Source organism: Sphaeramia orbicularis, chromosome 3 (genome assembly GCF_902148855.1).
Source record: "Sphaeramia orbicularis chromosome 3, fSphaOr1.1, whole genome shotgun sequence".
Classification (NCBI taxonomy): domain Eukaryota; kingdom Metazoa; phylum Chordata; class Actinopteri; order Kurtiformes; family Apogonidae; genus Sphaeramia; species Sphaeramia orbicularis.
In genome coordinates, this window is record NC_043959.1 from 18,083,292 (window position 1) to 18,146,569 (window position 63,278).

Genomic DNA, 63,278 nt, shown 5'->3' on the forward strand with positions numbered 1-63,278 from the left:
CAGTTTGTAACTCCAGTAGTTCAGACCAGCGTACTTGACCTCGTTTGTTCGTTGCTTGCCTGTTTTTTGACCTGTTTTGGATTCCTCGGTTTCTCGTCTTCTGCCTGATCCCTGTCGGTTTTGTCTGCCTCATCTGATCTGGTTTTGACCTTCTCGCCCTGACTACCGGTACGTGAGTTTGCCTAGTCCTTATGTCCTGTTGCTCGATTGTTAGCCTGCCTGTGTATGACCTGTTTCCGTCCCTGACCTCCCTTTGCTTTTCCCCAGTCGGGGAAAAGACTCCTAACACCGCTCGGGGAGACGGGCTGCTGCCCTCGATCCGGAGGACTAATCTGAGGAGAAAATCCCCAACCAATATCCTCAAGATTCTGTCACTCATTATATTTTTTCACCTGTGTGTGAACAATAAACCTTTTGGAACTAACTTTTGTTGTCGGAGTTCTGCATTTGGATTCTGTGTTTGTGCTAACGTTATTACAATAGGGTAGATTAGAGTAGATTAGATCTAATCTACAAATGTACACAAATTACATTTTATTGTGCAGTATTTTACTTTTAATTAAATATTTAAATTGTATTCTCCCAATATTTAAATTTAATACAACAGTTTATAAAACTTTACAAACTGTTGGTAGTTTAATCTACAGTGATGCATTATATTCTATAAGATCATCACGTTTGTAACACCACAGACCTATGAGAACCACAACAGAGCTCTTTTCACCTGTGATAAAGTATTTTCCAGTGAATCCATGAGGGTTCTTACAAAGCTTTTTATATGTTTAAAATCTAGTTTAGCTAAAGAAGAAAGAGAATCATCTTTCAGTTTATCACAACCATCCACAGTTTTGGATGTAGAGATGTAACATGACCAAAGTACAGTTTATCTGTTTATACATCTGCATATGAAGGGGAGAAAAACTTGAAAAGTATTTCATTCTCCTCAGAATTATACAATTCAAATGGAATGTATACACAAAAAAGGCCAAAACTGAAATGATCAGGTTAAAGTACAATTCTACAGACTCTTCTTGAATGAATATAAAAGAACCTGACAACCTTTGCACATAGAGTGCAAACTGAGCCCCATCCTCATATTCCATCACCCTGTGGATCCAGGATCTCCATCTGATTTTAGTCCTGGTCTACAAACAGACCGTCATCCTGGTCTGAAGTGTTCCACTGGGTCCAGTCAGATGTTCCAGCCGTTAAACATTCAACATCTGTCCAGTCTTCAAGGCCTCGTCTCAGCTTTTTGATCCCTGTGTCGTTGTCCTTAATGACAAGAGGACATAAGGTACATTATACTGTTAGAAAAAATGGACTGTAAATGGAACCAATTAAAGCAGAGGGAAGAACCTGTTCATTTGACTCACACACGGTCATTAAACAGAAGGTCTATGGAAGACTGAGCACCAGATATTCCACTGAAAACATGTTATCAAAGACATTTCATTCACTGGTTTAGTGTCTCATGTTTTTAACCAAGTAAAGACATGCTGTTTATTTGAGTCATTATATTTTATGACACTTCATGCATCTACTTCCCTATATGTCATAAGTAAATATTGTACTTTTTACTTCACTACGTTTATAGAAAACATGTAAAATACTAACTCAAACAGTGTTTCAGTAGTTTTCAGGTATCTAGACAGTACAGTATTGGTAAAAACATCAAAATTCATCAAACATCTGCACATTAATATTACTTTATTGTTGTATTTGTTTTTTTTTTTTCATCTATTTGAGAAGGTTTTTGTTGTGTCTAGAATCAGCAGTTGGTTTTTTTCATTACTGTATTATTTGCTGTGCTTTCTTAGTTATATCACAATTGAGGCTTTCATCTCAATACATTCTGACATTAAAGGGTTCATATTCATATCATTAAAGGGTTCATATATATATATATATATATATATATATATATATATATACACACACACAGTACAGGCCAAAAGTTTGGACACACCTTCTCATTCTTTGCATTTTCTTTATTTTCATGACTATTTACATTGTAGATTCTCACTGAAGGCATCAAAACTATGAATGAACCCATGTGGAATTATTGTACTTAACAAAAAAGTGTGAAATAACTGAAAACATCTCTTATATTCTAGTTTCTTCAAAGTAGCCACCCTTAGCTCTGATGACTGCTTTTGCACACTCTTGGCATTCTCTTGATGAGCTTCAAGAGGTAGTCACCTGAAATGGTTTCCTAACAGTCTTGAAGAAGTTCCCAGAGATGCTTAGCACTTGTTGGCCCTTTTGCCTTCACTCTGCGGTCCAGCTCACCCCAAACCATCCCGATTGGGTTCAGGTCCGGTGACTGTGGAGGCCAGGTCATCTGGCGCAGCACTCCATCACTCTCCTTCTTGGTCAAATATCCCTCACACAGCCTGGAGGTGTGTTTGGGGTCATTGTCCTGTTGAAACATAAATGATGGTCCAACTAAACGCAAACTGGATGGAATGGCATGTCACTTCAGGATGCTGTGGTAGCCATGCTGATTCAGGTTGCCTTCAATCTTGAATAAATCCCCAACAGCGTCACCAGCAAAGCACCCCCACACCATCACACCTCCCCCTCCATGCTTCACGGTGGGAACCAGGCATGTAGCATCAATCCCGTTCACCTTTTCTGCGTCGCACAAAGACACGGCGGTTGGATCCAAAGATCTCAAATTTGGACTCATCAGACCAAAGCACAGATTTCCACTGGTCTAATGTCCATTCCTTGGGTTTTCTTGGCCCAAATAAATCTCTTCTGTTTGTTGCCTCTCCTGAGCAGTGGTTTCCTAGCAGCTATTTGACCATGAAGGCCTGATTCACGCAGTCTCCTCTTAACAGTTGTTGTAGAGATGTGTCTGCTGCTAGAGCTCTGTGTGGTATTCATCTGGTCTCTAATCTGAGCTGCTGTTAATTTGCGATTTCTGAGGCTGGTGACTCAGATGAACTTATCTTCAGCATCAGAGGTGACTCTTGGTCTTCCTTTCCTGGGGCGGTCCTCATGTGAGCCAGTTTCGTTGTAGCGCTTGATGGTTTTTGCGACTGCACTTGGGGACACATTCAAAGTTTTTGAAATTTTCTAGACTGACTGACCTTCATTTCTTAAAGTAATGATGGCCACTTCGTTTGTCTTTACTTAGCTGATTGGTTCTCGCCATAATATGTATTCTAACAGTTGTCCAGTAGGGCTGTCAGCTGTGCATCAACCTGACTTCTGCACTAACACAACTGATGGTCCCAACCCCATCAATAAGGCAAGAAATTCCACTAAGTAACCCTGACAAGGCACAGCTATGAAGTGAAAACCATTTCAGGTGACTACCTCTGGAAGCTCATCAAGAGAATGCCAAGGGTGTGCAAGGCAGTCATCAGAGCTAAGGGTGGCTACTTTGAAGAAACTAGAATATAAGAGATGTTTTCAGTTATTTCACACTTTTTTGTTAAGTACATAATTCCACATGTGTTCATTCATAGTTTTGATGCCTTCAGTGAGAATCTACAATGTAAATAGTCATGAAAATAAAGAAAATGCAAAGAATGAGAAGGTGTGTCAAACTTTTGGCCTGTACTGTATATATATATATATATATATATATATATATATATATATATATATATATACATACACACACACACATATATGTATATATATATATATATATACACACACACACACACACACACATATATATATATATATATATTATATATATATATATATATATATATATATATATACACACACACACATATATATATATATATACACACACACACACATACGTGTGTGTGTGTGTGACCACTGTATTCAAGACTTAAGTAAAAGTATATATACATTATCAGAAAAATATTAGAAAATAAAATATTACATGTAAATGATTTGAACATTTCCTCAAGCAGATTTAGCTAATTTCACATAGGGAAAAATATCTTCAGGAGTTTTATTTCACGTATAATTCACAGTAAATGACATGATGAGAATAGAATAGAATAGAATAGAATAGAATAGAATACAATACAATACAATACAATACAATACAATAGCATTTACTGTCTTTGTGCTACTCCAGGCAGTGCAGCAATATTAACAAAACACCAGTACTTTAGAAAATTAGAATAGAGCTAATATAAGATTACAAAAACTAAATATAAGATAAGAAAATAGAATAGAAATTTTACAGTTTTACAAGTAACATAAGAATAGAGCCAAGTACAATAAAAATAAAATTGGACAAAATATGAATAGATGCAAACTTACACTATTAACAATATGTGACAGTACGCATATATATTAACAATGTTAACAGTATATATAATGTAAACAGTATGTATATATAATGTACACAGTATGTATATATAATGTAAACTGTATGTATATGTAATGTACACAGTATGTATATATAATGTAAACTGTATGCATATATAATGTACACAGTATGTATATATAATATAAACAGTATGTATATATAATGTACACAGTATGTATATATAATGTAAACTGTATGTATATATAATGTACACAGTATGTATATATAATGTAAACTGTATGTATATATAATGTACACAGTATGTATATATAATATAAACTGTATGTATATATAATGTACACAGTATGTATATATAATGTAAACTGTATGTATATATAATGGACACAGTATGTATATATAATGTAAACTGTATGTATATATAATGTAAACAGTATGTATATATAATATAAACAGTATGTATATATAATGTAAACAGTATGTATATATAATATAAACAGTATGTATATATAATATAAACAGTATGTATATATAATGTGAACAGTATGTATACCTATGAACTGAGTGCATGGCCATGGTAGGGTGTGTTTGGCGCTGGCCCTTTAAGATGTGATTCCATCTGTGATTGGAGTCCTGAGTGGACGTGTTTCAGTGGGTGTGATGATCCAAAGGGGGTCCAGAGCAGCAGGTGTAGCTCCTCCTCAGTCCACTGTGGATCCGGTCCAGATCTCAGACCAGCATGAGCACAGTGTCCGAGCCTCTGGTGAGCAACAGCAGCAGGTCTTTATCTGCAGCCAAGAGACACAAGAGCATCAGGAAGAACTCCAGGAGGATTTACTCAGCCTACCGGGACCACCAGCAGGGGTGAGTCTGCTGCAGCCCACTCCCACTTCACTTTGAGGCTGAGACGACATCCTGGATATTACACAATTAGTCATTTACTGAATCTAATCAGTGGGGAAGTTATCATTATAATTTAGTGGCGTCCAGGGGGAGTTGGACCTGTGGCTCCACTTTGTTTCATTAACATCTTTGAAGAGTCTGTGAACGGATAAAGCTGATGCATAAATATTAAACTCAACTTTTATTTATGATGGGAAAATATACTGAAGTGAAAGCCTTTTCAGCATAATCAAGTAAAAGAAACAAAAAAACAGTCGAATAAAAACTGAATTGGAGTCATGAAATTCCAAAACAAATGAAGCAGCTAAAACACAGATGAGCTGTTAATTATTAACTGAAAATGTCTTTTACATAAAGATGGTTTCTGCGTTTTGTTGGAACTTGCAGATTAAAGTAGGTTGGATAAGGAATGGTTGTATTTTCATTGAACTCTGCACAAATCCACATTTTTTAAGGTCATTTATTAGATCATAGGTTCATTTTATTTTATTTGATAAACCCCAGGATGTAGTCTTTAATAACATAATTTGAAGATTATACAGCAGATTTTATTTAATAAGAAATTATTATGGCAGATATGGCACTTTTTTGTCTCCATTGGAGTTAAACAAATATTATAGGTGAATACGTATTTGGGCAATAATTTTGTATTGAACCGGTGACTATTACTATTCCATAAAAGAATAATTAAATGAAATGTAAAAAAAAAAAAAAAAAAAAAAAAAAAAACTCTTATTTTTAATGTTTAACTCTTAAAGACCCAAACATCATCCGTCAACCAAAACCATCTACTGATCTAAACTGTCTAATACCTGTTGATCCACTAATCCTATCAGTCCATGTAAATAATTGGTGTAAAATATGATTCTTCATCTTTTCAGGGTCATCAGATATGACCCATTTGGATGTTCAGAGGCTCCATAGTTGCCGTGGAAACACAGTCATCTTCTACAACATTGATTCACCAGTAAACCCATGGAGTTGGATCAATGACAGTGGATGGACACACTGGGTTTATGTTCAGTTAATGAGAGATTTACTGAAAAAGTCACCTTTTCTTCAGTTTTCTCTGTTGCTTATATAATAACCTTCAACTTTAACCTGTGCTTTAATGAACATCTACATGATCAGTGAATTTAATAAAAGAAAATTCATAATTTTCATAGAAAAAAACACAAAATACAGGGGATAATATTACAATAAATGGTGATAAATCATTTAAAGATAAATGTAGAGAAAAAAAATCATTTGGGAACTGACACGAAAGTCACACTGGGTATTTATGGGTTAAATTTTCTGGGTTCTTGTTTTCTGGTGACATTTTAGTCTCATAATTGTTGTAAAATATGTCAGATTTTGTGTTTTTATCATTCTCTCAGATTATGTGAATTTTGTGTTCCTTTAAAGTCAGAGTTTTTAGCAAATGTAGAGCTAAATTAGCCATAAATTATTGAAGGATCAACACAAAACATTTACACATTGTACAAATTGTCGCACAAAGATTATGGATAAAATGTTTTTCCACATGGTACACATGGGCACAACATGGACAATAAGGCAGGATGGACAGTTAAAGACTGACACAGTTCACATCTGAATATGATGTAGAAAATTATTTTGTGTTACTTCCTGGAAATGGTCTCATTGTGATTAATTCTTTAATTAAGGGCCATAAAAGTTGAGGTCCAATATATTTTTATTATTATTATTCTGAGAAAAAAAGTCATAATTCTGAGGATAAAAAGTCATAATTTTCAGAAAAAAGTCACTTTTTACTCAGAATAATAATTAAAAATATATTTTACCTTTTTTTTTTCCCCCCAGTGACCCTAATCCTCTTCCATATTTTCTTGGTTTGTAATTCTTCTGGAAATTGATTATGATGCACTGGGCACAAGAAAAACATGAGTGCAAATGGAAAAAAAAACTGTAAATAGAAAATATTCTCAATGTTTACTGTCTCTGTGTAATTTCAGATTATTGTTATATTTGTTGTAAGTGCACTGAACTCATACAAAATAGGAATCACAGAAAGGAGACAGAAAATTAACTGAAACTGACGACATTTACCTTTTTCTTTTTTTTTTGTTACATAAGAGTTATTAAAATCCAAAATTAAATGAGGCCTAAAGTTTAACATCAGTGACTTCTAGAGACAAATTAAAACTGGCAGGATGCTGTTACCACTTTATCCTTACACATCTTATTTATATATATAATATATATATATATATATATATATATATATATATATATATATATATATGTATATGTATGTATATGTGTGTGTGTGTGTTAATGCTGAGGATATTGTTCTGTGATTTCCCAGAATGCAACTGTGAGTCTGTGTGTTTCATCCTGCAGCTCCTCAGATGATGAAGACAAAGAGGACGAACGGGTCGACAGCAACGACCCTGAGGAGATGTTCCAGAACATTCAGCACCAGAAAGAAATCATCGCCAACATCCGGACCAGACCGTGGCCGATGAGACGCAAACTCAAAGTTTTAAAGTACGTCTGTTTGCATCCATGGGGGGTTTGATCCGCTCTGAAACACAAACTCCATACATACAGCATGAGGGGAAAACTACTGTTCTTAATGAAAGTGCTGTGATTATAAGTATGTGTTAGTGCCAACACTTCAGTGACCCGTCAGATCCTCAGGTTTCAGAAACTGAAAGTGATGAACCCAAACAGCTGAGAAGAGGTTAATACAGGTCAAACAGTATTATCTGAATAACAAAAAAACACACACATTACAGACTGACAAGTGATCAGGACGTCACAAAAGAAACCCTATAATAATAATAATAATAATAATAATAATAATAATAATAATATGAAGAAGGAGGAGGAGGAAGAAGAGTAGAAGAAGAGGAAGAAGAAGGAGGAGTAGAAGAAGGAGGAGGAGGGAGAGGAGAAGAAGAAGGAGGAGGAGGAAGAGGAGGAGGAAGAGGAGGAGAAGAAGGAGGAGGAGGCAGAGTAGAGGAAGAAGGAGGAGAGGAAGAAGAAGAGGAAGGAGGAGGGGGAGGAGGAGGAGTAGAAGAAGAAGGAGGAGGAGGAGTAGAAGAAGGAGGAGGAGGAGAAGAAGAAGATGGAGGAGGAGGAGAAGAAGAATAAGAAGGAGGAGGAGAGGAAGAAGAAGAAGGAGGAGGAGGAATAGAAGAAGAAGAAAGAGGAGAGGAAGAAGAAGAAGAAGGAGGAGGAGGAGGAGGAGAGGAAGAAGAAGTAAGAGGAGTAGAAGAAGAAGGAGGAGAAGAAGGAGGAGGAGGAGTAGAAGAAGAAGGAGGAGGAGGAGAAGGAGGAGGAGGAGGAGAAGAAGCCTTTGTGATAAAGCAGTTTAATCTCCGTTGGTTTTATCAGGGGTTTTTTTGGGTTTTTTTTTTTCGACGGAGCTGAAAGTCCAACATTAACCTCAGATCCACCTGGGGTCAGCTTTTGTAAATTAGAGAAATTTCTGGGACAGATTTTGTGTGGAATTAATCTGAATATAAATATGACCTTATTTACATATATGCAAAGGGAACACTATTAAATTCATATATGGTTTAGTTTAGTTTTTTTTTTTTTTTAATCTATAAGTGAATCCCATCCCTTTGACTGTCCTCTGCTTTATGTCCTTACAAGTGGAAACCATGTGGAAAATGGTCCTCCATACTGTACGTGATCAAACACTAAATGGGTCGTACAAATCCAAATCTACAAACAGGTTTAGTCCAGACCACTCAGATTAAACATGTACTTATTTCTGTTTAGCGTTTATCTGGAGTTAATTATATGAGTAGTTACAGGACAGTGTGGGTGTAAAGGCAGGAGCAGATCCAGAGCTCCTCAGATGTGCTGAGTAATGTTCCATGGATAACAGGTTTTATACGGGCCGTTTATATTAGTGCACAGGTTTTATTACCGTCATCAGGGATGGGATGCAAGTCTGCATTTTACACCCTCTTTAATCTGCGGCTGAATGTCTGCGATTACTCCAACTGCAACAACAGTGAATATTTCACATCACAAACCACAGGCGTCATAGCAACACTTTTAATCACAAGGTTTTCTGATGGTTTTAGTTTGACTTATTTGTCAGTATGTTAGATCTCCCCTCAGCTTTTAACCCCTAAAGACCCAAACATCCACCACGAACCAACAGTGTTGGGGAAGTGACTTTTAAAAAATAACTTTTACTTGTTATTTAAAAAGTAATCCATTACTTTCCTTAGTCATCCTTTAGGGAAAGTAACATTTTATGTTGCTCGTTACTTTTATGTTACTTTTATGTTGCTGGACGGTGAGCAGAACCACATATCTGTTCCTAAATGTGTAAGACTACATAAGGTTCTACTGTGGAGGACAGAACAGGTGTTTATTTTATGCTCTTTGTTTTAAAAAATGCCACAAACAGAACACTGGACAAGAAAACTTTGGACTACAATTGGCTTCAACACCACCACTAAGCCCCATTAAATGATATGAAATAACACAGCCTCCATACATCTTATGGGCATATAGGTGAACACAAAATACAGAAGGGCTTATCATTTTTTAAATAACTTTATCATTTTTCCATAACAACATCGACATCATTAAGGCATTTCTTACAAAATTTGTGAACTTGCCCCCCCCCATTCAGGTGGTATAAGGGCTTATTATTTTTTGTCCAACTCTTGTTTAGTTAACTAGTGAAACGAGGTGAAATGAGAGCCTGTGCTTATTGCGCAGGCACAGCTGTTTCATTACCGGATGACTACTGGATGTTTACATTGAAAATAATGCGTTTGCACACGCCCGACGGTGTGGAACATGCACATAATTCTTAAGGTGTAAAAAAAAAATTGGGGGAAAAAAATTGTCAAACTTGTCAAATCTGTCCCTAAGAAAAATAACATTGTGCCAAATTGAAGAAGGAACTACATTTCCTTACCAAATTTTCAGTAATAATGCTTTACACTACTTTTTACCTGAAAAAAGTAGTTATGTTACTGTAACGTGCTACACACAACACTGGAGACCAAACCATCTCCTGATCTAAACTGTTCAATACAATGTTTTTCAACCTTGGGGTCGGGACCCCACATGGGGTCACCTGGAATTCAAATGGGGTCGCCTGAAATTTCTAGTAACTGATGAAAATTAAAAAAAAAAAAAAATTACTAAAAAAATATATGGTGAGTTGACAGACAGAATCCCAATCCGTAAAAGACATGACAAACTGTGAGTCTGAAACTGAAGCACTGTGGTTCTGTTCATCTGTCAAATGTTCATTGTGGTCAGTTTCAGATGCTGCAGCTCTTTCATAATTCATAATTTGAGTTCTTGTTTGTTCAGTATTAATTGTCAGCCTTGTAAATCCAAGCTGGACTGACTGTACATATCCTGACCAAGGAAAATAAAACTCTCCCTTTGTGCAGTAATCTACACCTGGCTTTTCTGCCTCCATCCATAATAATATACATTATATAGACTAAATGTCGTCTAAAATTAAAATTTATTTGCAACATAGTATAGCAAACTATTACATGATCAAAAACAAATAAATTTTAGCAAAAAAAAAAAAAAGTCTCAGTTTTGAATGTCTGGGGTCGCCAGAAATTTGTGATGTTAAAATGGGGTCACGAGCCAAAAAAGGTTGGAAACTACTGGTTTAATACCTGTTGATCCATTAATCCTATTATTCCATGTAAACAATTGGTGTAAAATACAGTTCTTCATCTTTTCGTAGTCATCAGATATGACCCATTTGGACGTTCAGAGGCTCTGTAGTTACTGTGGAAACACTGTCATCTTCTACAACATTGATTCAAAAGTAAAACCCATGGAGTTGGATCAATGACAGTGGATGGACACACTGGGGGTATGTTCAGTTAATGACAGATTTTACTGAAAAAGTCACTTTTTTCACAGTTTTCCCTGTTTTTGATAAAATAACTCTGAACTTTAATCGGAGCTTTAATGAACATCTACATGAACAGTGAATTAAATACAGGAAAATACCTGATTTACACTGATAAAATACAAAATCCAGAGGATAATATTATAAATAAATGGTGATAAATCATTTAAGAAAGGTTAGATTAAGAGAAAAATTTATTTAGGAACTGAAATAAAAGTAACGCTGGGTCTTTATGGGTTAACTGTTTAAAACCTGACGTGTCATGGCTGACACACCCTGTACATGTGCAGTTTGGATGGATGGCACTCTTTCACTGTTCGTACAATTGGAAAAATTCCAACGGTTTCTGAAACCTGAGGTGTTGCACATTGTAGGTTTTATCGGGTCATTACAGTAATTTTACTCATGCCTGAACTAGAAGCTGGAGAAGAAGCCGTATTACCAGAATTACAACATGCAGTAAATCCAATCCAATAAATCGTACAAGATTACCAGATTTTGAAAGATCTGGAAAAATGGTCAAATGGACTCACTCACAGCATATGTTCTAACCTTTTAGTCAAAATAAAAAAAGTCCAGGCGGACCATTTTAGACTTAGGCTTTAAAAGGTTAACCTTTGAACCCAGAGGTCTCCAACATGCAGCTCAGGGGCCAAATCCGGCCCGCCAAAGGGTCCAGTCTGGCCCCTGGGATGAATTTATGAAATGCAAAAATTACACTGAAGATATTAATCATTTTAGTTCAGGTTGCACATACAGACCAGTTTAATGTCAAGCAGGTCGGATCAGTAAAATACTATCATAATAACCTAGAAATACTCAACCTTTTTTGGCTCGTGACCCCATTTTAACTTCACAAATTTCTGGCAACCACAGACATTCAAAGTGAGAAACATGTTTTTGCAAAAAATTAATTGGTTTTTGATCATGTAATAGTTTGCTATACTATGTTGCAAATAAAAGTTAATTTTAGACAACATTTAGTCTATATAATGTATATTATTATGGACGGAGGCAGAAAAGCCAGGTGTAGATTACTGCACAAAGGGAGAATTTGATTTTCCTTGGTCAGGATATGTACAGTCAGTCCAGCTTGGATTTACAAGGCTGACAATTAATACTGAACAAACAAGAACTCAAACTATGAATTATGAAAGAGCTGCAGCATCTGAAACTGACCACAATGAACATTTGACAGATAAACAGTACCACAGTGCTGCAGTCTCAGACTCAGTTTGTCGAGTATGGATTGTGATTGTCTCTGTCAACTCATCATCTATTTTTTATCAGTAAATATTTTTATTTTTATTGATTACTAAAAATTTCAGGTGACCCCATTTGAATTCTAGGCGACCCTACATGGGGTCCTGATCCCAAGGTTGAAAAACACTGCTATAAATACTCAACTCCACATTTTCATGTCATTTTACTCTATTTACACTAAAACAAACTATCATTTCACAAAAGCGCGACTCACCTGAACAAATATAAACATTTTGAAATGTCTGAAGTGCAAGTTTACCAATATTCTGTCTGTTATTAAATGTTTTGTGTACTTGTAGATCCACTGTGATCTGTAAGTTGTGCTTTACATGTGTAAATGATAAACTGAGACATAATATTGTTAAAATTACCATATGTTGTACACTGGCTGTATGTTTGACCCCCTCTGGTCTAAAGCCTGGCCACAGCGGACTGGTCCCATTAAGGCAGATTGGCTGAAGTATCCGTTGGTTTACGGTGCATGAGACATTTCAATGAAAACAGCTCATCCTGTTACAGCAGTGGGACAATTCAGAGTTTTATGAGCCATGAGTTCATAAATAAAGACACTATGTTCACTTTAGATTTGACTCAGACTGATGAACCGTACATACATGGTTTGTTTAACCTTCAGTCTCTATATGTGTGTTCTTTCAGTGTGTATATGTGTGTGTTCTATCAGTGTCTATATGTGTGTGTTCTTTCAGTGTCTATATGTGTGTGTTCTTTCAGTCTCTATATGTGTGTGTTCTTTCAGTGTGTATATGTGTGTGTTCTTTCACTCTCTATATGTCTGTGTTCTTTCAGTGTGTATATGTGTGTGTTCTTTCAGTCTCTATATGTGTGTGCTCTTTCAGTCTCTATATGTGTGTGTTCTTTCAGTGTGTATATGTGTGTGTTCTTTCAGTGTTTATATGTGTGTGTTCTTTCAGTGTGTATATGTGTGTGTTCTTTCAGTGTTTATATGTGTGTGTTCTTTCAGTGTGTATATGTGTGTGTTCTTTCAGTGTGTATATGTGTGTGTTCTTTCAGTCTCTATATGTGTGTGTTCTTTCAGTGTGTATATGTGTGTTCTTTAAGTGTGTATATGTGTGTGTTCTTTAAGTGTGTATATGTGTGTGTTCTTTCAGTCTCTATGTGTGTTCTTTCATTGTCTACATGTGTGTGTTCTTTCAGTGTTTATGTGTGTGTTCTTTCAGTGTGTATATGTGTGTGTTCTTTCAGTCTCTATGTGTGTGTTTTTTTCAGTGTTTATATATGTGTGTTCTTTCAGTCTATATGTGTGTGTTCTTTCATGTGTATATGTGTGTGTTCTTTCAGTCTCTATGTGTGTGTTCTTTCAGTGTTTATATGTGTGTGTTCTTTCAGTCTCTATATGTGTGTGTTCTTTCAGTGTGTATATGTGTGTGTTCTTTCAGTCTCTATATGTGTGTGTTCTTTCAGTGTGTATATGTGTGTGTTCTTTCAGTGTGTATTGTTGTTGTTCTTTAAGTGTGTATATTGTGTGTTCTTTAAGTGTGTATATGTGTGTTCTTTCAGTCTCTATGTGTGTGTTCTTTCATTGTCTACATGTGTGTGTTCTTTCAGTGTCTACATGTGTGTGTTCTTTCAGTGTTTATATGTGTGTGTTCTTTCAGTCTCTATATGTGTGTATATGTGTGTGTTCTTTCAGTGTGTATATGTGTGTGTTCTTTCAGTCTCTATATGTGTGTGTTCTTTCAGTCTCTATATGTGTGTGTTCTTTCAGTGTGTATATGTGTGTGTTCTTTCAGTCTCTATATGTGTGTGTTCTTTCAGTGTGTATATGTGTGTGTTCTTTCAGTCTCTATATGTGTGTGTTCTTTCAGTGTGTATATGTGTGTGTTCTTTCAGTCTCTATATGTGTGTGTTCTTTCAGTGTGTATATGTGTGTGTTCTTTCAGTCTCTATATGTTCTGTTCTTTCAGTGTGTATATGTGTGTGTTCTTTCAGTCTCTATCATGTGTGTGTTCTTTCAGTTTGTATATGTGTGTGTTCTTTCAGTCTCTACTATGTGCTGTGTTCTTTCAGTGTGTATATGTGTGTGTTCTTACAGTCTCTATATGTGTGTGTTCTTTCAGTGTGTATATGTAGTGTGTTCTTTCAGTCTCTATATGTGTGTGTTCTTTCAGTGTATATATGTGTGTGTTCTTTCAGTCTCTTATGTGTGTGTTCTTTCAGTGTGTATATGTGTGTGTTCTTTCAGTCTCTATATGTGTGTGTTCTTTCAGTGCCTGATATTGTGTGTGTTCTTTCAGTCTCTATATGTGTGTGTTCTTTAAGTGTGTATATGTGTGTGTTCTTTCAGTCTCTATCATGTGTGTGTTCTTTCAGTGTGTATATGTGTGTGTTCTTTCAGTCTCTATATGGGTGTGTTCTTTCAGTGTGTATATGTGTGTGTTCTTTCAGTCTCTACTGTGTGTGTTCTTTCAGTGTGTATATGTGTGTTCTTTCAGATCTCTACATGTGTTGTTCTTTCGTGTGTTAGTGTGTGTTCTTTCAGTCTCTATAGGTGTGTTCTTTCAGTCTCTATATGTGTGTGTTCTTTCAGTGTGTATATGTGTGTGTCTTTCAGTCTCTTTTATGTGTGTGTTCTTTCAGTGTTGATATGTGTGTGTTCTTTCAGTCTCTAATGTGTGTGTTCTTTCAGTGTGTATATGTGTTGTGTTCTTTCAGTCTCTAATGTGTGTGTTCTTTCAGTGTGTATATGTGTGTGTTCTTTCAGTCTATATATGTGTTGTTGTTCTTCAGTCTCTATATGGTGTGTCCTGTCAGTCTCTATATGTGTGTGTTCTTTCAGTGTGTATATGTGTGGTGTCTTTCAGTCTCTATATGTGTGTGTTCTTTCAGTATCTATATGTGTGTGTTCTTTCAGTCTCTATATGTGTGTGTTCTTTCAGTGGTATATGTGTGTGTTCTTTCAGTCTCTATATGTGTGTGTTCTTTTCAGTCTCTATATGTGGTGTGTTCTTTCAGTGTGTATGTGTCGTGTTCTTTCAGTGTCTATATGTGTGTGTTCTTCAGTCTATATAGTGTGTGTTCTTTCAGTCTATATGTGTGTGTTCTTTCAGGTCTCTACATGTGGGTTTCTTTCAGTGTGTCTAATGTGTGTGTTCTTTCAGTATCTTATATGTGTGTGTTCTTTCAGTTGGTATCTGTGTGGTTCTCAGTGTCTTAATGTGTGTGTTCTTTCAGTCTCTATATTGGTGTGTTCTTTCAGTCTCTATATGTGTTGTGTCTTCAGTCTCTATATGTGTGTGTTCTTTCAGTGTCTATATGTGTGTGTCTTTCAGTGTGTATATGTGTGTGTTCTTTCAGTCTCTACATGTGTGTGTTCTTTCAGTGTCTATATGTGTGTGTTCTTTCAGTCTCTATATGTGTGTGTTCTTTCAGTGTCTATATGTGTGTGTTCTTTCAGTCTCTATATGTGTGTTCTTTCAGTGTCTATATGTGTGTGTTCTTTCAGACAGGCCAGGGAGATCGTTCTGAAGTACGAGGGCCGACTGACCAGAACCAGAGGTTACCAGACTGCAGGAGCTGATGTACGTTCAACGTCGTCTGTTCATTTACTACAAAGGCTGTGAATTATCCTCCTGTATATGTCGTGTCAGTGCTGTCCTTTGTCCCATATGAATGAAAGTCAGTTTATCCACCTTTAAGGCGGCTGCAGTAAGTGAACCTGTAAAAGCTGATTCAGCATTCGATAAGAACGTTATAGCTTTATTTTACAGACGACGCTGCCTCTTTTTTCAGTGAAACTCTTTGTGTATTTCCCCTGCACTGCAGTAACCGGACAACCTGAGCCAGAATGATAAAGCCTTCTCTTGTGCAGGCCGTTGAGTTTTAACAGAGCTTTTCTTCTCCTCTGGGCTGAATATAGTCGGTAACTTTATGTAACTGTTCCACAGACACACATGCAGCCTCACAGACGGACAGACTCTGCAGCGCTAGAGCAGCAGCAGGACTGAATTTATAGCCTGTTGTTATAGCTCAGTTTTAATTAAAATGTCCAGGCTGCTCAGGCCCCATTACAATTAATTGACTTTTAGTGAGCAGTCTGCCGGTGAATTATTAATTCTACAGTTTGGCTTCCTGTTAATTTGAAATTCAAAATCACTGGCCGAGTTGACCTTATCTTGATTAATAATCATCATCATCTCAGGTCAGACTGGGCGGTTCACATCATACAGCAGCTGTATTTCATCACTGATTCAGACTGTGCTGATATGTGTGAAGTCCTGCCAACTGGGGCTGTTTTCTTTTTCAGTTTTGTAGAATTCAACCAGAAAATCTAATGCACACTGTGTTGCATCTCTAACCTTTAACACAATGTTTCTATTGACATCCATCAGCACATACACACCTGTGAGCAGCTCATGACATAATACATGACTGTTAACCCTGTAACACCAAACGTTTCATATTTGGAACATGAGTTTTGAAGCCCTCTTCATGATCAGTGTGATATTTTTTGTCTTGAAAAACCTGATGTATACAATTAGATACATGCAATACACAGATAATCCACCAGAGGGAGGAGTTCACTCTCCAGAGGCCTTTCCAGTGACACTACAAGACTGTCATTAATGAGGAAAGAGGAAGAACTGGGACCATTTAGAAAAGGAATTAACAATTTGTTAGACATGTTTGTGTTATATTATGATTTTGTTTGTTCAAAAATGATAATATTTGAGCATTGAGACCTGATAGATCAAATTATGATTACAAATTGAAACTCATACATGGAAATTGATATTTGAAAAATGTGGTTTTTTTGTTGTTTTTCTTTTGGTTGTTCAGAAGGACCAATGAAGGCTCCAGTTTCAAAGAACTGGAATTTTCTGTCAGTAATTTAATGGGTCAAGTTTTACAGGGTTAAACTCAAGTTAGTTCAGCGGTCACATACTGTCTGATTTGATCTCAAGTAGGCCAGACCAGCTAAAATAATTTTTAAAAATCTGTGAAAAGTAAAAATATATAATGTAAATATATACATCCATAAACTGCTTATAAAAAATGTAAATAACATGAACAACCTGAAATTTTGAAAGAAAATAAGTGCAATTTCAATAATATTATGTCTCAGTTTATCATTTACACATGTTAATAACAACTCACAGATCATAGTGGATCTACAATATACAAAAACATTTAATAACAGGCAGAATATCAATATCAAATCAAAATTTTATTTATATAGTGCCAAATCACTAACAAAAGTTATCTCATGACACTTTACACGTAGAGCCAGTCTAAAGCAGACTCTTAAGCCAAATTTACAGAAACCATCAGAATCCTCCAGGAGCAAACAAAACCCACCTTTAACAGGTAGAAACTGGAGCAAGACCTGACTCCTGGAGGATGGACGTCTAGAAAAATGTGGAGTTGCTATTATTTATATGTTTGTATGCTATTATTTTACTGGTCTGACCCACTTGAGAGCCACTTTATGTGGTGCCTGTACTAAACTGTGTTTGATTGTTAATATCTTATGTGTAATTTTTGGCAGATTGGACCCTTCGGCGTGGCTGGTGTTAGCCCCCAGGCCGTATGTTTGACCCCCCTGCTTTACAGCGCTTTGCTGTCCCTCCACTGGATGAATCTGTGACCGGCCACGGCAGCAACAATTATGACTTTTTATCTCATAATTCTGACTTTTTATTTCCAAATTATGACATTTTTGTCACATAATTTTGACTTTTTATATCATAATTTTGACTTTGAAAAAAATTCCCAATGGTAAGTCATAATTTATGACATAAAAAGTTTAATTATGAGATAAAACCGTAGAAATTATGAGATTAAAAGTCATAATTATGAGATAAGAAAGTCAATATTACGAGATAATAAAGTCATAATGATGAGATAAAAAGTAGAATTATGAGATTAAAAATCAAAATTAGGAGATTAAAGTCATAATATATGAGATAAGAAGTCGAAGAATTATAACATGAAAATGTCATATTATGAGATTAAACGTCTAATTTATGCTCCCCCTGCGTTCAGGGAAAACAGTTCTGAGCAGGGTATACGTACCCTTGGCCCTACACCTGTTACACAGCGTCATACTCAGGTGTATGTTGTCCTTCATGTTCCGTAAACGGTGTCTTTCCTCCTGCAGATCTGCTGAAGAAAAGTGTCCCGTGTGCTTTACAACGTCGTGGTTCTGTCATTCCTGGGAAGTGAGGATCAAGAAACATTGAAAGTGAGTCTGCTAAAGTATCAGTTTTACTTCTGAGTAGAGGTTATGAAGTGTTTCAGTCGCTCACTTGGTGTCGGTCTCCTCTGCAGGTCACTTCGGCTCAGGGGGTGGCCTCCTACTTCATCTTCCTCCGGTGGTTGTTCGGCATCAACATCGTTCCTCACCATCATGACCCGGAGCCTTCCTCGTCCTCCCGAGGTCAGCAGAGGGTCAAATAATTATCTGTCTGAGCACTGGGTTCACTTACAAATAATAGATAATAAAAAATCATATAATTCAGCACCAAAAATGAGTTTACCAAGTCAGCAGCAGAATGTCCAGAGTCAAAATAACAACAGAGGGACAAACAGGAGGACAGAATTAAGATGAAACTGAAATAAAACAAGACGCAAGCAGACACTAAAAACAGAAAACACACACAACACAGTAAAAGAGATAAGACACGCAAAGTAGAGAAAACATGACTCTGAATAAATTTAAATATTACATTATTAAATATTTTTAAAACTCAAATATTAAAAGAGCCAACATCACATAAAGCAAGTCTATAAAAAAAAAAATGAATCACATTTAACGTTGGGACACCAAGATTGCTCAGGGGGACTGATATTTCTTTCTCTTTTTTTCCTTTCCTTTTTCCTTTCCTTTTTCCTTTCCTTTTCCTTTCCTTTCCTTTCCTTTTTCTGTTCTTTTCTGTTCTTTTTCTTTTTTCCTTTCCTTTCCTTTCCTTTCTGTTCTTTTTTTTCCTTTCCTTTCCTTTCCTTTTTTCTTTCTTTTTTTCCTTTCCTTTCCTTTTTCTGTTCTTTTTCTTTCTTTTTTTCCTTTCCTTTTTCCTTTCCTTTCTTTCCTTTTTCTGTTCTTTTCTTTTTTTTTTTTTCTTTTTTCTTTCCTTTTCTTTTTCCTGTTCTTTTTCTTTTTTTTTTTTTTTTCCTTTTTTTTCCTTTCTTTCTTTTTTTTTTCCTTTTTTTTTTTTTTTTTTTTTTTTTTCCTTTCCTTTCCTTTTTCCTTTCCTTTTTCTTTTCTTTTTTCTTTCTTTCCTTTCCTTTTTTCCTTTCCTTTTTTCCTTTCCTTTCCTTTCCTTTTCCTTTCCCTTTTCCTTTTTTTTCCTTTTTCCTTCCTTTTTTTGTCCTTTCTCTTTTTTCCTTTCCTTTCCTTGCCTTTCCTTTCCTTTTCCTTTTTTTCTGTTCCTTTTTCTTTCTCGTTCTTTTTTCCTTTCCTTTCCTTTCCTTTCCTTTTCCTTTCCTTTTCCTTTTTTTTCTTTCCTTTCCTTTCCTTTCTTTTTTTTTTTTCCTTTCCTTTTCCTTTCCTTTCCTTTCCTTTTGTTTTCCTTTCCTTTCCTTTTTCCTTTCCTTTTTTCCTTTTTTTTTTCCTTTCCTTTCCTTTCCTTTCCCTTTCCTTCCCTTCCCTTCCTTCCCTTCCCTTCCCTTTCCCTTCCCTTCCCTTCCCTTCCCTTCCCTTCCCTTCCCTTCCCTTCCCTTCCCTTCCCTTCCCTTCCCTTTCTCTTCTTTTCATCTGTCTTTATTCTCCGTTTTCATCCAAAGGAAGGTGAGCTGGGACCCTTTGTCCAAACATTGTTGTTGGTTTAGAATAAAAACCCACTGAAACTTCTACGTTTGATTGTTTCTCCTGGAGGTTTCTTATCAGCAGGTTACTTCTGTTGGTGTAGTTACTCTCTCACTCAGCGTCCTGTCCTGGTTCTGTTCATGGCAGGAGGGTACACGGACAGAGAAGATAAAAAATGAGATGAAGTGAGAGGGAAATAAAATCATGTGTCAACAAGATGAATATAAATCCACATTCATGTCTGAGTGTTTTCATTTTTTTTTTTTTAATTTATTTATTTCATTGTTTTTAACAATAGATCTGGAAAATCTTATTTCAAGAAATCTTACCAAGATAATTTCACTTGTTCCATTGGCAGATTTTTTTTTTTTTGCTTAATTCAAGATTTTTTTTTCTTAATTCAACCAAAAAATTTAAATCAGATTTTTCCAGATCTATTGTCTAAAATCAGCTCTTATATCTCACTGAAAAGTTACTCTTTAGGTGATTAGGTCTTATTTTAAGTGTGATGAGATATTTGGACTAGAATGAGAAAAATACACTTGGTAAGATTTAGATTTTTCCAGTGCATGTTCATAGTCCTTGTTCAAATCACCGTACTCTTTTGATGTCTTTACCTCTAACAACCAAAACTCCAGCCAGAAGATAAGAACAGAGGACAGAGAGAGAAATCTCCGTCTGATTTACAACCCCTGACATGTAGACACAAGCAATTTCCCCACACATGACTTATTCGTCTACTGTCATTCCTCTGTTAATGGGACCAACCTTCCTCTGTGTCCCTGAACACATCACGCCGTTATCTCCCCCTCAGCTTATCCACTTCTATCATCCTGTTTGTTTGTGCTGACTCCTCGGTCGTTACTCTCGTCTTTATGTTTATGTATCACATTTGGTCAGATACTGTTTTGTCGACACTAATCTTGGACGCTCCACCTTCAAACTGTGCTCATTTGGCTCTGAAAGGTTGAAGATGTATGAAGCATGCATGTTTTAGAAGGTGGAGCTCCTCTGTAGCATCATCCATGTTTGAGAAATTATTTACTTTAATGGATAAAATATTAATTTAATCAATAGTGGATGTTTTTAACCATCCAAAACACAAATTATATGAGATGAACATGAGCAAAAATCTTCCTGAAGCACATGTTTAATATAAAAATCCAGGACATTTTAATCCTAGATAAACTGGATAACTTACATAATTGAATAAAGGATCTAAATATTTCTTCCATCACTGTTTAACAGTAATATTTCAATGAGTTTTTAAATGCTGTGATGAATGCTTCTGTATTTGGTGTGCTTCTATGAAGCTGGTCTTAAAAACAGGACATGGGGATAAAAATTCTAACCAGATGTAGACTAATGTTATGAAGCAGGTTTGGAAGCACTTTGGGTCTATTTTAAAATAAATATAAAAGACAAACCATTTTTCAGATAAAACACATTTTTATATTATTTTCCATAATATATGTATTTTTTATTAAATTTTTAACACATTACATATCTTTTCTGATATGAATTGGGAATATTGTGTGGGTCTCCCCTTGAGCATAAACCCCCCAGACCCCCCCCCCCCCCCAACCACCTCTGAATTATGAAACATCAGTGAAAGTAAATAACAAATAATATTTAACAGACAATATAGTAATAGTGACTTCAATACTTCTCCACATCCATTTTTTGTATATCTGATACATAATCCAATCATTTAAAAAAAAAAAAAAGGGTATGGTCTCACTTCCACTATATTTAATACAAAAATCTGCATGTAACACGGTCAGAAGGACACAAAAATGACACATTACTATTTTTTTTAATATCTCTTTATCCTCCCACAGGTACATTTGGGAATTGAACTAATTATGCAAGGCAGAGTGTTTGACAAAAAAGACCGCTGCTTCAAAATCATTTGCGATTTATAAGTGTTTAAACGGACAGGTTTTGCATGTAATGGAAGTGGACACGATGGGTTCCACACCAAACCTGGAATGAGACTGAGACTGATGAAAAACCCACGTGTGGATTAGAAAAACCACTAGGATGGACACATTTAGCACAGTGTCTTTATGTAGAGTCTATAGAAGAGCATTTACACATGTTTTCACATCTAATGCACTGACACTTAGGGGGATTTAATGTCCATATTTGGGTCCTATTTTTTGGCCCCAATACTTTATTAAAAATTCATTAATTATGGGATGGCTCCGAGCAGGAGTATAATTTTTTTGCATTAGGTTCATCCTGGGGGGATATATGTCTACATTTACCTTTTATTATTGAGTCTAAAAAGCTGGTAAAGTGCCGGGTACCCAGTTTCACAGAATCTTTTTTTTTTTTTTTTACAACTTTATTGAAATTATGTGTATACAAAACATCGAGAAATTTTGAACAAACATCAAGTAGTCAAAAGGAAAAATCGGCCAAACAAATAAATTAACATAATGCACAGCCTTACAAACACACAGAAGAAAAGACAAATAACAATAATTTAAATTAAAATATAAATATCTAAGAAAAAAAAAACAAAAAGCATCAGAGAGTAAATTTAGTCCATTTTAAAGAATATTTTATAAACTGTCCAGTTTCATAGAAGCACCCATATGTATAAAAGTGTAAGTGATGTGTACGGATTTTCATGTGTTAAATACTTGGGTATGTGTGTATTTGTGCATCTTAGCTTCTGGCTGGAGCTCCGTTTGGAACAACGAGGAGTAAAACCATCCCCAAAGAGCATCTGGCTTCGGCCCAGGACCTGGACACCATCTGGTCTCTCGGGGTAAGGATCTTTGTCTCTTTCCTTTTACTCCTCTGTCAATAACACATTACTTACAGTTACAAAGAGCCATTATTCAAACATTCCTTTAGTGTGTGTCTGACCTCTACTGCAGCCAATTCCACCTCCGTCTGCTTCCACCAGGCAGCAGCTGAACACCTCCACATCTGTTATCAGTAACAGACCCTGGTGGAGGTCAGTGTCACTGCATCTGAAAAACAAGGATTCAAATCATCTGCTTTGTTTGCAAATTTGATGATAATTCTAATGACAAAAATAGATTTCCTGAAACCTCAATCTTCCCAGGACGGTTCTTTAAAGGTGTGTTGGAATATCTCTAGAGGGTCAGCATTTCTGAAAAACAACATGAAAGTTGAAGTTTTGCAGAAGTAATTTTTTTTAGGCCTTTAAGGGAATTTTGTGGCACATTCACTAAAGGTTCCCAGAAGATTAGACCTGAATGTATGGAAGGAACCCTGAGGAGTCTCTGTACAGAGGTCCTGCACTTTTCACTGAGCCCCATGGGACCAAACTAAAGAAGAAGATAAGAAACTAATAAAGCTTTGAACTCATTTGAACCATTTGCACTTAACATTGGCCTCATAGCATAATTCCCTAAGTCATACACAAATGGACAAAAGTATGTGGACATGTTGAATCCAGGTGTTTTTTTTTCTAACAGGGATCTGGGATACAAAACAATGATGACTAATGTTATAATATAGTTTATATTATGGGATGAATATCACTACATCGGTTAGTGTGGTTTAAATTGTTATCTTTGTTTCCAAAATGCCTCAGAGATGGTTTTGACTTTATTTCTCTCGTTATTTCTCCATGAACAAAATGAGATGTTGCAGAACACCAACTGAATAATGGGAGAATTTCTTCATCATGTCACCTTAAGGAATATTATAAGATAATTCAGAGTGATCAGTGAAATGAAGTTTCAGGGATATAATGGTTGCCGCTGGATCTCCTTCATGTGAGGCAATGACTACAACAGATTTGGTTGGATTTCTTTTCCTTGATAACCAACATAGTGTACCGCTAGTGGAAGAACCCCATGAATTTCAGCTTCTCTATGAGTATTAGAAGTCATCCACATGGGGGCGCTTTAGTTGAAAATCAGTTTTTACCTCTGCCAAGGAGGTCGGCATTGGTTTGTCTGTCTGTTTGTGTGCAAGATAACTCAAAAAGTTATGGACGGATTTGGATGAAAATTTCAGGAAATGTTGATACTGGCACAAGGAATAAATGATTAAATTTTGGTGGTGATCGGGGGTGGGGGTGGGGGGGGCGCTGTCTTTTCTAGAAAAGCACTTGTAGAGCGCAGACCTCCGCCAAAGCAGATCAGTGGGCCTCCATGGCCCCCCCACCCCCGATCACCACCAAAATTGAATCATTTGTTCCTTGTGCCAGTATCAACATTTCCTGAAATTTTCATCCAAATCCAGGGCACTGATCTGCCTTGGTGGAGGTCTGCGCTCTCTGAGTGGTTCTAGTTTGGAAATAAATCAATCAATAATTGGCCGATTGAGATCAATTTGGTTTATATTGATGGTCTTCCAAATGTCCATGTTCTGTCTACCATCCAGAGTTCATATGGGGACATTTTTATTCACTAGGTGGAGTTTTATGGTTCTCTGACTATTATTCTGCTGCTATCAGGTCCATGTAGCTCAAATTGAGTTCATATCGATTGTAATTATCGTGGATAGATTTATATATAGCAGAGGACTGGGGGGCTTTTGGGGATATACCCTTGCTGTCGGGCCTTGACAGTGTAAGCCTCGTTGTCTATTTGTACACGTGTTAGGTACATTCTTCTTACATGAAACTGTGAGTTTTTGTCATGTGTTGTCCATCCTTGTGTGTGACTGTCCTCAGGGTTATCTGCAGTACTCGGTGTTATTCTACGGTTACTATGGCAGAGTGAGGAAGATCGGCAGTGCCGGATACCGACTACCACTCGCCTACTTCCTGGTTGGGATGGCCGTCTTTGCCTACAGTTTCATCATCCTGTTAAGAAAGTAATCATTATTCTCCTTATGATGAATACTTTTGTGATAATGTTTGGGATGAAGTTACTTCAACACGTCTTAAATTCCTCAGTTAGCTTCGTCAACATAAACATGTAACTAGACTCAGTGAATAAAAGCTCCAGACGTGTTCACACAGTAGTCTGATTAGGTTCATACTGTCTACTGAACTTATAAGGATTTATTTTTTTATCAGACGGATGGAAAAAAGTAGATTTTTTACCTTGACATGTTTTGGTGACAACCTGTATTCTTCCTTATCATCCACTAATAAAATAAACACAATTTAACCTCATTAATGTGACCACTTTTGGAATCAAATCAGAGTTGGCTTTAATAAGGTTGGACTCAGTCATGGCATTGAATTCCATTGTATTCCAAATAATTTAGAATTAAAACCAACAGGATCCAGTAGCAGTATAGGCCTATGTTTGACAACTGTGTGTGATTCACTCCGTCACTGTCTGTGTTCAAACATATTTAATATTCAGTCCATGCAGTCCTATAGTTCCATCTGTTTAATATTACATACATACCTTCTTTGGCTGCCCATTTATTTTTCATGCAGACCCAAATGCTGCTGGAATAGACAGTTGTCTCTCCATAATTAGACTTTATTCTAGTTTAGATTGAACTCCCTTTACCATATAGACTCTGGTCATATAGACCCCCCCCCAATACAAGAGATAGGAGAGCCTTGGGGCATATAAGTTTGCCCAGATATCTGGACGGATAGCTCAGTAAGTGATGCTTGATGCAATTTTTTACATCGTTTCTGTTGTTTTTATCGTCATTTTGGCTTCATCTTAATAGTTTAATATTTCATGCTTTTTATACCATTTGCATTTTTCACCCTTTTTTTCATCTACATTTTCTGTCATTTTATGAAATCATGTGGGATTTGAAAGATAGTGAGCTATGGAGGATGATACCCAGACTCTTAACCTGGGGAGGAGGAAAGTGAGGAGCTGTCAACTTTGAGAGAGAATGAGTCAGCTTTGGATACAGCTGATTTTTGGTACAGATGAAGAGAATTTGTTTTGTTGCTATTTAGTTTTAAGAAGTTAGACGTGAACCAGGATGAGTTCAAATTCAAACTTTTTGAACTATTAGGGTCTAAATACACAACTAAATGAACCACAGACCAATAAAAGTGGGTTCAGATAAATATGAGCCCTTTCAATTCAACAGTAGGCGTCCTTTGACATGAATGATATGCTCTAAAAGTCGTTCTCTTGCAGAATGGCTAAGAACTCTCGTCTGAGCTTGGCCAGTGCCTCTGATGAGAACTTCACGTTCTGCTGGAGGGTTTTCTGTGCCTGGGATTATCTGATCGGAAACCCAGAGGCTGCAGAGAGTAAAGGGGCCGCCATCGTCAACAACATCAGGGTCTGACGAACACACTGCACTGTCGAAGGACCAAACATATCACCTACTTATTCTCCTTTAAACACATAATACTCTTTTCACACTCTATGTTCAATGTTTTTCTACACAGGAAGCCATCGTTGAAGAGCAAGAGAAGAAGAAGGACACCAGTCTGTAAGTAGTGGTCACATTCTGTCATTAACCTCCACGGTTGTTTCTCCTTGAATCATTTTCAGATGCCTATCATTAACCCTTTAAGTACCAGAGTTTTTTTTTTTTTTTGTAGTATTCAATTTTGATATCAAGATTTCTAAAAGCTGTCAGTTTCATTCAGTTATGCAGCTTGTCACAACATTGTGACTTCAGCACTTAAAGGGTTAATATCCAGAACCATTCTGTTTATATGCATGTTCTGACATTATAACTCATGCAAACAGACTATAAATTTCATCCGGATAGCAGAGAAATGACAGGAGATGTTAAACTGAGATAAATGATCAATAAACGTACACATAAATTAAACATCCCCCGGACCTCTGCATCATCCTTTATATTTCAGCCTCCACTGAAATATGTGGATCCAGAACTCAAGATGATGTTTAATTAAGCTTTAAAGCGTTCCATGTAGTATTGTTATTGCTAATTCTCAACAGCAGGGGGCAGTCACGTAGCAAAACCACCAACAATTCAATGCTGTGTATTCATACAATCACGGAAAAAATTATCAGACCATCAAAAGTCATTAAAAACAATGGTTATGCAATCCAGTACTAACTCCTATGTATATCATGCGACTAAAACAGACAGAAAAGAAAACATGGAATGTCTAAAAACACTGTTTTTGTCAGTACGATGACATAAATACTGATGGAAGAACTGAAGTGATTTTGGTTATTATGAAGAAAACATTTTAAATGGATAGATATCAGCTCTGAAATTAAACTACTATAAGTTTTTTTTTCTTGTTATCATTATATTTGTCCAAACAAATGTACCTTTAGTTGGACCAGACATTAAAATTAACAAGAAATTGAAGAAAACAAGGAGCGATCTAATAATTTTTTTCTGCGGCTGTACACTGTGTCATTCACAGAATAAATCCTGACAAAATGACAAAAATATTCGAAAAGCTCATTGTTTATCTGTATTATGACATCATCAGTTTTTCTCCTTTAAACTAAAACTCATAGGCTCTTATTGTTGACAGTTGCTCATAATAACAACATCTTGTCTTATAATCTTCAAATGTTGCATCAGCTGATAGTTTACATTATAGCTCTGTTAGCTTAGCTCTGTTTTTTACACTGAAAACAATCTCAGTAAAACCACAAATCACCTGTTTTCTGTTTGGTTTGTGTTGTCAATAGCTGAACTAAAGATCTGTTTGAGTCAAACAAACAAGGTCAGAACTGTCACAGTTTAGTCTAAACCTTGAATCAACAAATGATGAAGTTAGCAAAGATAATAACAGCCCACAATAACTTTATGCCTTCGTAAACTTCAGAATCAAACTCATCCACGTAGAAGAATCGCTGACATTTCAGCATCAAACTCCATTCTTTTCATTTACAGCTGAGTCCTGTGGAAACAACAGTGATTGTAGTTACATTAGTCACTTTTGTTGACTCTTAAAGTTGTCTCTTTACGGTTCTCGTCCCATCTGGTCACTTTCTGATGTATTGGTCAAAGGCCCTATATTGTTAGTTTTCACTGACTGATCTCATGAAATCGTGTTGTATAGACATTTGGAGTGCTATACATACGCATTTTCATCTTTTCAATGCCATTATTCAACACCATTTGATCGCGTGTCAATGTACGCCAAGATCTCCGGTTTACATATCTTTAACTGCTAACCCTAACCCTAAACCTAACCCTAACTGCCAGTCTCGTGTTATTTTATGCGGCATTAACATACACACGGAAAGCTTATAATGCTGGATAACACGTCACTTTTAATTGGCCTGTTATCTGTACACAATTCATGATATCATATTGGTTTTCCTCACCATGTTAGAATGACAGATTGACTCACTACTCCCTCTTGTGGTCACATAAATCCTGCAGCACATTGCTGAAAAAGTCAGTTCAACTGATACAATCCAATATATTGGCAGAACTTCAGAGCTCTTTATTCTTAACAAATTAAAGATAATTGTAATAAACATTTTTAAAATACAACTATTACATGCAACCACTTTAGATGGTATGTTACATTACTATTTTGCAGATATATACTTTTATAAAACATTTTTAGTCTTCCAGAGTTTTCATACTTTCCTACATTTGGTGCAGTTTGTTTTGTTTTATCATTGGTTTTTGCTGCTAAATTTAACCTCAGTGTTTGATTAGTGGTAAAAATGCAGACATCAGGCAGTTTTTTAAATTTGTGTTTTGTAAATTTGCGTGCCATTGTAAGGACTGCTTTTGCTGTATTGGACAGGATACTCCAAACCAACACATTATTTAGAAATCACTGTGGCCTTCCAGACTTACACCTGTGTTTTTTCTTGCCTGTTTTTTCCTCAGAGCCGTCCTGATCAGCCTGCGTATCTTAGCGAACATCCTGGTGCTGCTGTCTCTGGCCGGCAGCATCTACATCATCTACTTTGTGGTGGATCGCTCTCAGAAACTGGAGCAGGAGAAGCCGGAGCTGACGCTGTGGGAGAAGAATGAGGTAGAGCAGCAGAGCACAGCCAACACCGCCATCCTCAGCATCATCATTAGTGCTATTAGATTATTCAACATATTATACTGTTGGAGGAAATCAATGAAGGTGCAGAGCTGAACCCGATCTGCTGGAGGATGGATGTGGAATGGTGGCTTCATCTGTCAGTGAAGATGATGATGTTCTGTCAGTGTGATGATTTCATAACCAGGAACCCACTTATTACATACAGCAGAGACTCTCAATTGGTGGGTCGTAAACTTGTTTCCAGCGGGTCGTGGGCCTTTGGGGAAAAAATAATGCTAAGAGACAACAAACATCCTGTGCTTTATTTATTTTATTTTATTTTATTTTTTAGTGATAGTAAACAAGACATTATGGACAGAAAAACAACAACAACAACAACACATAAACATAAAGAAAATCAAACAAATAAACAAACCAAAAACAACAACGACAGAGTAATGACAAACAACATGACAACATCATATTACAATGAAAAAGATCATAAATGTAAAGAGCAACTAAACATTATAGCTTGGTTAGGGGCGATAGGGAAAAAGGGAAGAGGGGAGTGTGAATGAAAGTGAGAAATGAAAGAGGGGGGAGTAAGGGGGAAAATAATAATTCTTGCAATAACAGAAAACTACACTGAACAAAAATTTAAATGCCCCACTTTTGTTTTTGCTCCCATTTTTCATGAGCTGAACTCAAAGATCTAAAACTTTTTCTATGTACACAAAAGGCCTATTTCTCTCAAATATTGTTCATAAATTTGTCTAAATCTGTGTTAGTGAGCACTTCTCCTTTGTCCTTTGCTGAGATAATCCATCCACCTCACAGGTGTGGCATATCAAGATGCTGATTAGACAGCAGGATTATTGCACAGGTGTGACTTAGGCTGGCCACAATAAAAGGCCACTCTAAAATGTGGAGTTTTACTGTATTGGGTGGTCCAGGGGGGTCAGAAAACCAGTCAGTATTTGGTGTGACCACCATTTTCCTCGCACAGTCTTCTTCATGAATTCTCTGAAACAGCTTTGGAGATGGCTTATGGTAGAGAAATGAACATTCAGTTCACAGGCAAAAGCTCTGGTGGAGATTCCTGAAGTCAGCATGCTAATTGCATATTCCCTCAAAACTTGTGACATCTGTGGTATTGTGCTGTGTGATAAAACTGCACATTTTGGAGTGGCCTTTTATTGTGGCCAGCCTAAGGCACACCAGTGCAAAAATCATGCTGTCTAATCAGCATCTTGATATGCCACACCTGTGAGGTGGATGGATTATCTCAGCAAAGAAGAAGTGTTCACTAACACAAATTTAGACAGATTTGTGAACAATATTTGAGAGAAATAAACCTTGTGTGTACACAGAAAAAGTTTTAGATCTTTGAGTTCAGCTCATGAAAAATGGGAGCAAAAACAAAAGTGGGGCATTTATATTTTTGTTCAGTGTATATAATAATAATACCAGTAGTCTAATTTGCTAGTATTATTGTGGCGGCGGTAGCAGTGGAGGCAGCCACAATACAACAGTGAGTGTATTTGTGTGCTTCCTGTGCTTGACTTTTTAATGGATCTGAGCGCCGTCCATTCATACTCCCCAGCAGTATATGGCAGTAATGCACTGTAATGATGATTAACACCAGACATTTCACAGCATAAAAGATGAACCAACATTTTCTACTCATATCATGATGAAACCTAAGTATGACAACGACTCCATCAGATCTGGTTTTACCTCCACTGGACAAAAACCTCAGTGGGATTAATTCTTCAATAAGTGACTGAATGAACTTTGAATTTTTTTAAGTGAGTGCAAATTTTAGTTTCGGTTCAAATGGACCTAATTTAGTGTTAAAGGGAATATTTCCATATTTATCATCGCCACTTGCTGGTCAGTTTGGTTGATCATCAAACTTCCCTTCTGTGTTTTCATACTGCGATATTTTGTATTATCTCAGGTTCAAAACACATCTGTTTATTATATACATTTGAGCAGTTTAACTTTTATCAGTTTGGGTCTTATTTTGTCATTGAGGGGTGACAGTGGGTCCTGAAACCTGACCAGTTGAGAACCACTGACATATAGTATAACGGAATAGTTAACCCTGTAAAGCCTGAACCATTAAATCACAGAAAATTCCAGTTCTTTGAAACTGGATCCTTTATTGGTCCTTCTGAACAACCAAAAAACTTTTTTTTTTCCAAATATCAAGTTCAATGTATAAGTTTCAATTTTGTATTGTATTTGATACATCAGGTCTCAATGTTCCACTATTATTATTTTTGAACAAACAAAAACACAATATAACACAAAAATGTCTAACAAATTAGTAATTTTTTTCAAAATGGTCAAAGTTCTTACTCCTTCCTCATTAACAACAATCTTATACAGGGTGTATCAAAAAAAAAACAAAAAACTATACATTTTGAAAAATTACCCCCAGTTCTGAATTTGATAATTTTTGGAATTTCTTTTACGGGCGTCAGTAGGTAGGGGATTGGTGGATATTTGTCCAAATTTACAGACCCAGGGTTAACCCTAACCCTAACTTGGCCTGTCCTCAATGACATTTTCAGGCCTAAACAAGTTGAATTCACTTTGAAAGGCAGGAACAGCTGCCATGGGTAAAGAAATGAAATGGACATGGTGGTCAAAGTGTTAATGCTGTAACCTGGCAATTTTGTGGAAAACAAGATGGATGCCCATTGTCCCCTCCCATGACCTTTGATTGGATTTAAATCCCACTGCTACTTCGCGCAAACCAGTTTTAACTTGGATTGCGCAATTTGCCCCTGCTCACTCATGCATGAAAACCTGGGTCTGTAAATTTGGACAAATATCCACCAATCCCCTACCTACCGACGTCCATAAAAGAAAATTCCAAAAATTATCAAATGCGGAACTGGGGTTAGTTTTTCAGAATGTAGAGTTTTTTTTTGTAGAGTTTTTTTTTTATACACCCTGTAGTGTCACTGGAAAGGCCTCTGGTGAATGAATTCCTTCCCCCTGGTGGATTATCGGTGTATTGCATGTATCTAATTGTATACATCAGGTTTTTCAAGAAAAAAAATATCACACTGAACATGTAGAGGGCTTCAAAACTCATGTATCAAATATGATACATTTGGCGTTATAGGGTTACAGATTTTACACAGTTTTAGTTTGGCTGGAAATATGGCTGTAAGTTATTATAAAGAAATAGTCAGTTACTCAGTACTTTTGGTGGAGCTCATCACTCAGGGCTGTTGTCTCTGTGTCCTCTCTGTGACGTCTCTGTCCAGGTCAGTGTGGTGGTGTCTCTCATCACCATGATCGCTCCATCAGCCTTTGAACTCGTCGCTCAGCTGGAGATGTATCACCCCCGAACATCTCTGCGATTCCAACTGGCCAGGTGCTCCGACACGCTATATAATGCACACACAGTAGAATCCATCCCAGGTTTGTGTCCATAATAACTCTGGTCTTGTATGTGTTTACAGGGTTCTCGTTTTATATCTGGGAAATCTCTACAGCCTCATCATCGCCTTACTGGATAAAGTCAACAGTATGAGCTCTGCTGTGAGTACAAAGCCGTCAGATGTCTTACTCATGGTGGGAAGTCTTCAACAGAAAGGGAAGATGCATTTACTCTTCTTTTACCATCGCTTTTCTTTGACCAAGCAGGTATGATAGTGCTTTCAGACAGACATGGTTCTACTTCTGGCTCGGGCTCGGACTCCATTCTGGAATCTCAGAACCTTGGTGTTTTCTGCTGAACCAGCCCAAGTTCACACCAGTTTTAACCCATAAAGACCCAAACATCCACCTGTGACCAAAACAATCTACTGATCTAAACTGTTTAATACCTGTTGATCCTATCAATACATGGAAATAATTGGTGTAAAATACAGTTTGTCATCTTTTCGTGGTCATCAGATATGACCCATTTGGTAGTTATTGATATGTTTTGCTGAAAAAGTCACTTTTTCTTCAGTTTTCTCTGTTTTTGATGTAAAAACCCTCAACTTTAATCTGAGCTTTAATGAACATCTACATGATCAGTGAAATAAATGCAGGACATATGCTTTCATTGAAAAAATGCAAAATACAGAGGATAATATAATAAATGGTGATAAATCCCAGCTCATTTCTGAATTGATTTTAAAATTCTTTTATTTGTTTTTAAATGCCTCAGTGTCCTTGGCCTACATCATCTGTCTGACCTGCTCCAGTCGTACACTCCTTCGTGCTCTCAGATCAGTCACTGTTAGTCATCTTTAAGACTCAGAGGACGCTGAAGGTGACGGGGCTTTTTCAGTCACTGATTCCAAACTGTGGAATGAACCTTTGCACATCAGGCAGACCGACTCAGTCTCTGTTTTTAAATCCTCTCTTAAACATATTTTTTCTATTTGCCTTTTAATTCAGTGAGAGGTTGGCTTTTATTTTTATTAATGTATACGGGTCTTAAAAAGTCTTAAAAGTCTTAAATTTACAAATCTGCATTTAATACCTTAAAAAAGTCTTTAAAGGGTATTAAATTTGATATGGTTGGTCTTCAATTATGTTGCCATAAACTTGTTCACTGTACTGTGTTTGAATGTGTCTGTTAAATGTCCAAACTGTAAAGTAAGTAACATTAGTCGACTCAGTTCCACCCGTTCCAACCCGACAATTAATATTGAAATTAGGAACTAATTATTACTAACTTTGCAGAGAAATGATAGCAGAACATTCAGCCCAACACATGTGCATGAGAAAGCTGACTTTGGGAACTTTATGGGACAGCTTTCAAGCGATAAGGAAGCATGAGGAAGTGCATATTTAATAATGCTGGGTTTGAGAAAAGATCATTCTTGACTTGGTTGACATGAGTGGAGGGGAACGTGTTTGAAGTTGGCTGCACCTTGTGAAAGAATTCAGTCCAACTTGGAACAATGGGAATCAAGGAGTTGGAGTAAATAAATACATTTTCCAAAATTCTAGGAGTCCTGAATTTTTGCCAGTATGGCTGTGAAATTTGCTTTAAATTCTGTTCTAAATAGTCTGAAAAAGGTCTTAAAAAGTCTTAAATTTAACTTGTAGAAACCTGTAGGAACCTTGTGTATAATTACTTTTACTGTGTTTATTAATTCTTTTATGGGTTTTATTTGTTTTTATGTCTGCATACAGTATATGTTGTTTTTAAAGCACTTTATAAATAAAGTTGAGTTGAGTACCATTGGTGCATCTCACAGCTGGTGATGGAACCTTTTGGTTCATCCTTCAGATCCCAGGTAACTGGTCCGACACCAGCTCCTTCCTGGCCACCATCTCCCAGCCTGACACCGACAGCCTGTCCACCTCAGTGTCTGAGATCTCCGTCTCTGAACACCGTAACGTCACATCGTCCACCATCGCCACAGTGCTGGAGGTGTCCAACAGCACCAGGAGCAGCTTAGTGTCCATGTCCAACCAGACGGCTCTGTTTGAGAAGAACACCCGCTCCCAGCAGGACCAGTGCTGGGAGACCTACGTGGGACAGGTGGGGGTTATTTCACACTTTGTATTAACGGGTCATGGATGGATGGAACATGGATGTTTGTTATTGTGAGGTTCACTTGGGGTCTGACTGTCTCCAGGAGATGCTGAAGCTGTCCATCATTGACATGATCTTCACAGTGGCCAGTATCCTTCTGATTGACTTCATCAGAGGTTTGGTGGTTCGCTACCTGAGTGACTGCTGCTGCTGGGATTTAGAGAGCAAGTTTGTGAGTTCAACTCCAGATTTAACATATTCAAGAGTCTGGTGCATCATTTTTTGCATCATTTATTGTATTGCAACAGCAGGATTAAAATTCCCAACCTAGTTTAAGGAAGTTCAGTGTTTTCATCATTCATGTTGGTCCTCCAGTGGGCAGGACCAGTAAAATACTGTAATAATAGCATATAAATAATGACAACGCCAAATTTTTCTCTTTGTAAATGTAAATATTTTCATGTATTTACACTAAAACAAAGTATAATTTTGCAAAAAATGTGAATAATCTGAACAAATACTCATTTATTTAAAGTTGCTTTTAATGTTTGATTTAATGTTTAATTATTTTATATTGGTATACCTGCCTTTTGCACCTGCTTTTTATCTGTTTTTAATGTGTTTGGTTTCTGTTTTTATCTGCTGTATGTAAAGTGTCTTTGAGTTCTATGAAAAGTGCTATACAAATAAAATTTATTACTACTACTACTACTACTACTACTACTACTACTACTACTACTACTACTATTATTATTATTATTATTATTATTATTATTATTATTATTATTATTATTATTATTATTAATACATATGAACAACCTGAAATGTCTTAAGAGAAGTACAATTGTACCAATATTCTGTCTGTTATTAAATATTTTGTTTATTTGTAGATCCACTGTGATCTGTAAGTTTTAATGTGCATGTGTAAATGATAAACTGAGGCAGAATATTGTTAAAATTACACTCATTTTTTTCAGTTTGTTCATGTTATTCACACCTTTTGAAAGGATAGTTTGTAGATGTAAAACTTTTCGTAGTGTAAATTTACTTTTTTTTTCGCTCCAAAACATAGAGAAAAGTTTGGAGTTGACATTATTTATATATTATGATGTTATTATTTTACTGGTTCAGCCCACTGCAGATCAAATTTAGCTGAATGTGACCCCTGAACAAAAATGAGTTTGACACTCCCAATTTAGAACAAAATATAAGCAACATTAAATATTGTGTCTGTTGTGTCTTTTTCAGCCTGAATATGGAGAATTCAAAATAGCAGAGAATGTCTTACACCTGATTTATAACCAAGGGATGATCTGGTGAGTCCGACACTTCCACTGTGTCATATCTGTGCAATAATCGGACCATGAGCTGATGATCTGACCGGAGCTGACCAGTCTCCATGACCCTCTTTAGGGGACTCTAACCTCCTAGACTCTCCCCCATTACAGACGCTGTGCCCTGCTGAACCGTATTTCTCCAACTCATTTCAGAAATGTCGCCTCGCAGTAATGAACATAATGAAGTGAAACCATGAGCCACTGACTGTAATGTCTTTTATATGGAGTGTGACCCTGACGCCTTGGTGTTATTTAACCCACTGTCCTGTTCATTTCCTGTAGGATGGGGGCCTTTTTCTCCCCCTGCCTCCCTGCCTTCAACGTCCTGAAGCTGATTGGTCTGATGTATCTGAGGAGCTGGGCGGTTCTCACCTGTAATGTTCCCCATCAGCAGGTCTTCAGAGCGTCCAGGTACCATTAAATGTCTATCCCACAACGTGCCCTGGGTTTAACCCTTTAACCTCTGAGCCCTGATTCCAGATAAAGGTTCACATATTAACCCTTAAACCCTTGTATGGTGTTTGGGTCTGAGGGACCTGTTTTCATTTTTTATTAAAAGAAAAATGATGAGTAATTATGTTTTTTTAATAAATTTTTTCCTCTCATATCTTACAGAAAAGGATAAGGGACACTGGAAAAAAAAATTAAAAATGAAGGTCCAATACATGTTTTTATTATTATTATGAGAAAAAACTCAGAATTCAGACTTTTTTTCCTCAGAAAAATAATAAAGAAATATATTGGACCTTTTTTTTTTTTTTTTCCCAGTGGCCCTAATCCTCTTCCGTACATATCTCGATTATATTACATTGTATTAAAAAAAAAAAAAAACTAACTAAAAACGAGTAGCACTTTAATTCATAAATGTGATCTAGCAAAGGCAAAAGGTAAATATTAAACATATATGCTTTTTATGTTGCTTGTAATTGGGATGAAGTAAACATCTGTTGAGTATTTTAAGATAAAATTGTTTGATTATGTGGAATTAAAAACCAAACAAATACAGCAGGACCACCATACCCACGAACACTGGCTGAATAACAAAAATCTGAACACTGCACAAGGGTTAACCCCTGAGCCCTGATTTCAGGTAAAGGTTCACATATTAATCTAGACTAATTAAACCTGAGACCAGAAGTGACAAAGGTACACACTTTACATACTCCAGTAAAAGTAGAAGTACTGTGAAATGTAAATGGAAGTTGAACAGTGTTTCTGTCAGTCTAAAACAAACTGAACAGTAATGTCTCAAATCTTTCATTCAAATCAACTTTACATGAAAAAGAAAACAATTACTAGACTTTAAACAAAGAAAAACTGACATTACATTCAATCCAATCTACAAATCAGTTCTGATGCAACAACAGAACTAAAAACAATACTTTTTTTTCCATCACTCCATCCTTTGATCAATTATTTAAAGTCAACTTTTTGCCTTTATTTTGTAAAATTAAGAAGGATCTAGAGCGATGGATGTCACTTCCTGTTTCTTGGTTAGGACGCATAGCCCTGATCAAAATGAATGTGTTGCCCAGGCTGTTATGTCCTATTCAAATGATTCCTGTTTTGTTTTCTAATAGGGTATTGAAGGACATAAATGGATGGCTCAGCTCTTTTATTTGGAACAAGCGCAGACCTAGGCTTAAAATGGCGGTATTACACTTACCAAGTTTGAGGGGAGGCTTAGACTTACCTAATATTTGAATATATCAGCTGTGTGCCCATTTAAGATCTGTAAGTGACTGGGTTAAGGATAAAGCTTCAATCTGGATGGACATTGAGACAGCATTGTCACAGTGCAGACTAAGTGACTTATTATTTTTTAATAATTTTAAGGAAATTAAAGCTTGTTGTACAAATCCTGTAACAATTAACACTCTAAAAGCATGGCAGCTCGTACGCCGTCTTGAGGGGAGATCACATATAATATCCATATTCACTCCAATTATAAATAATCCTGCATTTCCTCCAAGGCTCTTCAGATCCTGGCTTTCAACAATGGTATAATAAGAATATTAAATCTCTCGATGACCTTTTCTCAGATGATAAGCTTATGTCATTTGAACAGCTTACTAACAGGCACAAACTGATCAAACAAGATTTCTTCCGCTTTTTGCAACTAAGACATTATATCACTCATAGCACAACACTTATTGTCCACCCTGAAATATCTGCTGTTGAGAAAATGCTGTTTCAACAACATTCAAAAGTGTCTCTGAGTTCATTTTACTGTGTACTCGATGGTTTAAGTATTATTGATATGCAAGGGGTCAGAGGTGTGTGGGAGAAGGAGCTGTCTGTGAACATAGATGAAGGAACATGGGATACTGTTTGGTCTTTGGCAAAAAAGATTTCGATTTGCACTCAGACAAGAGCAATACAACTTAAAATTTTACATAGATTACATATATCCCCACACTGCAGACATCTCTTCAACTGCTCTCTTTCCCCTTTGTGTCTCAAGTGTAAAACTGATGTGGGAACCTTAACTCATTGTTACTGGTCTTGCCACAAATTGCAAAAATATTGGGCTGAAACTGTATGTGAAATGGAAATAATTTTTCATACTGATATAGAAATGGACCCCATGTCCTTGATCCTGGGTCTTCCAAATAAAAATGTGGAAACAACAGTTGGCAAAAGACTGTATAATGTTTTAACATTTGCAGCAAGGAAAATATTCTCTTGCAGTGGGTCAGTGACAAGATTCCTTCTGTCTATGGTTGGCGTAAAATAATTTTGGAACTGATCCCCCTAGAATATTTGACCAACATCATACATAACAGCGCAGATCAGTTTGACAGAGTATGGCGCCCATTTTTGGACTATATTGGACCAGACTGTTCATCTACCCTCTTAAAAGGACTGTTGTGAACTTCAGTTATATTTACAAATATGACTCCCGTACATTGTAAGTCTGACCTACCACCTACTATATCAAGCTATGTTTTTGTGTTTTATTTCTTATGTAAGAGCTGTAGTGTATGTTATGTTTTGTTTTGTGTCTAGTATTTGGAAGACACTGTTTTGTTGAATGGACAACAAAAAAAAAAACTGCAATAAAAACAATGAAAAAAAAAAACCAAAACAATACTTTTCACTTTGTTTTATGACATTTGTGACTGGTTTGCCATTCTTTTTTTGACAATGTTTTATTTTTTTTATGTTTTCCTCCTTTAATTTTATGAAATACACACTGATTCATACACTGAAATCTTTTTAATGTTATTCTTTCATCCATTTAGGTGAAATGTGATATTAATGTTGGGAAGATGCACAATGATGATCCAAAGTATTATATTTACTAAAACTAGAATAACAAGTAGGAAATACAGATATTTGAGTCAAAATGTAGGGAGTTGAAGTACAGAGTCGTCAGGAAAATAAATACTAAATAAACTAAAAATACCTTTAACATCTACTGAAGTATTTAGTCACTTACCATCACTTAAGTGAAAAAGTCTGAACCCACAAACTTCTAATGTTGAATCTGCAGCTGATAATATTCTCATTTCATAGGAGTGGTTATAAAATCTAACTAAAATCTAACAGATACAACCATAAAATAACACATACACACATAAACTTGAATATTCAGTATTTTAGTACAGACTCTTCTACCATCATATTATATAATAGCACACACTTTTGACCAATTTCTCATGTTCTTCAGGTCCAACAACTTCTACCTGGCCATGCTGCTGTTCATGCTGTTCCTCTGTATGCTGCCCACCATCTTTGCCATAGTGAGGTACAGACCCTCCCAGCACTGTGGACCGTTCAGGTAAAACACATTCACTCAGCTTTCATATTGGCTAAAGCGCTTATTATTATGAGGAACTCTTCAACCACAAAGACACCATAAAATTAAATCATCATGTACAGACCCTTTGGGCCCTTAATGTTGTTGTAAATGTGCTATATTTAAATTTGACCTTGACCTTGTTTGCAGATTAGACGCATTCACATCATGGATACTAAGATTCATGATGCATTTTGTCGTACTTTGAATCCACTGTAGAGGGCAGAATTGGGTAAATGTTCAAACAAAGACCAGCTGGTTACACAACCACACTGAAACATTAAAGACTGTACTGAAAATATGAAAATGACCTGAGCAATGATTAGATTACAGAGAATTTTATTGATCCCTTTGGCAGAACCCTCAGGAAATTAAGGTTCCAGCAGCAGCACAACATTGAATATATTCATATCAGAAAAATTGTAAGTCAAAAAGACAAAAGATAGTAATAACAACAGCTATAAAAATAGTTGTGAAAAAGGAGTAATTGCACTTTAGAAAGTACTAGTGGAAATAAGTAATAAAGTAGTAAAATAATAATAAAAAAGTAATTATGTTATATTATGATATGCACAATGTATTTGTGTGTATATATATTTAACCTTTTAAGACCCAGCAGTGGGTTTTCTGTCCACGTTTGTGGAGAAGAGTTTCACAGCTTTATACAAAAAAAAGAAAGAAACTGTCCACTGCAAAAGACATTCCATACAAATTCTTCAAAAATATATCAGTGTATATATATCAGTGTTGACTCATGGGGAACTATGGGTCATATTAATACTGATATCTAGGGACTGAAATTAGTAAATGCATTGTTCCTGTTTTAACTTATAATGTAAATACTGTCGATTGAGTTCATTCTAATTTGGTATAGGCCTATTTTCTTCTTTGTTCTGGCTTGAAGTCTAAGGACAGGAGTGAGTAACGTTATTATGTTAAGTTATTTGATGATGAGAATGGGGGTGGGATTAAATAAGTAATAAATAATTCTTCTTCCCACTCCTTTTTGAGTGTAGATGAATGATTTTGGAATTTTTAAACTTGCATGTATTCTGTAAATGCTCAAAATAAACAAATAAATGAATGAATGAATGAAAACTTAATTTCCCATCATGTGGTGTTCTACTGTGCTTCCCATGAACCAAGCAACGTTACTGTAAAGCTACTGTATTCCAAAATGACAAATATCTCCCAAAATATTGATCTATCAACTTGCTGAGATGGAACTATTTCTCAAACATCTGTGTCTCAGAACTGTGCAGATACACACACACACACACACACACACACACACACACACACTCTGAGACCTTCCAGTATTATATATATATATACACTAGTCAACATTTGCTAGGGATCAGGACTATAACTTTGCCATATTCGGGGGTGTAATTCTGGAAACTTGACAGTTTATTTTCCCAGTGGAGTACAGCCTGCGGATGCGGATGGTGGCCACACACATTATTGACATCACACCGTATGTGTTTCAGAACATTCAGTGAAAACAAAATTGGAAGAGTAATTGTTGTGAACTCTAATTTCTTGGGTTGTATCACCCTTTTGCCTGAAAGTGCAATAAAAATTTATGTTTTTTTACCTTTTGGTCCATTTTTCTTTACATGACTAGTCAAAGTACACACATAATATATGAAGTCACCCAAAATATTATACAACATCAATTACTGTGCAAATATAAAACTGATCCCTAGCAAATGTTGACTAGTGTGTGTGTATATATATATATATATATATATATATATATATATATATATATATATATATATATACATATACAGGGTGGGGAAGCAAAATTTACAATATTTTGAGGCAGGGATTGAAAGACAGTGTATGACCAATTAGTTTATTGAAAGTCATGAGAATTTATTTGCCACAAGAAAATGTACATAATAGAAAATGTTTTTATTCTATGTGTCCTCCTTCTTTCTCAGTAACTGCCTTCACACGCTTCCTGGAACTTGCGCAAGTGTTCCTCAAATAATCGAGTGACAACTTCTCCCATTCTTCTTTAATAGTATCTTCCAGACTTTCTCGTAATAGTTTTGCTCATAGTCATTCTCTTCTTTACATTATAAACAGTCTTTATGGACACTTCAACTATTTTTGAAATCTCCTTTGGTGTGACGAGTGCATTCAGCAAATCACACACTCTTTGACGTTTGCTTTCCTGATTACTCATATGGGCAAAAGTTTCTGAAAAGGTATGGATAATAGTGTTAGGTATGATTATGACATCACTATATGTTTGGTTTCAAAACAACTGACGTAGTGCCTGCTGAGAAAAAACAACTCAATGTTCATTGTAAATTTTGCTTCCCCACCCTGTATACATACATACATACGTATATATATATATATATATATATATATATATATATATATATATATATATATATATATATATATATATATATATATATATATATATATATATATATATATATATATATATATATATATATATAAAATAAGCAACAGTAAGAAATTACCAACAAAACAAACAAATGTTGCACAATGGAATAAACAATAAACAACATTACACCACAGAGCCACACAGACTACCTGCACTGCTGGGTTTGGATCAAGGAAAACATGTAGCTTCATGTTTGTGTTTTTTTTGTTTGTTTGTTTTTTTAAACACTGATTAAATGTTTTCAAATGTCTGTTGCAGTGGTCAGGAGAAGATTTATGACATCATCTCTGAGACGGTGGCCAGTGATTTCCCCTTGTGGTTCAGTAAAGTCATGAGTTACGTCACCAGTCCTATTGTGGTTCTACCAGCTCTGCTGCTGCTGTTGTAAGTCTGCACAGATAAAACACACACATCTGCAGGTGAACCTCCCAACATCCCCTCTGAGCTGGTCCTGTGTGTTTCAGCATGCTGATATACTATCTCCAGGCCATCGCTAGATCCCTAAAGTTTACCAACAACCAGCTGAGGATGCAGCTTCAGACTGTGAGTTGTCTACAGTGGGTCTGACTTCAAGTATATTCAAATACTGTACATAGTAGTTATTGCAAGTTACGTTATTATTGATGATTCACTATCTGGTATCTTTTAAATGTGGGGAAACAAAATAAACAGATGCCATTTTATTTTACAATTATAATTTTGCAATAAATGTCATATTGATTATCAGTATTGATGTTTATATGTCCGATCCTCATGAGCATGACATTTTACAGCTGTAGACATGATGTGTCCCAATATCTATGTCCATATAGTTTAGAACCATCAATATTTCCATAAAGTCTAATGGTAGATTTTTCTTCCTCAGTCAGATGTGATGAAAGTAGATGGTTAGATGTGGAAGAAAATTATTATTTACAGTCAGAGCAGGAGAAATATTTTAGAAATTTAGAGGTAAAACATGTAAAATCATAGTCATGGATAAATTCAAAAAGAGAGAGAAATTAAGTAAAAACCATCTCTGAGTCATTTTGGAAACAAAGATAAATATTTAACCCAAACTAACCAGTGCAATGATATTAATCCCATAATATAAAACTATATTCTGACATAAATCACTATTGTTTTGTATCCCAGACACCTGTTAGAAAAGAAACACCTGAATTCAACGTGTCCACATACTTTTGTCCATATGTGTATGAGTTAGGTAATTATGCTATGAGGCTAATAATATTTTAAAGCAGAAAACACTACATACAGCCCATTCTAATCATTTTGTTCTGTTTAAAGGAGCGGACTGAGGACAAGAAGAAAGTCTTCCAGTTGGCTGCAGGTATCATTCTTTTTCCTTTTAACCCTTAAAGACCCAGTAGTACTTTAAAAACTGTTCCCAAATGTTTTGTTTTCTATAGATTTAACCTTTCTTAAGTGATTTATCACCATTTAATATAATATTATGCTCTGTATTCTGCATTTTTTAAATTGAAAATCATGTATTTTCCTATATTGAATTCACTGATCATGTAGATGTTCATAAAAGCTCAGATTAAAGTTGAGGGTTATTAAGAAAAAAAAAACAGAGAAAATTAAAGAAAAATTGATTTTTAAAGCAAAATCTGTCATAAACTGAACATAAACCCAATGTGTCCATCCACTGTCATTGATCCAGCTCCATGGGTTTTACTGGTGAATCGGTGTTGTAGAAGATGACAGTGTCTCCACAGTAACTACAGAGCCTCTGAACGTCCAAATGGGTCATATCTGATGACCATGAAAAGATGAAGGACTGTATTTTACACCAGTTATTTACATGTATTGATAGAATTAGTGGATCAACAGGTATTAAACAGTTTAGATCAGTAGATGCTTTAGGTCACCAGTGGCTGTTTGGGTCTTTATGGGTTTTAATAAGTGTGTTTTAATATGTTCTGGGGTGTTGTGACCATGTGACCCGTTCTCAGCCCGGCTACAGGCTCCGGAGGCGGGGGCCGATAAAACCACGGAGCAGCAGGAGAGTGATGTCACCAGCCACGACGCCTCCATCCACACTCCGTCACCGCGACGCAACGGCAGCGTCGCAAACTTTGAGTCTCCTGTTCGCCGTGGCAATAGCATCCGCACAATCAGCCAATCAGCATCCAGGGCGGACCTCAACAGAGGAGGCGTGGCTGGGTCGTCCAGAAGTCCAACAGTGTCCATCCTGCCCAAACACAGGCTGGAGCACAGGTCACATGCTAACACCACGCAAAATCTAACTCATTTACAGTTCTAAATTCTTAATCTCTGTACAGGATTAAATGTATATTACACTAGTCACTTTTCCATTGGACATCTGCGTAAAAACAGAAGTGCGTAATATCGGTTTTTCCATTAAATCACATATACATTGATTTGTTTATTTATTATCGCGAGATGACACAAGAAGTCATTCCATAAACATGGCGACAAATTTAAAATATGGTGTTGATTTACAGATTTGTTCATTATTATTATGTATTACCCCTCTATCCTGTACTAAATTAAAAAATGATTGGGTTTCCTGGTGTGTCCACACATACCGCGCCATGTTTCTTTTAAAACTCTTCTTCGCTTGTTGTAACATCCGTCAACATCCGTTTTTTTTAATTCACGTGACTCTAGTTGCGGAAAAAGGTTTTGCCATTGCAGTTTTGTGTGATTTGTCAATCACGCTACACCCAAAAAACCACCTCTTGCCAGCGCAAAAACTTTTCATTGAAAAACAAGTTTTGGCGAAATTGTCGTTTTTCCATTTGATAAATTTTTATGTGTAAGTTATATTCGCGCAGTTTGAGGGTCAATGGAAAAGCGACCACTGATAATGTCGTAAATCAATGGGTCTAATTAAAACGGTCCTAATTTTATTTACGTAAGCATTAACCTGGGATTCAATGGCGAGGTTTCCAAATGTTCTTTCAGAGCCTTGTCCTCTCTGAATAATGTTCTGTTGAAGGCACTGAGCGATTGTAAGTTGTGGGACTTCTTTTTGGCATGAAAAGGTCCAGTTTAAATCAGATAAACTATTTGCATTGGAGCGCATTTATACAAATCATGCTTTGATTCACTGCTGACCAGTAGCTAAGCCTGCAAATCATATGATGCCTTCAAATGGAACTCATGAATTCAAGATTATGATGCAGGAAGTCGAGAACTGGAAATGCTTGATGCTCAGTTGTGAGAACACAGCGCTAAGCAAAGATGTTTATAAGAAAAAGAGGTGAACAATTTAGCTAGTTCACCAGAAAGAATCCATTTATGCAGGGGGTTTAAATGTTCATCATATAGATACCTCTGGTTAGTGTTTGTCAACCTGGTAAGTTTTACATAAAAAAAAAGGTGCAACTGTGACATGACATTATCACATTCACTCTTAATGTAAATGTGATAAAACCATTTGAAGGCACCAATACCTAAAATTTTACTTGGTCATTGATTTCCATTCATTTCTTTAACATGCAGATTCATTGAAACTGGTTTAACATTTATAATCCATTAAATAGCCAACATCATATCTGCTTTGCATCCTCAAAATTACATAATTCTTACATTGTTATCCTGCCTGAGTCATCCACTATATGGACAAAAGTATGTGGACATGTTGAATTAAGGTGTTTCTTTTCTAACAGGGGTCTGGGATACAAAACAATAATGACTAATGTCTTCTAGTTTTATATCGGTATAAATATCATATTTATTTTTAACATTGATGTTTATATGTCAAATCATCATGAACAGGACATCTTACAGCTGTAGACATGATGTGTCCCAATATTTATGTCCATATAGTTTAGAAATGCCAATATTTCCTTAAAGTTTAATGTTAGATTTTTCTTCCTCAGTGAGATGAGATGAAAGTAGATGGTTAGATGTGGAAACAAAATTATTATTTACAGTCAAAGCACGAAAAATATTGTAGAAATTTAGAGGAAGAACATTTGAAATCAGAGTCATGGAAAAAAAAAAAAAAAAAAATCAATGTTGAGAGAAATGAAGTCAAAACCATCTTTGAGGCATTTTGGAAACAAAGATAACAATTTAAACCAAACCAACCAATGAAAAGATATTTATCCCATAATATACATCTATATTCTGACATTAATCATTATTGTTTTGTATCCCAGACCCCTGTTGGAAAAGAAACACCTGAACTCAACGTGTCCACATACTTTTGTCTATATAGTGGATGACTATGAGGCTAACGATATATAACAATAATGCAGTGTCATACTGTCTAAAAATAGTCTATTTGTATGTGTTTTCTCATGTTTTTTCTCATAACAGGCCTCCGCCATTTCTTGGGGGTCCTAGCGGCACCTGCAGGTCCAAGTCCTACCACCACATGATGCACAATCCTCCATCTCGCTATTCTGACAACATCCACTCTGACCCCCTGTACAGGAAGACCATTCGCTCCTTACATCCTGTCGAGGCAGCCGGGATCATCACAGCTCAGAGTTACAGCGGACGGCGAGGCCACACCACCCGATACGTGATCGTCAATGAGCACGAGCCAAGGAAGAAGCTGCTGCGTTCGACCACACGCATCCCACGCCATTATCTGATGGAGGAACCTGCAGAGATCCTGGAGCTGTACCCGCGAAACATCAAACGCTACACGACCCGAGCTGTTCATCATCATCATCCTCACAGGTCGCATTCGTCACAACAGCACCTGAGTGAAGAGGAAGAGGAGGAGGAGGAACCGGGAAACTGCAGAAGGAGAGTAGTTTTGGGTAAAACTCATCGGCCTCGGTCCCTGTCGGATCTGCACCAGCCGGCGCAGTTTTACATCGGAGACCGAGGGGAAAGCCACGGCTCCACGACCAAAGACAAAGGACGGTATGGCGGTCGAGATGAGGAAGAGGAGGAGGACGGTGAAGGAGAAACAGACTGGGGGGATGTGGAGGCCAATGCCAGGGGAGCAGACCCTGTTGTGGTTCGCACCCGCCGCTACATCCACTCCCCAGGAAGACACTGTCAGTCGCCGGGCAAGACCAGGCACGTGGAGTCGTATGTGAAGCCGAAGATGAGGCCGAAGCTTGAGCCTCCTCTCACCGAGTCCGACTCGGCGTCCGTGGCCTCCAGCAGCGACCAGCAGAACAGCAGCATCGACCAGTACATCCAGGTCATCCACAACAAGGAGCGCTATCTGAAATCTGACGCCAGGCACGGAAAGATGGCCAAGAAGAAGTCCAAGACCAGCTTCGATCCACACGGGTCCGAGTCAAACGACCTGGTCTGCTCCAACGTGTGACATGTGCATTAACATGTTGTAGCCAGTGTTGTGCAAGTTACTTCCAAATTGTAATCCATTACAGATTATTTGTTACTGTTATTTCAAAGTAATTCCTTACCTTACAAAATTACCATCTCAGAATTGTAATGAGTTACATGACTCCTGGATTACTTTGGAGTTATATAGAGTCTCGTCATAAATGCCGTGTGTGCTGGAGACTAAATTTTTTTATTTTTGTGTTACACCATTTAATTAATTGGTTGCAGTTGGGTGTGAAGGGGATTTTAAGCAATATAGTAAAAAAAAATGCTCCAGGAAAACGCCTACCCTACTTTTAATTAACTTGCATCATTACTTGTAAAAAGGCCAACATCTGAACAAAGATAAAAAAAATTTAAAAAAGCAAAATGTATTTTAAATCCAAGTATGTATTTTCATCCATAGTAGTTTTTGAATATCCAGTATTTGTTTTATTTTTTTTTAATTAAATATATTAAGGTTTTTGGAGTTTTTTTGGGGGGTAAATGTTAATGTCGTTCCTCCATATACCACTAGAGGGAGCAGCGGTAACACCAGTAGTTATTTCAAGTATAGTTTGAGAATCATGGGTGTAAAACTTTAGTATTTTGAACATATATGCTTCAACATTATACTGTATTAAAAGCACATTATATATCTGTACAAATGATATTTCCTCTGCCATATCATACACTGCCCAGCCAAAAAGAGAGAAAAAATAAGAATATTCTTTTTTGTTGGACTGCCTTTAACTTTGGTTACTGTTCACACTGGTAATGGTATCGTTTCAATAGGCTTATACAGCATCTCAACATTGATTTACATTCAGAATAACATTCCTTTTTCACTAAGATTTTATTGTATTGGTGATGATGTGGATGAAGGTGGCCAGTCCATGTGTGAAAACTGTGTCATCCATCTATCTATCTATCTATCTATCTATCTACTACTCTTCTTCCTCGTGCGTTCTCCTACAGCTGAGTTTACATCTGTGTGTGCCATTTTTCACTCATAAATTTCAGTGATTTAAATCAGAAATCCATGGACTGTAACTGGGCTTTAACGGTTTATTATCCTTCCATTCCTGACACTACCTAAATCAGGTGTTTGTTTAATGATGCTCGTTTCACCTCCAAACACACACCTCAGCCATAGATCTTATATAAGCTGAAGAAAAAGGCAGGCTTTTCTGTTCTTAGAATATACAGAATATATATAATTTTATTGGATGGATGGATAGATGGATAGATGGATAGATGGATAGATAGATAGATAGATAGATAGATAGATAGATAGATAGATAGATAGATAGATAGATAGATAGATAGATAGATAGATAGATAGATAGATAGCAGAGACGATTTCTCATAGACTGCAAGGGAAGCTCAGCTTCCCCTAAAATTACGAAAATTAAATGGTTAAATATGTTCGGTTGTGTTGACATTTCATCGACTACAAATGTGTTAGGACACGTTCATCTCACAGACGAGTTTGTTCAGAATCAGCTTTATCAATAATCAGTGGACTCGATGTTGTTTACTTCTCATACATTCCCGTTGCGCTGTTTTCTCATTCGATTTCTGCTCAGTGCATTCGCCCGTAGACGCTCAGCGTCCATGCACTTCAATGGGACTGAGTGGAACAGTTTTTTTCATTGCCTCAAAACTGGACGGTAATTGCATAAATGCTACGATGTTGTCCCGCCCCCGGACGCTCGGCGTCTCTGGGGGTGAATGGAACTGTGGGCAGACCTTGGCTGGGCTGGACACTGGGCTTCCACGTGCTGATTGGAGGATCAGTCAAAAGGCTGAATCCCGTTTGACTGACAGCTATTTTGAGATCTACTCCTTCACTTGTTTAATACCGTTGCACATTCTGCTGTGAAATCAAGAAAGAAACCACTACGAAATGACTTGTTCATTTCTTGCACTGTAAATAAAACACACTCATTGTACTTGGTTGTTTCAATTTAACATAATTTTAACGTTTTCTTGTTTAGTTCGTACAATAAGGTCACTGACCATTTTCTTAAAAAGGAACGGAGGGACGAATTTATGTTTAAATAACTTGACTTTTTTTTTTTTTATGTAAGCTGACAATGAGCTTCCCCTGTCTGAAAGACGAGCAGCGGCCACAGATAGATAGATAGATAGATAGATAGATAGATAGATAGATAGATAGATAGATAGATAGATAGATAGATAGATAGATAGATAGATAGATAGATAGATAGATAGATAGATAGATAGATAGATAGATAGATAGATAGATAGATAAGTCAGCAATAAAATGTACAGTATTTTCTGAGTGGTTATATTGAATATACAGATTAATTATATAAATAATGAATGAATATAATTCTGATAAGATATACTTTTATTGCCCCCAGGTGGAAATTCATTGTAGGCAATAGTGCACGGGGGCTGCAACGCCAAACAGAAAACACAGTACAAACAAGAAGACATGTCAGTGCAGACACATAACAATAAATAACACTGCAGACATTAGATTACATTCTTTATATTTTTATATATTTATATATACACACATACTGTGCGAGGCTATGAATACACGGCTGCCATATTTCACCAAACTAAAAATATTTATATATATTTCGCCAAACTGGAAAACCGTATTACGCACAACGGATATGACGTCCCAGCGTTACGTCAAAAGACAACGTTTCGCACGTCGCTGCAGAAATGTGAACTGCTCTGTATATCATTTTGGATGAGCTTATTTCCTTCCTCTATGACGTAACATACACTGCCTGGCCAAGAAATAAAGTCATCACCTGCATTTAACAAAGCAAAAAGTTCCTTAACCGATGCACCGAGGCGAGTAGTTTGTATTTGTTCAACAGTCATGACAGAAGACCCCCCCCCAGGTGGACATGGAAAAGATCTCGCTACATTTCAGAGGGGTCAAATTATTGGTCTGTATCAAGGAGATAAAACAGCAAAGGAGATTGCACAAACTATCAAAATTTCAACCAGAACTGTCCAGTGTGTTATTAAAACATGGAAGGATGGTGGTGACCCATTATCTGCCAGGAAGAAATGTGGGCGGAAAAAACTCCTCAATGATCGGGATCAGAGATCACTGGTGCGTTTGGTGAGATCCAACCAGAAAAAAAACAACCGCAGAACTCACGGCTCTGTTTAAAAGCAGCAGCAAGAACATTTCCACACGCACGATGCGAAGAGAACTCAAAGGACAAGGATTTAAGTGTTATTTATCCTTAGAAAAACCACTGAACACTCAGGCAAACCGAGGAAAAAAGCCTTCGGCAACATTTCAGCAGTCACGTGACTCTGATGACACACAAAATGCAGGTAGAGGTCAGGAAGTAAACAGTACAATAGAGCTGATGTAGGGCTTTTTTTTGCTCATACTTTATTTACATAACACCATATACACATAGAACAGAACATGGTGTGACCGGACTATTCCCTCTGCGTTGTATTATTGTGAGGACAGAAACTCGGGACACAGTGATCTCTTGCGGAGACAGTCTCTATTTATTCACCCTGGACAACAGGATCACAACAGACAGTTAGCTGGGATGCTAAGCTAGGTCCCGCACCCAGATCTCCCGCCAGAGACAACATGAAAAAGGGGAGAGCTACGGGCACACAGGGAATTTATATACGAACACTACGGGGGGACACATGAAGAAGAAGTGGGTGTGGCTGGAGGACTAACACCCCAAACAAACTGTACAATAAAGGAAGACACCAGGTATGCATGAACTATAATTGAAAATGACAATTTAATCCAATTTTTGTGTAATTATAATAACATATATTGAACGGGTTACAATGGCATGGAGAAAACATAGTGCTTGAGGTAAGGCAGGAAGAAATTAAATATAAATACATATATAGGTAAGTAAATTAAATACATAAAAGTAAAGGAATAAAGAAGAAGAGAAAAAAATAATATTAAAATAAATTTTAAAAATAAATTTTAAAAAATACAACTTAAATTCGTCACATAAGGCTTTAGTCTTCACAGCTTTAGGGTTAGTGCAAAACTTAAGTGTGTCTAGATAGGATTCTAAGTAAGATTTAAAAACCTGATTGGCAAATTTGCTGGCATGTATATGAAATTTGACTAATAAGGAAATGAGATTAAGAATAAAAAATTTCTGAGCAGGCAGATCAGTAATAAAGACACCAAATAAAATATCTTCAATTATGAAGTTAAAAGAAATAGCCAGCTTTCTATTTAAAAAAAAAAAAGATTGATATCACAGCAAAAAATTTAACAGAATGCACATTCCCAAAATGAGTTAATGTTTCATCCGAATTATGACAAAATGAACAAAGAGGGTCGACATTAATCTTATACGTAACTAAAGCTGAATTAACTGGATAACACCTGTGGAACAGTTTTAAAGATACCTCTCTCACCTTACTCAAAATAAAAAAAGCTTCCTTGGTAATAACCATACTTTTTCCCATTCCACATCAGAGTATAAATTACTCCAGAAAAAGATATAAATTGGCTTACAAATTGTATCCCTTTGGATCAGTTCTGTAATGCGTTTATTATTAGTTTTTTTACTCAAGAATGGATCTAAATTTCCTATGTGTAATTCTGATTGCGCAATTTGAGGAAGGTAATGGTCGTTGAAGTTCTAATAGTAGAAGATAGTAAGGTTTTTAAACCTGAAGGGATAGCATCAAACACAATGGCGTATTCTCTTGGGAGTACCAGAATTTTATATTCTAACAAAAATTTCACTGTAAGTAAACAACTGACCTTCCTTGTTAAACAACTGACAGACAAACAGTATTCCGTTATCAACCCAGTTCTTTAACCCTTTCGTGCATGAATTATGAGAACCTTAGTCAAGATTTTTTTCTTGAGTGTTTTTATTCCTCTTTAAGCATGAAAAAAACCAATGCAAATGATTTTTTTTTATGAACCTATTTTTCATAGAGTCACAAAAATATCCACTCAGCTGGACACCATACATTTAATTCTGAAGTAAAGAAACATGTATTTAAAACTCACCATCAGAAAGTGATATACTGTGTAAAAACTATGAAATAAAAACATTTTTCATGCCACTAATTGCTAAATCGCTAATATTTTCTCACATTTTATCATACTCTAATATTAGTTATTACTCATTTCATTGAGATAAAATCCTCCTGAGACCTAGGTATTTGACAGTTTTAGCTTTTTTACATTAAAAAATGGTGTTGATTGGAAACTGCATAATGCAACAGTTTTTTCAGATACATTTTTAAAATTATTTTTATTTATTGATTGATTTTTTAATGGAATGTCCTTTGTAATACACAGCATTTTTTAAATAAAACTGTCAAACCTTTGTCCCCTACAGAGGACAAAATGTATTGCTGGGTAATAATAATTGTTTCAGAAAACTGTTAATTACAGTCTAATAACAATTAGCAACTGATTTACACTCAAACATGTTACTGCAGATCAGGTTTATCATGAGCAGCAAAGTTACAATAATTGTATGAATTACAGTGTTTGGGAGGATGCATAAGCATCCGCTGTGTTGGCTGATATGGAAGTAAAACAACAAAACCCATGAATATACAAGAGAACAGCTGTGGAATATCTGTCCACTGGAGTGACCACTATGCATGAAAGGGTTAAAAACAATGACTTATGTTTGAAACATACATTCTGGTTAGAGCAGATGTAGGGCAGTCTGGGATGTGCACATATAGATGACATAAAGTACACAGCCTGGACAGAAATAGTCCCCACCTGGATTTAACTCAGCAGAAAGTTCAGATCCTTCTGTTGGAGAATAACTGCAGTGGTTCATATGTTTCAGTCCTTTAACCCTTTAACTGATGCAGAGAGGAGCGTCTCTTTTCTTAAACAACCACCAGTTTGAAAAGAAAATAAAGACTGGACTGTTTTTCAATGAAAAAGGTCATGTGATCTGATGAGTTCAGATTGATCCTGTGAGAAGAGAATAGAACAGAAAAGAATGTCTTTATTGTCATTATACATATGCACAACAAAATTAAAAGAGACAACTCTCTTGTGGTGCGCAGTGCAAAACAGGTTAAAAGAAAAGTGTAAATATATATACAGAATAAAAACAAGCAAGTCAACCAACCAAGACACAATAGAGATAGAATATATTGCACTTCGACCCTGGCTGAACACGGAGGATATATGTTAAATGTATTTCCTTGTTTGAGGTATTGTCACTATAATGTGTTCAGTACCCGCATGTTAAGGGTTAGTATTTTGTTGATTCTGTAGTGTGCTGTGTCATTTGTGATTCTGTTGTATTTTTGTAGTTTTTTCTGTTCTCTTCTGTGTGTGGGCGTGTCCTCTTTCCCTCCAACAGACAGTGGCTGATTGAGGATGAGCTGCAGGAGTGGTCAGTGAAGATGAATTTCCCCACGGGGACCAATAAATTAAATCTAATCTAATCTAATCTACTGGTCTGCTGGCTGCTTCTGATTGGTGCCTCACAGATGAGCTGGGAAATTTAAAAGCCAGATCTTCCTTCCTCCCAGGAGACTCCTCTCATTCCATCCCCCCCTCTGTTCAGACCAGCCTTTTGTCATTTTTGTTAGAACTTTGTGAAATCAGCTATACAAGGAGGGAATCTTTTTCTTTAAGTTTTTGGTTGGGTAAGATTGATGTATTTTGGTTTCCTTCGTTTGTGTTTGTAGATTATTGTGATTCCCTACCTGATTTAATTTTTCTTTTTTTTGTAAATAAATATCTCATATTGCAGTGGCGTGGTTGCTGGTCATTTGTGTAAATTGCTCCTGTTTGTTAAGGGACATGGAGGGAGGGGAGTCTCACACCATGTTACGTCTCGGCAACCCCTAGACCGAGCGTAACACGTATTACACCTGGGTAAAACGTGCTGCTAAGTCTGGAGGTGCGGGCCTGGATGGATCTGTACCTCTTCCCTGAGGGCAACAGTGAAAACAGGCTGAGGATGAGCTGATTACCCATCATGCCCTGTACCGACAGTACAAGCCTGTGGGGACGGTGTTATGATCTGGGGATGCTTCAGTTGGTCAGGTCTGGGTTCCTGATGTTAATTGTCCATAAAATGATGGAAATAAATGTAATAAATGTAAATGCAGCAGAAGCAGTTACTCCACATGATAAATGACAGTTGTATTTTAACTATTAAACAAACATTCAAGGTCACAGTTGTCAATTTACAATAACTGGATCGAAGGAGTAGTGAAATGTAAATAAAGGTGTGGATTAATGCTGATCAGTCCACTGACAGAGTATGTTTTAGGTCTTTCTACTTTCACTTTGACATCATCTTATCATATCTTGGTGAACAATTTAAAAAGAAAAATAATATTGTGTCAAAAACTTTATCTATTTCTCTGGTAAAATGGGCAATAACGCTTTAAAAATTGTATCACATTTAATTCCAAGTCACAGATATAGTTAATATTTCCTTATAAAAATGTGCATGTGTCAAATTGATATGAACCAAAATATCTGTAAATCCAACAGAACAAAGTGAATACATTATGTTAACATTAGTAAAACAGTTTTAGACTAAGGATTAGATCAAGGGTCTGCTTATAATAATCACCTGTGATCAGTATGAACAGTAGGGTGCATCAAACCCCCCTTTTGTCAAGTTTTTTCCTGTCCCTAGTCTAAAAAGTTTCCATTTGAGTAGAAAACATCACCTGTGAAATATTAAATTTGACCATGTTTAGGTGGGCCACCGTGCGTTTGAAAATTTGAACTGCAAGGTTGCCAAAGGCTCAGAAAGTGAATATACCATTTAATACACTTAAGTCAAGTAAAATTTCCCTAAGTTGCTCAAATATGCTTTATAAACCTTACTATCAATAGTTTAAGCCCCAATCAAAATATACATTTTAAAAAAATACAATAAATTTGATCCTAGATTACCCATCTGGTGCCCTCCCTTTTCTTCAGTTCAGCAGGTACCAGCTTTCTTTTTCTAGACAAGGGGGGGGGTTGGCGGCTGTGGCTCAGTTGGTGGAGCAGGTCACCCAATGACCAAAGGGTCGGCAGTTCGAATCCTGGCTCTGACTGTCCACATGTCAGAGTGTGAACCCTGAACCCTAAACCCTTGCTCCCAGCAGGGCCAGGCTGTGCCTTGCATAAGGTCAGTCCATTTACCATAAGACATTTTCTGTGTAAATATGCCAAATATGCTAAAGAGAAGAAGGTGAAGCGCCCTGGAGGCCCTTTGAAGAGAAAAGGTGGCCCTGCAGATGAATGGAAGGAAGGTATTGGCCTTTCACTGAATGCTATTCCAACCACTCAGCTTCCTTTGGTCAGAACAGTCCTTCAAAGGCACAGATCAGTGCCAATAGAAGACAGCAAAACCATAGCAAAAGAAGTAGTTCTAGAAGTTGAGGCAATATGTTCCACCAAAGGCCCACCATAACTGTTCTAGCTGTGTGTGATGTGATCAGCCTCTGGACAGACTGTCAGAACCCTGGCTGATCAAAAACCTTGCCATTTTTTGTTTATTTACTTCTTATGATTTTATAGCAAATGGGAATGAAAAAACAAACCAGTCAAAACTTTGGATTTTTGAACCTGCCAAATTCAGCAGCCTTCCAAGTCAAATTTTCAAACACCCGGTGGCCCACCTAAACAAAAACAAATTTAGCTAAAATTTTGCAGGAATAACTTTTTCACTAAATGGAAAAAAAGTTAGACTAGGGACAAGTAAAAAGCAAACACTTTGCAAAAAAAATGGGGGGTTTGATGCACCCTAATGAACAGTGAAGTAAAAAATTCTTAAATTAATATTATTTTATGCTTAAGCTCCACTGAGTTCAATCTTTTAACCAATTTCAGTCCTTATAACGATAAAATATTCATTAAGTTTCCATAATTTTAACATTCATATGCCAATTTACACAGTGGTCCAACTCTCATCAATACAAAATTTTGCCAAAAAAAAAAAAAAAAAAAGTGACTCTGGGTGGAAATGAATGTTTTTACAAGGCTAAAGATGGTCCAAGCCTTTTTTTCTTGACTGGTGTGACGTAGGCTGGCCGTTTAGCGGTTGGAGGTCAGTGAAACGAGGAAGGAGATGAGGCAGGAGATGGCGTGGTCCACAATTTTTAAAAAATATTTTCAATAATCCTTTTTCCAGACAAAAGGGCATGTGCGAATGCCAAAAAGTACAAGTGCATATGGAGGTCGGAACAGCAGTGTCTTCTCCAGCAGCAGAACCACAACTGATGAAAAATGGGTGCCTTTTATACTGTTGTACTAACTGGATAAAACCACTACAACTCCACAAGGAGTTACAAATCTACATAAATTGTTAAAACTAATCTAAAACCTCCATAACTAAAACCCACAACCTTAACCTATCTAAAACCCAAGCTATATACCTAAAATCTCTAAACCTAGACACCAAAGATAAATAAAAACCCATAAACCAATAAAATACACCTCCTGGCTCCCCCACATGTTAACCTGCCCTGGTCCAGGCTGGAACCTTCTTAAGGGCTGTTGTTCATGTAGTTCATGATGCTTTTTGCTGATGGACCCGGACACAAGGGCAGGGTGAGTACAAACACACCAAACACCATTCACTAAACACTTTAAAATCCACTCACACAGACACTAAACAAAGTTAAACTTAAATATTGCACATTTACATTGCACTGCCTCTGTGATCTAATTTATGTCTCCCCTTTTCTCCAGGGTCAAGCAATTGTAGGGCTCAGAAGTTAAAATAATTTATGTTGAAGGAATGAAAGGTTTAACGGTGGAGTAAATTACAGGGACTAAGTTGACTCAGGTATTTGTTAAAGAAATGTGTTGACAGTGTTTGCACAAATAACTATTTACATTTGTGTTGCAGAATTATTATTTACACATTTATACATTTAATTATTTTCATTTGTTGTCTATAAGCAGCTAGAATGGCTTGTTGAATGTGCCTTTCTAAATCACTTGACATTTGCCAATCTAGGTACTGTTGGTTCCTGATTGGCTGGTTTGGTCATGTGTGTGGTTGTTTCAGGAAGTGTGGTGGCTGTCACGAGTGATGCACAGTAAAGCACTGTTATAAGAAGAAATCTGTCTCCATCCTGAAGTCTCATTTTATCAAGAATGAACCATTAACCATCAACGAACCCGCACGTTACACAATCATCAATTAAAATACAAGTGCCACTGGATGTAAAAACTGAAAAGGAAAGACAATAAAATCAATAAACTACTTTTAAAACCAATCATGTGCAATTATTTTGTTTGTGCAAATATGTATGTTTAAAGTGCTGTGCTGTCCAACTACATGTGCAAGTTAAAGTGCTTAAGTGAAAAAAGGTGCCTGTATTCATACTTAACAGTGACAAACGGCTGTTTGTCACAGCTGGGTAGTGTGAATAATGAATATAAAGCTAAGACAGCAGCCGACGGCCTGATGAGGTACAAAACGAATCCGGGTGGAAGGTCTGTGAAAAATCAGTAAGTGTTATGGTGTTTTCACTTATTGTCATATTGCAGTTATTTAAACAATGGTGATGTAGTAAATGACACACACTGTCTCCTTTCTAACAGTTTGAAGAGCTCAAAACAGTCTCAGGTCTGTTAGGAGACACTTCCAGAATCATCGTCAAAGAGAAGAGGAATGGAGAACAGTGAGAAGACGTTCACTGGAGGAAGTGAAACATCAGAAGGAAACTCAAGTGAGTCCAAGGAGAGACACTGAGGAAAAGCAGGAGCTGAGGAGGAACGACGCTGAGCTGAGCAGCTGAAACTCTCACACATACTGTAGAAGTTCACACCCTCTTTCTACACAGTTATCCATCATTGTTGAGAGTTGACGCAGCCGTAGACTCATTCAACATCAGTATGTGTCTTTGGCCTGACTCTGAGGACGTGAAAACAGCTGAGTCTGGGGGCGGAGATAAACTACAACAACATCACCACACTCTGAAAACAGGCCAAACATCCCAGAGTCAGTCAGTCAAGTGGATGTTGTACTCTCAAATGCAGCACAAGTACCAAAGAGCAGAGTTAAAATATTCATGTGAAATCATCGGATCCAGTAAACACACAGCTGTTACTGTCCGAGGAGAACAAAAGAGCAACATATGGATGAACAACAGGAATATTCTGATCACCCAGACGGACTCCGACACATGGAACAGGTCCTGAGCACAGTCTGACGGGTTGTTGTTTCCGGGGTGTGCAGTGGAGCGGGTGTGTACAAGAATATTAAGAGGAGGGATTTGTGTTTTTTTTTAACTTAATTATTTAGTTTTGCTCATACAAATATACAAAGCATTTTACATACATAAACATATTTAGTCAAACATCCACATATGGCATATATGAAAAAAATATGGATATCTGCAGTAGATATTGATTACAGTTAGTGACAAATGAAACAAAAATGACACCATAATGAGAAAAACAAACAAACAAATAAAACACATGTAGATGACCACTTCTGAATGTTTATTGCATTAAAAGGTTAATCATGGGACTCCATCTCTTCGTATATGGATGCTTCTATGAAACTGGTCCTAAAAACAGGACAGAGGGGCTAAAAATTCAAACCAGATGTAGACGAATGTTATGAAGCAAGTTTGGAAGCACTTTGGGTCAATTTGAAACTAGAAAAGCCCTTGGAGAGCGCAGACCTCCGCCAAGGCAGATCAGCCCCCCCCCCAATCACCACCAAAATTTAACCATTTGTTCCTTGTGCCAGTATCAACATTTCCTGAAAATTTCACCCAAATCTGTCCATAACTTTTTCAGTTATGTTGCTAACTAACCAACAAACAAACAAACCTTGGCAAAAACATAACCTCTTTGGTGGAGGTAAAAAATAAATACTGAGATAAAAGAGACACTGTTTTTCAGATAAAACACATTTTTTTTATATTATTTTACATTATTTTTAATACAAAAATCTATATGTAACACGGTCAAAAGAACACAAAAATTATGCGCTACTATGTTTATGAATATGTCTTTATTCTCTCACAGGTACATTTTGGAAATTAAACTAATTATCCAAGGCAGAGTGTTTGACAAAAATGACCACTTTTGAAAAATCATTTCTGATTTATGTGCGTTTAAATGGGCAGGTTCTGCATGTAACACCAGTGGACACGATGGGTTACATACAAAACCTGGAATGAGATTGAGATTGATGAAAAACCCACATGTGTGGATTAGAAAAACCATTAGGATGGACACATTTAACACAGTGTCTTTATTTAGAGTCTATAGAAGACCATTTACACACTTTTTCACATCTAATGCACTGACACCTAGGGAGATTTAATGTCCATATTTGGGTCCTATTTTTGGCCCCAGTATTTGATTAAAAATTCTTTAATTATGGGATGGCTCAGAGCAAGAGGATACATTTTTTGCATTTATCTGAGGTCATCATTCGGTCCATCCTGGGGGGAAATGTGTCTACATTTACCTTTTACTATTGGGTCTAAAAAAGATAGAAAAGTGACAGGTACCAAAATGTACCCAGTTTCATAGAAGCACCCAAATATCTCTCCCTGAATTTTAAGTACATAAGTAATTTGCTCCATCTGATAGATTTCCCTCACTTTCCCAGTCTAGGTATTTTTGGTGATTTCCCTCTAAGAGCTTGTGTTTTATGCTTTAATTAAAACAGTTGTATATTTTTTGTCAAACAAGGTCAGCGCTCTTGTGTCAGATGGTCGTTTGTCTAGAATAGGAGTGTAACTGATCACACAGCAGGTATTCTGTCCTTTTACAGCGTCTCTTAAACTGTGACCCTCTACAGATTCCAGACCACATTTACTCAGCTGGTGCGTGTTGGACTTTGACTGTACGATGTTGAGACAACTGCACTCTTCTGTAAACTCTGAGTTGTACTAGTGTATCGGATCCGGCTTTGTGTAACTGCCCCTGATGTCTTTGACTAACAACTGTGGCTTACAATGTTCATATTATAAACTGAACATATATAATATTAACACTTTGGTTAGTCTTCATCTTCATTCTATCCTCTCCTCTCTTCTGAAAAAGCAGAGACAGTACAGTACAGCTGAAGCAGTGGTTAACAGAGGTATTACTGAAACATCATCACAGATTATTTTCTTATAATTGACTGAGATAAGTATAACTATTAATTATGTTCAAATCACTAATGTGACACTGGAAGGATGAATAAACTGTTTTCTTTTTCATGAAACAGAAATTATGTTTAATATGGTGCATTCATTGTACCAATATTTTGGTTTGTTCATTGAATGGTTATGTGTAGTAAACACATTTCAAACAAACTAAGTCTTTTTGCACATTCATGATTGGAATATTTCAACTTGTGTTGCACCTTACAGTTATTTTACAGCACATTACAGTTCTATTTCAGCACATTACTCAGATTCCACCAAGATCTTTTTATACTTCTAATTTATAGTGTACTGTGTATAGCTCTTATGTTCTATTTCTCTTTACTCATGTTTGCTGTGATGTTGTTATTGAATGTGTGTCATGCTGTTGCTACACTGTAATTTCCCAGTTTGGTATAAAGTACATCTATCCATCTATCTATAGCGGGTCTCATGTTTTGAAACAAAATGTAAAAAAAAAAGTGAGATTGGTTCAACAGTGTGCCTAAGAGAAATGTATACAGAGACAAATGAAAAATACTTGAAAAACTGTCTGCTTTCATTATATGTCATTGGACATAAAATAGTAGTAACACGTGTACATAAAGTACTCTTATTGTATTGTTTACTTAACCTTTATTTGACCAGGAAGTCACTTGTGATTGGAAGGCCTGGGCAAGAAGCTGAACTGGTGCAACAACAATAATAAAAGCAACTGGGCATAACAAAACAAACATTATAGTATACTTTCAGTTAACAGTAGCATAAAGTGGGTGAAAAAGAGAGTGAACATGTTTTATTTGCTCAGTCTTTTATTCTTGATATAGTTTTTTTTTTTTTTTTAAATTATCATTTTATTTGGAGTGTCTTCTCTGTGTAGCACTTTGAGATTCCATCAAATGAAAAGTGCTTTATAAATGCAATGTATTATTATTATTATTATTATTATTATTATTATTACATAAAACTAAATACAGTACACACTATGTCACATGGAAGATGCATCTATTGTGAAATACATGGAAGTAAATCTGTCTCATCAGATTTTGAATAATAAAAGCCATTGAATTTCTTGCACTGATTTTTTTTTTGCACTGAAATTAAGAATCTGAATTTTTTTGCACCAAAATTAAGTATCTGATTTTTTTTTTGCAATGAAATTAATTATCTGAAATTTTTTTTGCACAGAAATTAAGTATCTGATTTTTTTTTTTTTTTTTGCACTGAAATGAAATATCTGAATTTTTGTCTCTGAATTCAACTATGTTCATACATTTAGAATAAAAAAATTCAGATGCAAAAGATTCAGATCACACATCACCAAGGATAAGCAATCGATTCTATCTCAAGTCGAAAGAACAGCCAGCCAATCGAGTTACATTAGGTTGGTCATGTGACACCAATGCAGACGGTCAGCGCAGATGTGTGATCTGATTTTTTTGCATCTGAATTTTTTGCATTTGAATTTTTTGCATCTGAATTTTTTGTATCTGAATTTTTTTTATTCTAAATTTATGAACACAGTTGAATTCAGAGACAAAAAATTCAGATACTTTATTTCAGTGCAAAAAAAAAAAAAATTAGATGCCTACTTTCAGTGCAAAAAATTTTTCAGATACTTAATTTCAGTGTAAAAAAAAAAATCTGATTCTTAATTTCAGTGCAAAAAAATTAGATACTTAATTTCAGTGCAAAAAAAATCAGATACTTAATTTCAGTGCAAAAAAAAAAAAATCAGATTCTTAATTTCAGTGCAAAAAAATTAGATACTTAATTTCAGTGCAAAAAAAAAATCAGATACTTAATTTCAGTGCAAAAAAAAAAAAAATCAGATTCTTAATTTCAGAGCAAAAAAAATTAGGTACTTAATTTCAGTGCAAAAAAAATTAGATACTTAATTTCAGTGCAAAAAAAATCAGATTCTTAATTTCAGTGCAAAAAAAAAATCAGATTCTTAATTTCAGTGCAAAAAAAATCAGATTCTTAATTTCAGTGCAAAAAAAAAATCAGATTCTTAATTTCAGTGCAAAAAAAAAAAAAATCAGATTCTTAATTTTAGTGCAAAAAAAATCAGATTCTTAATTTCAGTGCAAAAAAAAAAATCAGATACTTAATTTCAGTGCAAAAAAAATTCAATGCTAGAAATTCAATGGCTTTTATAATTCAAAATCTGATGAGACAGATTTACTTCCATAGAAATAGTAATATATTTATTTGCCTTCATAATAACTACGACTTTGTGCAGTGACTTTTTTTTTTTTTTTTTTTTTTTTTAACCAAGTGGCGGAAACGTCTAAAACATACGAGAAAATGTGGCATTTACTGCCTTCAAAATAAAATAACTGAAATGAATCGTTTGGGAATATCTCATCCTGTGTGCATTTTCATTTTTATAGTATTGACGGAACAACGTCCAACTATTCAACACATACACAAACGTTATTTTACATCTATTTCTCTATCATTTTACGCGTATGTATATATGTAGTAGCTTTATTGTGGAAGTTGAAACCGGATGTGTGTCGTTTCTGGCTGAGTTGACACCTCTGCGTGCTGTTCTTCATTCAGGGATACCTCATTTTACATCACAGCGATTTCAATCTCAGATATGGACAATCGAACTGCCTAAAGGCACAAGGGTTTGAAGTGTTAACCTCTACGGACGGACTTGTTTTGAACCTCTGGAGATACCTCACCGCTACATGCTAGCTGCTGTTACTTAACGATGCGAGTGTTGCATTGCTGGGTTCATTCATTTTGGCTAACGCTGGGTTTCTATTGGCGGCTCAGACTCACCTGAGCTGGGTTTGGTCACCTGCCAGCCCCAGGTACTTGGAACATTACATACTAGTCATTCATTCCTT

General features: G+C 36.3%; 2 protein-coding genes across 2 annotated transcripts in view; both read left to right on the forward strand.

Moving 5' to 3' along the window:
• Positions 1-5,009: 5,009 nt before the first annotated feature.
• tmc3 (transmembrane channel like 3) lies at positions 5,010-47,343 on the forward strand. The gene is given in 25 exon segments (XM_030127785.1): positions 5,010-5,134; positions 7,538-7,684; positions 15,808-15,887; positions 15,953-15,956; positions 18,474-18,515; positions 18,517-18,550; positions 18,648-18,701; positions 18,703-18,741; positions 22,787-22,885; positions 24,773-24,915; positions 26,166-26,313; positions 26,423-26,466; positions 28,822-28,969; positions 32,251-32,360; positions 32,449-32,538; positions 34,220-34,472; positions 34,570-34,698; positions 35,715-35,782; positions 36,086-36,214; positions 39,477-39,587; positions 42,295-42,420; positions 42,501-42,579; positions 43,324-43,366; positions 43,995-44,259; positions 46,333-47,343. Coding segments are annotated over 25 exon segments (3,483 nt in total). The 3' UTR covers positions 47,306-47,343.
• A 15,613-nt stretch (positions 47,344-62,956) lies between these two features.
• The window catches only part of stard5 (StAR related lipid transfer domain containing 5), a 14,640-nt gene continuing 14,318 nt past the window's right edge, over positions 62,957-63,278 (forward strand). The window contains exon 1 of the mRNA XM_030160665.1: positions 62,957-63,278. This exon is cut by the window's right edge and continues 228 nt beyond it. The gene's annotated coding sequence lies outside the window, so the exon portion shown is untranslated.